Genomic DNA, 72,089 nt, shown 5'->3' on the forward strand with positions numbered 1-72,089 from the left:
TTCCCAGCAAAGGGGATGGCAAGAGCAAAGGCCCTGGGGTAGGAATGAGTGATGGAAGCAGAAAGAAAGCCAGAATGTCAGGAAAGCCACCTCTTTCTCCATCTCCACACTGGTCTCCTGGCCACCACTCAGGCTGTGAGGCTAAGAGTGTGTGTGTGTGTGTGTGTGTGTGTGTGTGTGTGTGTGTGTGTGTGTATGTGTGTATACACATACATACTTGTCCAGATTGGCACCAACTTGTTAGACTTATTCCTGATATGGTATGTCCTTTGAAAATGAGAGTTTAGTCCCCAAAGTTAGCAGAAGGAAAGAAATCATAAAGATCAGATCAGAAATAAATGAAAAAGAAATGAAGGAAACGATAGCAAAGATCAATAAAACTAAAAGCTGGTTCTTTGAGAAGATAAACAAAATTGATAAACCATTAGCCAGACTCATCAAGAAAAAAAGGGAGAAGACTCAAATCAATAGATTAGAAATGAAAATGGAGAAGTAACAACTGACACTGCAGAAAAACAAAGGATCGTGAGAGACTACTACAAGCAACTCTATGCCAATAAAATGGACAACCTGGAAGAAATGGACAAATTCTTAGAAATGCACAACCTTCTGAGACTGAACCAGGAAGAAATAGAAAATATGAACAGACCAATCACAAGCACTGAAATCTTCCAGCAAACAAAAGCCCAAGACCAGATGGCTTCACAGGCGAATTCTATCAAACATTTAGAGAAGAACTAACACCTATCCTGCTCAAACTCTTCTAAAATATAGCAGAGGGAGGAACACTCCCAAACTCATTCTACGAGGCCACCATACCCTGATACCAACCCTGATACCAAAACCAGACAAAGATGTCACAAGAAAGGAAAACTACAGGCCAATATCACTGATGAACATAGATGCAAAAATCCTAAACAAACTACTAGCAAACAGATCCAACAGCACATTAAAAGGATCATACACCATGATCAAGTGGGGTTTATCCCAGGAATGCAAGGATTCTTCAATATACGCAAATCAATCAATGTGATACACTATATTAACAAATTGAAGGAGAAAAAACATATGATCATCTCCATAGATGCAGAGAAAGCTTTCGACAAAATTCAACACCCATTTATGATAAAAACCCTCCAGAAAGTAGGCATAGAGGGAACTTTCCTCAACATAATAAAGGCCATATATGACAAACCCACAGCCAACATCATTCTCAATGGTGAAAAAATGAAACCATTTCCACTAAGGTCAGGAACAAGACAAAGTTACCCACTCTCACCACTATTATTCAACATAGTTTTGGAAGTTTTAGCCACAGCAATCAGAGATGAAAAAGGAATCCAAATTGGAAAAGAAGAAGTAAAACTGTCACTGTTTGCAGATGACATGATACTATACATAGAGAATCCTAAAGATGCTACTAGACAACTACTAGAGCTAATCAATGAATTTGGTAAAGTAGCAGGTTACAAAATTAATGCACAGAAATCTTGCATTCCTATACACTAATGATGAAAAATCTGAAAGAGAAATTAAGGAAACACTCCCATTTTACCATTGCAAGAAAAGAATAAAATACCTAGGAATAAACCTACCTAAGGAGACAAAAGACCTGTATGCAGAAAATTATAAGACACTGATGAAAGAAATTAAAGATGATACAAATAGATGGAGAGATATACCATGTTCTTGGATTGGAAGAATCAACATTGTGAAAATGACTGTAGTACCCAAAGCAATCTACAGATTCAATGCAATCCCTATCAAACTACCACTGGCACTTTTCGCAGAACTAGAACAAAATATTTCACAATTTGTATGGAAACACAAAAGACCCCGAATAGCCAAAGCAATCTTGAGAAAGAAAAATGGAGCTGGAGGAATCAGGCTCCCTGACTTCATACTATACTACAAAGCTACAGTAATCAAGACAGTATGGTACTGGCACAAAAACAGAAATATAGATCAATGGAACAGGATAGAAAGCCCAGAGATAAACCCACACACATATGGTCACCTTATCTTTGATGAAGAAGGCAAGAATATACAGTGGAGAAAAGACAGCCTCTTCAATAAGTGGTGTTGGGAATACTGGACAGCTACATGTGAAAGAATGAAATTAGAACACTCCCTAACACCATACACAAAAATAAACTCAAAATGGATTAAAGACCTAAATGTAAGGCCAGACACTATAAAACTCTTAGAGGATAACATAGGCAGAACACTCTATGACATAAATCACAGCAAGATGCTTTTGATCCACCTCCTACAGAAATGGAAATAAAAACAAAAATAAACAAATGGGACCTAATGAAACTTCAAAGCTTCTGCACAGCAAAGGAAACCATAAACAAGACGAAAAGACAACCCTCAGAACAGGATAAAATACTTGCAAATGAAGCAACTGACAAAGGATTAATCTCCAAAATTTATACGGGGCTCATGCAGCTGAATATCAAAAATCAAACAACCCAATCCAAAAATGGGCAGAAGACCTAAATAGACATTTATCCAAAGAAGATATACAGATTGCCAACAAACACATGAAAGAATGCTCAACATCATTAATCATTAGAGAAATGCAAATCAAAACTACAATGAGGTATCACCTCACATCAGTCAGAATGGCCATCATCAAAAAATCTACAAACAAGAAATGTTGGAGAGGGTGTGGAGAAAAGGGAACCCTCTTGCACTGTTGGTGGGAATGTAACTTGATACAGCCACTATGGAGAACAGTATGGAGGTTCCTTAAAAAACTAAAAATAGAACTACCATATGACCCAGCAATCCCACTACTGGGCATACACCCTGAGAAAACCATAATTAAGAAAGAGTCATATACGACAATATTCATTGCAGCTCTATTTACAATAGCCAGGACATGGAAGCAACCTAAGTGTCCATCGACAGATGAATGCATAAAGAAGATGTGGCACATATATACAATGGAATATTACTCAGCCATAAAAAGGAACAAAACTGAGTTATTTGTAATGAGGTGGATGGACCTAGAGTCTGTCATACAGAGTGAAGTAAGTCAGAAAGAGAAAAACAAATACCGTATGCTAACACATATATATGGAATCTAAAAAAAAAAAAAAAAAATGGTCACGAAGAACCTAGGGGCAAGACAGGAATAAAGACGCAGACCTACTAGAGAATGGCCTTGAGGACACGGGGAGGGGGAAGGGTAAATTGGGACAAAGTGAGAGAGTGGCATGGACATATATACAGTACCAAATGTAAAATAGATAGCTAGTGGGAAGCAGCCGCATAGCACAGGGAGATCAGCTTGGTGCTTTGTGACCACCTTGATGGGTGGGATAAGGAGGGTGGGAGGGAGGGAGACGCAAGAGGGAAGAGATATGGGGATATATGTATATGTATAACTGATTCACTTTGTTATAAAGCAGTAACTAACACACCATTGTAAAGCAATTACATTCTAATAAAGATGTTAAAAAAGAAATAAAATAAAATAAAATGGGAGTTTAGTGCCAACGGCCTCAACTATTTATTTATTTTTTTGGCCTCTACTATTTAGAACCCAGCCCAGTAAGTATCAATATGTAAGGGAAAGTTTTCTGATTATCCTAAGTAAATGTTGTTAAGTCTAGGTAGCAAAAGATGAATGTGAATAGAACTTTCAGGCTTACTCACTCTTGCTTGACACACGGTTTCATTGACTGTTAGTGGAACAGATAAATAGATGCGGTGACCTATTTTCTTATTCCACAACAGGTTAGAAATAGCAATGTAATAATGTTGGATGATGATGATGATAAAGTAGCGAGGTTACTGCTACATGTAGTTATACTGATAACTCAGAAAGTGCCTGTGAATGGCCTAATTGCCAACACCATGCTGCAAAGGAAGAAGCAGAAAAATTACCAAAAAAGTATATATAGGGACTTCCCTGGTGGCAGGCACAGTATTTACGAATCCACCTGCCAATGCAGGGGACATGGGTTCAAGCCCTGGTTCGGGAAGATCCCACATGCCGTGGAGCAACTAAGCCCGTGCGCCACATCTACTCAGCCTATGCTCTAGAGCCTGCAAGCCACAACTACTGAGCCCATGTGCCACAACTAAGGAAGCCCACGTGCCTAGAGCCTGTGCTCCTCAACAAGAGAAGCTGTCGCAACTAGAGAAAGCCCATGCACAGCAAGGAAGACCCAACGCAGCCAACAATAAAAAGATAAGTAAATAAATTTATTTAAAAATTTTTAAAAAGTATATATATGTGTGCGTATATATATATATATACACATACATACAGATATATACACACAGATACACGTATGCACACAGGAAAAATTTTAAAGCGCAGTAGCAGTCTGGACCTATTTAGGATATAAAAACAGCTCTGAAGTGCTTAAGGAGTTATGGAATTGTCATTGGATTTCGTAAAATGATCATAAGTCAATAAGCCATGAGGAGGTTGTTATATTCAGTTTGCTCCCGGCAGGAAAGTCTGTGTGTTCTGTTTTAAAAGTTTATCACATAATTGGTGTTAGAGGAGGTAATAGAGAGGACGTGACCGCCATTTGACCCACGAGCTGGACCCAGGCAATTGGAGGCTCCTCACCCCCTCCCCTGTCCTTGGAATGTACATTCTGCCAACTGTTCCCACGGTGGGAACTGTTCCAAGGACACAGCCTTGGGAGAGTAAAGTGTTGTTGAGACCATCTGGGTGGTATATGGGACTGAGCCCATTCAAGGCTTCCATATAAACTTTTAAGATTCTGGAGGGTGGCTGCAGAAATCTACTTGTCCTGCAGCTGCCCAAGACAAGCCTCATATGTGAGTTCCCTAGCTTATTAAACCTGCCACCTATCAATTTGAAGTGGCTGCCTCTTTGGTCTTTCCCTGCCCTCTGTGTATGGGGCCAACTGACGAACCGACAATTGGTTAAGCATCCTGGACAGAGCAAGCCACATAAAAGTACTAGCTCTGCTGATGACTAAACATTTATGTGACATAGCCAGTAAGGGGCTCAAACTTACTGGTTTTAAAAGGATTGGGCTTCTCTGGTGGCGCAGTGGTTGGGAGTCCGCCTGCCGATGCAGGGGACGCAGGTTCGTGCCCCGGTCCGGGAGGATCCCACATGCCGCGGAGCGGCTGGGCCCATGAGCCATGGCCGCTGCGCCTGCGCGTCCGGAGCCTGTGCTCCGCGGGAGAGGGAGAGGCCACAGCGGTGAGAGGCCCGCGTACCGCAAAAAAAAAAAAAAAAGGATTCAACTCAGTGACATAACTCAGAATGTACCCTCTTCCCTGCTTTCCTCCCTAACACCAATGAAATTTTTAATTGTGACATATTCATAGAAAAAGATACACAGGATTAGTATAACTCAAGAATTTAATCACAAAACAAACAGCTACAACCAAGAAGATTGTCAACACCTCAGAAATCCCCTAATGTTCCTTCCCTCTTACTCCCTCCTTCCCACCAAAGTGACCTTTACCTGACCTTTTTTGGCAGTGCTGCGCAGCTTGTGGGATCTTAGTTCCCTGACCAGGGATTAAACCCATGCCCCCTGCAGTGGAAGGACCAAGTCCTAACCACTGGACGGCCAGGGAATTCCCAGTCTTTTCTTCTTTTCTTCAGAGTTTTACCACTTAACGCGTGCATTATTGAACACTAAGATTTAGTATTGGCTGGTTTGGGACTTTTCTATAAGTAGAATCAAACAGTATGAACCTTTAGTTCTTTTTTTTTTTTTTAAATAAATAAATTTATTTATTTATTTATGGCTGCGTTGGGTGTTCGTTGCTGCGCACGTGCTTTCTCTAGTTGCGGTGAGCGGGGGCTACTCTTCGTTGTGGTGCGCGGGCTTCTCATTGCAGTGGCTTCTCTTGTTGTGGGGCACGGGCTCTAGGCATGTGAGCTTCAGTAGTTGTGGCACGTGGGCTCAGTAGTTGTGGATCGTGGGCTCTAGAGCGCAGGCTCAGTAGTTGTGGCGCACGAGCTTAGTTGCTCCGCAGCATGTGGGATCTTCCCGGACCAGGGCTCAAACCCGTGTCCCCTGCATTGGCAGGCGGATTCTTAACCACTGCGCCACCAGGGAAGTCCCGAACCTTTAGTTCTTTAACTTAACATTATGTTTGTGAGATGAGACTTATCCATTTAGTTCCATGGAACAATAAATAAATTGTTCATTTTCATTGAGGCATATTATTTGACAACTTTTGACTACAAAAAATGTCGATTTCCTAATAGTATTTCATTGTAGGAGTGTTTCACAGTTACTATTCCATTCTATGAATGGAAATGGACATCCAAACCATTTTGTGGGCTATTTTATGTACGCATTTTGGTGAACATAGGTGCACCTTTCTCTTGGGCAGAGGCCTGGGAGTAGACATATATACACTGGGTTTAAATCTCACTGTGGTTCAATTTGCATTCCCCTCAATTGTGATAAATAAACCTTTAATGTGTTTATTAGCTATCTTTATCTGTGAAGTCCCTGTTGTAGTCTTGACCATTTTTCTTTTTTTTTTTTGGCTGTGCCACGCGGCTTGCAGGATCTTAGTTCCCTGACCAGGGATCGAACCTGCGCCCCCTGCAGTGGACGCATGGAGTCCTAACCACTGGACTGCCAGGGAATTCCTGATCATTTTTCAATTGGATTCTTTTTTCTTGATATACAGGCATTCTTTACATATTTTGGAATAAGCTTTTGGTCAGTTATATGTGTTCCAAATCTTTCCCTTGGCTCTGGTTGGCCTTTTCACTCTCTCAAAATATCTTTTTCTTTATGGTTAATGCATCCTGTATTCTACTGAAGAAGTCTTTTCCTACCTTGAGGTCATGACTAATTGCCTATTTTGTCTTCTAGAAGTCCTATTGTTTTGCCTTTTACCTCTAGATAAATTCTTGTGTGGCGGAGGCAGGGTGTGGGTGTATAGGTGGAGAGTATTTCATTTGTTCCCATTTGGATATCCATTTATTGCAGATTTCCTTTACCCTACTGCTCTGCAGTGATATTGTTGTAAGGCAAGTATCCATGTGTGTTTCTGGGTTCTCTGTCTTATTTCATCCCTTTCATCACACAAGTCCTCTGGGCAACCAAATATCCGTATAGTATAAGGAAAATGAGGTAAGAAAGTAGCAAAAAACTTTGCTGATTCTGTGATTGAAATTGGTTAACTGGGTTAAGATCTTAATTCTGCCACCTACTAGTCCTATAACATTAGGGTAAGTTGTTTGACTTCTCTGGGGCCCCGTTTCCCAGCCTTTATATCTAGCTCATAATATTATAAGGATTAATGACTTTGTATATGTAAAATGTTTACAACAGTAATTGCACACAGCAAGCACTCAGTAAAGGACCTTAAAAGTCCTCATCATAAGAAAAAAATCTTGTAACTATGTATGGGGATGGATGTTAGCCAGACTCATTGTAGTGATCATTTCACTTTTTATGCAAATAGTGAATCATTGTGTTGTACACCTGAAACTAATATAATGTCATATGTCAATTATACCTCAATTTAAAAAGTAAAAAAGCTACTAATACACACCACATTAGGCTGAATGAGTCAAGTCTTTCACAAGAGAGCACATATTCTACAACTCCCTTTTTTTGGAGTTTGAGAACAGGAAAAACTAATCTCTGGTGGAAAACAGTTGTAAGTGTCATGTGTTTTGGGGAGGGAGAGCTTAGATTTATTGATTGGGAAGAGGTATGAGGGGATTTCCTAGGATGGGAGAAATACTCTATATCTTGATAGGAGTTTGAGTTTCACAAGCATACGTATTTGTCAAAATGTACAATTCACATTCATTTACGTAAATTTTACCTAGAAAATAAACCAGAAAGAAATACTGAACTCTGGTTAATAATATGCATGCTGAAGAATTTATAGCTGAAGTAAACTGATGAAAAATTAAGCCAAAATAGTGGACTAATAGAAGAATTGATAGATGGACAGATATGTAGTGAAAGCAAGTAGTACAGTAAAATATTTATTACTAAATCTAGGTAGTATGTATATAGGTGTTCAGTGTAAAAATATTTCCACTTTTCTGCAGTTTAAAAACGCTTATGGGGAATTCCCTCTTGGTCCAGTAGTTAGGACTCTATGTTTCCCCTGCAGGGGGCATGGGTTTGATCGCTGGTCGGGGAACTGAGATCCTACAAACTGTGCGGTGCAACAAAAAAAATAAAAAATTAAAAAAAAATTAAAATGTTTATAATAAAAGCATAGATAAATGGAACACATGTATAGGTAATGTAAATTACCCTACATATGTAAAATATTATAAATAAATGTAAAATACTTGGCTGTGGCCAAAAAAAAAAAAACAAAACAGTCATGATCTCTAATCTGCAGTTTCAAAACCCATTTAATGCCCTAGCCTGATGTATAAAATCAAATTTATTCCACTTACTACCAATATTTATACATTTTTACAGTAAAAATATCAACAAGTTTGATTACAGGATGCTGCCCAGGTCCCATTAGAGTATCTGCATCTTTCTAAAAATGTAAATTCCTAAATTCTGAAATACATCTGGCCCCAGAGACTCAGTAAGGGATGTGGACACATATTAGCTCAGAGTGTTGTAGCTTTGGGCAAGACGCTATGTGATCTCTAGGTGGGCCTCAGATCCACCTTTGCCGAGGACCAGCCCCAGCTGAACAGGATTCACCTAAAGGAGAAGACGGAGTCGGCGTGGACAGAACTCAAGACACCTCAAAGGATGCAAGGATCTGACAAATTTATTTTTAAGATTCCAAAAGCTTTTATACTATAAAGTGATCTCATTTTCAAATTTAACATTTTCATTTCCACGCCAAAAACTCCCCCACATAGGCCACAAAACAAAGGTAATTTACATCAGCAGATTGATTAAAACAGGTTAGGTAATTTTCCCATCGCCCAGAGTCTCTTTCTTCTCCTGTGGTTAGTCACATGTTGGTCACATCTACGTCAGGAACACAGTCTGCGGTTTCATCATCTTCCTTAGAAAATTAAATATTCTTGTACCTATATATTTTTGTTCAATCAGCCAACTATTTAAAGCACAAACTCAAGCACATTATTCTTTTAACAATTGTAAATATTTATAAACTATTTTCTTCTACCTTTATAATCAAAACAATACACATTATTTTTTATACTTCTAAAAAACCATGGGAGCGGACATTGTACCGTAAACTCATTGATTAAACCCACTGTTGCATAAAACCTTGCCACCATACCCAGGTATTTCCCAGCATGTTTATAACTCCACTGGGAGGCCATAACTCTTGCAATTTTTCTTTTAAAGTACAAGGCTGCTGCAGAAATGTTCCCACCATTATATTTCCCCAACAAATATAATCATTAAAGGAGCCAAAGTAGCTATAATCCTTCTCTTGATTTTTACCCTAAATTGGGGTCTTTCCTAAACCCCTGCATTAAAACTATACATTTTTCCCAACACCAAAAGCAATCCTATAAAAATCACCTTAGGCAAAGGCAGGGGAAAACAAGGGGAGCCACACAGAGGAAAGCTTTGCTTCCACACAGAGAAAAGCTGTGGTTCACGGAGGAAATGGGAAACAGAGCCCTGCTGCGGTGGAAGAGCAGTTGCCATTGGCCAGGTCTCTGGTCTGCTACCTGGGTTCTCATCTGAGCTGGGCGTGGGAAGCGAAGCAGCCATGGGGACAAGAGACCTCTCTCAAAAGGGGTGAGGGTTCAGGCTCCTGCAAAGTTGGGGGGGTGAGGGTCTATGCCCCACCTCTGTTGGCCCCCAAGTTCTCTCCTGATGGCCCCTCTGCGACTGTGCCTGTCTTAGGTTGTTCCTTCCCTGAGGAATCTTACCCGTCTCTGGCTAACCAGCCATCCTCCGGGGCCAAACAGGGAGATGTGAGGTGTGCGAGTGAGCGAGGTGCAGCGCCCCCAGAGAAGGTCAGTTCTCTGTCACCTTGGTAGCCTATGCCCCCGTGGCCTCCACGCCCAGCACCTGCCCTGGGATTCCCTCGCCAACTGGCGGGGCCCCGGCTCTGATCACATGTCTTCGGGAACCCAGGTTTCTCCTCCAGAGAGGGCCCAGCTTACAGCACTGGGCAAGAGAGGCCAATTGCACGGCACCAGCCACCAGGAGGCCTTAACCTCAGTGTGGGCAGAAAAGCCCAGGCATCAGCCCTGGGCTAGGAGATTGTGAGAAGAGAGCGCCTCTTGGCAAAAGGGCAAGAGGGGCCGTTGCAGGACAGAGAAAGGAAGAACTTTCATCAGCAGGAAGTCCCAGGGAGGAAGGGCTTTCTCTGCCCAGGGATACCAGGCTCTTGGCTCAAAGCAACTCCATGTGTGGGGCATGATTTGGAAAAAAGCTTTGTTTTTCCATATTTATGTCTGACAGCACCAGCTTTGCAGAGGAAAGCTTTGCTTCTCCATATTTATACCCGATAGCATCAACTTTGCTTGATACTATGGGTCTCGTCTGTGCTGTGACTCAAAGGCACTTCCTATATGGCTCCCGACACACCTTCATAATATCGTGGCATTCAGTCAATTCTCCTTTATAGGACAACAGCAGGCAAACAAGGTTATGCTGAAGGAAAGTAGTTTATAAGTTTACGGGTAAACATGGGCTGTACTTTAAAATGCTAAATGGTGATAGTATCAGATTTGGAATGCAGATAGGAAAATATGTTCCGCTAAAGGGACAGATTCTAGAGTTATATGCACATACGCCACCCACCCTTTCTCTTCACTGTACAAAGTAATACAAAACCCGACAATCCCAAACTAGAATCAAACAGATATCATCCCTGATCTATAAATGAAATCCCTTCCCATTAAAAAAAAAAAAAGCCTCCTGATTGAAACAGCATTTTGCCTTTTCAACTGGAACATAAAAGGGAGACCTGAGACCTTCTCCAAGTTTTTGAAATTCCCGTCTGTCAGCTCCTTTTTGGGAGTGATATGAAGGCAATGTGAACACAGATCCATACCCCATATAAAGCCCACAGTTACTGGGGGAGGCTCAGCGGGATGAATGTCCAATTAAGGCCTGCCCTAATTGGGAAGGGAATTAAGGGACACCCCCCCCGCCCCCCACAGCCCCAGATGAATCTGCAGCCTGCCTAGGGCTGGAGGCGGAGCTGAGCCCAGTGAGCACCTGCCAGCGCCTATCACTGGTGGACTCTGCTTTAGAACTCACTGCCTGGTAAGGTGCTGCTCGCTCACTGTCTCCAAGGGCCGGCTTTTAAGACCAGCGCCCACTGGCAAAATCATTATCCCTCTAATAAGAACAGGCTGACCTGATTTGATTTCTAGTGCCCACTCTCCAAGCAATATGTCTCAGCCCTTGGACTGATGTGACCAGTATTTGAGTCTGTGGAGAATGACCTCAGAGTCCCAAGGTTCTAGATGAGTCTAATCAAAGCTTCCCGCTCATCTCCCAACACGAGAGGTTCCCAGTGAAACTTTTAACAGTTAACGTGTACTGAGGACTCTTCCTGTGCCAAGTACTGTTCTATGTGCTATAAATATTTTAGCTCATTTTCACAGAGGGGGTTCATTATGTCCATTTTATAGACAAGCAAATGAAGGCAGGGAAAAAGCAAGGGGCAGAACAGGAAACTGGTCTCAGGCAGTTTGACCCCAGAGTTAGTGTGTGTAACCACTGACTTCTCAGCCTCAGGGAGAGCCTTGCTCTGTGGATTCCTGGAAGCAGCACTCCTGACTTTTTTCCCCTTATGGTGGGGAGAACTCTTGGTTTTGCAATGAAACCAACCTAGTTCCAATGGGGCACTTCCACTATTTGTTGTGGGCTACTGGGCAACTCATAAACGTGCTAAGCCTCCCTTTCCTCGGATGTAAAATCAAGACCAGTTGGCAGCGGGAGAGTGCCTGGGTATTGGAATAAAACCCAAGTTTGATCCCGGCTCAGCAAATCCTGAGTAATCCTATGTCATGCTCACTACCCACTCTAACCTCAGCTGGAAAGGGAACCACTCTTACCCCAAGGAAGGCATTGTGTGGGCCCTGGAGGAAGTGTTTGCTCCGCACATAAATGAGCTGCTGCTTTGATAAGTGTCATGATGGGCTCTCCCTGGGACAGGTCTTCTCAAAGCCAGTATGGAGAAATATGTGTGGTCACACAGGGAATACAGGGCACCGCGGAAGGTGAAATAAGGGCCATGGTTTGCCAAAGCCGGGACAGGCAGGCAGGACGTTCTGGCGGTGAGATCAGCCCTCCTCGCCTTTCTCAGCCTGGTTAAGCCAGCACCGACCTGTCACAGACCCAGGGCTCCAGCTGGCCAAGTGTCTGACTACTGACTCCAAGCTACTAGGGCAGAAAGCATCCCGGAGCCTGATAAGGTGAACAATCCTGGCTTTGTTTGGAAAGATTTGTCCCTGAGTTTCCAGTTGGCTTCTATCTATGTCTCAACGTCTCTGACCTCTTCAGCCTTAGAGGAGCTAAACTAGAAGGTTCAGGTTCTTGGGGAGGAGGAAGCCAGGGACAGGGAGACCCCCTAAACCGCCTTGGCTGGGATCTCGGGCGGCCTGCGACGGGGCGGGGTGGGCGTGCAGCAGCCGGGGGCTCTGGGCGCGGGGACATTGGCCGCCTTTCGGGAGCGGGGGGCCGTCTGAGCTTTCACCCTGCAGCCCGGCCGCCTCTTTCCTCGTTGCAGCGGGCGAGGTCACGATGGGCTCATTAAGCCGGCGGGTAAGATGTGCCCCGGCGGCGGCCGCAGGCGGTCCTGGAATGTGCGAGGGGCGTGATGACTGCAGCTGCCGCCGGCCTTTTTGCGCAACACCTTCCTGATATATATCAGCGCGCCGCGCTCCACCTGGGTGCCTGCTCGGGTCCATTACCTGCGCAGAGTGCTGGTGAGTACCGCCGCTGGGGTCAGGGCGCTTCCTCCTCCCTTCTGGCTCTTGAAAGAACCTTAATTCACTTTTAATTTACTTAATTCTTTTAGATCTCCCTCTATCCTGACCTCAAGGAACTTCTCTGGCTTTGCGCTTGGAAGAGAAAAACATAACCTCCCCCAAATTTTCAGATTTTTCTTTTTCTTCTTACTGTTTCTACTTACTGTTGCCGCTGTTGTTATTATTTCAGCTCCTATGACTACACTCTTAGTAGTGGCATACTTGGGGATTCCTACCCCGTAGAATCAGGACTAGTGGACTCTCTTTTTGGTCATTAACTAGCTGTGTGATCTGAGGGAGGTCCCTGTGTGCCCCTGGACCTCAGTTTCTCCCTCTTTACAAGAAGAGGAACAGAATGGTCTGTCTTTTCTTCTGTCTTTCCTTCGCTGAAAATTCCAGGTTTGGGTGGCTGTCCAGTGATGCCATGCCTCCCCCAGTGTGACTTCCACGTGCTACTGTTCTAGTTTGCAGGGTTATTTATCTAAAGTGACTTGCAAGATACAGTCCTGGTTTGCTGGTCCCATCGGGGCAGGCAGCATCAGACAACCTTCCGCTTGTCTGGAAAACAGAGCCCACAGTTTTTCAGTGTTTTCGGAGTCAAGGTACCAGGCTGGTGGGCTGGGGAGCTGTGTGTAAGGTGTGGTTGTGTGGGGGAGCTCAAGCATCTCCAGGTCAGAAAGGGAGGCATGTGGAGTGGAGTTAGTTCAGTCTTCAGATGCCCTGGGTAGCTGGTACTGAGGTGAAGAGAGTCTCTCCTTTTCCCTTAATGAGAAGCAACTTTCTCAAACTTGCTGGTTTCACGGAGGTGGCTTGTGGGATTTGTGTTAGCTCTGCTTGCTCCAGCCCTGTTTGACTTTTTCCCTTCCTGGCTCCTGTGCTGGAATTCTTTAACCTGTTGTCAGTTGAGTGTTCTTGAAAAAGTTGTGCCTCATGGCAGTAACCATTGTTTCATATTGTTAAGTGTCTTTGAATCTCTCGCCCCTGCCAGGCCAACTAGCTGATAATGATCTCTTTCTCTATTTTTGTAACTTTGGGAACTGCATGCTTTGTAAAGGTTTGGGTGTTAAACTGCCCCCTCCAAAATCCACCCTAAGTCACTCAACTGTTTCACTGAAACAAGTCCCCAGTGGTGGGAGGATGGATGTCTGGGTTATTGCTGTTAGACGTGAGTCAGACATAAATGTGGCCTGAATTCACTTTAATGAAGAAAACATCTCAGGATCAGTGATTTAGAATAAAATTTTAATTTTTAGCTACCTTCCACACCGCCTTCCTCCCGCCTTCCCCCCAACTCCACCCTGGGGACAGAAAGGCAGTATCAGCTGGGAGTAGTCGGGGCATCCCAGAGAATTAATTCAACCCAGTGAATTTAAAAATGCAAAACAGTACAGAAAGAAGGCTGCGAAAAGATTGCAAGATGTTTATAGATGCTTATCTTTTATAAATTAGCCCTTTGAAACCCCTGCCCCCCCCAAATTACAAAATAATTGATATGGTTATAAGTTAATTGCAGGATTTATTTTAAAATATCATAAATACAGATTGGAAGCACACTATGAAGGAGGGTGTGGTTTGGTAAGAGGGCCTTAGTTTAAAGCAGTAGCGTAAACATCTTTTTAAAATCCTATTAGTGCATATCTTCAAAAGTCTAAAGCCTTTCATCAAGGTAAAACTGAGCCAATTGATTCTCTGTCTCACATGCCTCCCTGCTCCACCACCGTGTTCTCTGGGGATTATTTTGCTTTGTGATGGCTAGAGGAAGCTGAAGGAAAGTAACCACTGCCCTCTTGGGAATTTTTGAAGTCTTGGTCATTCTTTCAAAGTAAAAGATAATATTTCTTGAGAACATTGGAGTCAGAATACCCAAGCTTGAGTTGTCTCTGAAGGCTTAGTGCGATTTGAAGGAATTCATTTCTTTGTGCCTTGGTTTCCTTTTCTGTAGAATGGGGATAACATTGGTACTAAGGTATAACTACTTCAAGCAAATTGACAGGAATACATCAAGTGCTTGTGAGATTCAACAGGTTAATTTGTGAACAGGGCTTACTGCAGTGCCTGACACAAATCACTCAGTAAGTATTTGGCTGGCAGACACTGTCTGCACTGCCCTGCGTGCTGGGAGCTCAAGGTCATTCTCCCTGTGCTTGTGGAGGCCACAGCCCGGTGGGAAAATGCCTGCGTATTGAGGTCTCTCAGCAGGAGGATGCCCCACGCCTCCTTCCTCCTCTCCCCACTTCTTCAGATGGCCTTGAGCTGCTGCTGTTCTGATCACAGCTGGCCCCAGAACAGGTCCTGGTTGGAGAGGCTCAAACAATGCAGAGCATAGGGGTTGGGTGACTTCCAGGTGCCCTACATTTCCCTGCTGCCCAGGTCTGAGAAGGCTGAGCAGTTTATTTTCCTTGGCCTACAAGAGTCCCTCTTGGCATTGGGTACACAAGTGGATGCAGGAAATTGAGCCCAAAGAGTTATCGGTACAGCCAGCTCAATTATAGGGAGGAGCTTGGGGCGGGGGCAAGGGAGCAGATGTGCAGTCATAGTCACTAATCTTGTGCCTGGGCAATAGAAAACACTCTTCTGGGTATTAGTACCAAACTGCCAAAAGGGATGACTTTACCCTTCTCTCCTTTTGGCAGGTAGCAGGAGAGTGCTAGAGTACAACCTTGGGGGAAGGCGGGGAGAGGGAACAGCTGAATCGGAGGAATAGGGATGGGAGAAAACCTTTGGAGGGGAACACAGGCTCCAAGGACCCCTCGGGCCCCCAAACCCCTTCCCAAGGGAATCGGGTTCCAGACAGGCTAGTGTCTGCCACACCCCTGGGAGCAGTGGCCTCAGATTCAGGCTACATCTTCTGTCTGGCCAGTGCCTACTAAAAGTCTTGGCATATGCCGAATCCACGCCTCTGGCATGCCTGAGCCTTTGTAGGGAATCAGCAGCCTGCCGTTAGAGCATCTTAGCTGGCATTTCCAGCTGTCTGAATGACTAGGCAAGAGTGACCCCTGCAGAGGTGTGAGCCCAGCCAGCTATCTCAGACACCTTCAGAGCCCCCATTGAGCCTGGACCTGCGGCGCCTTGCTGCTTTGATGCGGCCCAGAGCATAACTGCTCCTTCCTGTCTTGGCACCTGGCTGAGAGTTCTATCGAAAGCCTCTCCGGCTTTGGAACCAGCAGTCCTGGGTTGAAATCCTGACTAACCCTAGGTAACTGTGAACTTTTTTTTTTTTTTTCGGCCGCACCGTGGGGCATGTGAGTCCTTAGTTCCCTCAGCAGGGATCGAACCTGCACCCTCTTCATTGGGAGCACGGAGACTTAACCACTGGACCACCAGGGAAGTCTCACTGTGGGACTTTTAAAATTTTTCTGTGCCTCGGTTTCTTTGTAAACTGGAAAGAAGACTTCCTTATTATAAGATTTAATGAGGTCACAGATCACATAGGACACTCCCCATGGCAAAACAAACGTTAGATCCTTTCTTCTTAGGTGTTTTGGATTCATTTGTCAGCACAAATATTTACCGAGGTCCACTCAGCTGTGCACTGAGATGAAGAGCTTATGCTCTGGGGCAAAGTGGAGTTGAGGCTGTTCATTGTTTGTGATGCAATTCATTTCACAAAGTTCTGAGTGTTCACTCTGCCTGGCACTCTGCTCGGGACCTCACCCACACTCATTAATCAGTTAGCCTCACAACATCTCAGTGAGTATTCTCCGCATTTTTGAGATGATGAAACCGAGGCTCAGGGTCACACACAGTGAGTGGCAGGGCTCTGCAAGGCCCTCACCTACTGCCTGGTTCTCTCTCTGCCGGTGCTATGTGACAAGCGCTAGGGTATCAGCGAACTGAACAGCCGCCTGGTCTCGGGACTAATCATGGGCCGTTTGCTCCAAGCCCTCCTTTCCTCCAAATCTGCGGGGTGAGCCTACTTGGAGCGCTGGGGCTTTGCTGGCTGGGGAGTCCGGAGGAATGGGGCTCCACAGCCATGCTGCCTAATGCAATGGTTGGGTGCCAGGTGGCCTGCATTTCCCCACTTTCCAGGTCCTGAGAAGAGCAACTTGAGCCGGGGCGTGGGGGGGGGGGGGGGCGTGGTGGTGCGGAGGTGCGGGGTGGGGGAGGGCTGGGAGCCGGCGAGCGGGGGGCAGCTGCCTCAGAATGTCCTGGGCTGGGTTAGATGACTCCTGATTGCCTGCCCCTCTGGGGGACAGTGCTTCGGTGTGTGGACCTGCACCTCCTCTCCTTACCTGCAGGCGACTAGCACGGTGAATGCCCAGTGAGTGATGGTGGAGTAGATGAATGTACCAGGAAATGAAGAACAGTGGTTCCTCGGTGCCTGTGGGAATTGATTCCAGGACTTTCCCAGAGTCCCGTGTATAAAATGGTATAATATTCGCACATAACCAATGCGATCCTCCCATATACTTTAACTCATCTCTAGACAGATTATTTATAATACCTAATACAGTGTAAATGCTATGTAAATAGTTGTAAATAAAACGTAAACACTATGGAAATAGTTGCCTGTGTGCTGGAAATTCAGCTCTTGCTTTTTGGAACTTTCTGGAATATGTTTTTTCCCCTGAATGTTTTCCATCTGTGGCTGGTTGAATCCGTAGATGCAGAAGCCAAGGATAAGGAGGGCCTTCTGAACTGGATGAGGAGAAATGATTGCTTCCTCAGGGAAAATTTGTAAAGGGGATTTGGGCTTCTGACAAATGGCTGACCTTGGAGTAGGGGAAGCAAGATTTCCAGGAAGGAAGAGTAGAGAATTTCATTAGAAAGTTGCCTTTGCTTCTTGGTGACGCTGATTAATAGTAAATGAGGACCCAGGACCTGGAAGGGAAGGAAGCCAGCACAGGCCTTGCACAGAGGAAGCATTCAAGGTACCCTAGCTTGTGGGATCCCTTACAGCCATATTCTACTCCTTTCTGTCCAGTTCAGTGGAAATGGGTGTCTGCCCATTCTGTTGCTTGTATTATTGTGAATTACTTGGATGTCAGACCATAGACGTGTCTGTTTCTGAGTTCGCTAGACGCTTTGTTCACTTCTTGAAAGAAAATGATTCTGATCGGTCAGAAATCCAGTCACCGGAAACAGTTTAAATAATAGCACCTTACTGCTGATGAGAATTTCCCAGGTGGCACTGCTGTGACATCCTGGTTGCAGCTTCTTGATACAGTTGCTCCATCCAGCAGATCTTGGCCAAGCCAACTTGCATATGGTAATGAGGAACAGCGCTCATCAGTAAGATTCAGGCTTGATTTGTTTCCTGGTCATGATCAATGTGGGTCTAGGACACAGCAGACCTTCTAGGGTTTCCCTCAGCAAACCCTAAATGTTGACTCCTCCATTCACAAATGTACAGTACCTACTATGTGTAGTCTGCTGAATGCTGGGAGGAAAATCCTAACAGGGTTTCTGCCCTCTAAAACTTCAATTCTAGTTGAGAAGGCAGTATAAGTGTGCATAAATGATAGGAGAACAACTCTAGGGTGAATTAAGATTATAAGAGAGAGAAAGATGGTAGAAGGTCGCAATTTCCAAATTTTTCCTTCAGAATGCCCCCAAGAGCAGCGAGGCAGATATTTAAATCCTTGGGGGTCTGTGAGTAAGCCCAGAACAGCCAGTTGCAAGCTCAAAGCAGTTTTTTGTGTTCTGTTTTCTTTCCTTTAATTTTTAATGATACATCTTGCATTTTGTACTATAATATGTCCATGCTCATTTTAGCATGATCCTTGATAATCACACAAGGTTTACAGTATGTCAGTCACTGTTCTGAGAGCTTTTAAAACATGACACACTTGATCATCACAATAACCCTTCATGGGATTCGTCAAATGTAAATCATCCAGTGGTCACATTATTTAACATTCCCTTTGCCCCAATTGTGTGGGTTAAAGCAGTGCTCCAGGAAGATATGTCTGTCACAGCCAAAGATATTGGGGATGTGGCCCATAGCCTCACTGACAGGTGGAGTTGTGTTTAAAAACTGGCTCTGTCACTCACCTACTGGGTGACTTTGAACAAGTTGCTTAAACGTCTTGGAGCTCCAGTTTTTTCCCATTTGTGAATGGCGATGCTCACGACCCCTTTCTTGCCTGAAGACTAAATGACATAATATACGTCAAGCACCAGCACAGCCCCTGGCACCTCTTTGGTACTCATTAAAGTGATAGTTGTTGTTCTCAGAAATCAATTGAAAGGTATTGCAGTAATGTGTGATGGAGTGCCAGGTGAGTCACACCAGTAGGACACATGCTTGAGTGGCTGCAGGAGACTCTGGATTCAAACTGACCTGTGTCCAAGGCGCTACCATGTGGGACCTTGGGCAAGTTATAAGTCTCCTTGTGCTTGAGTTTCTTCATCTGTATAATGGGAGAATAAAAACACCTCCCCGCACGGGTGGCAGGGAGGTGGGGCACAGCCTGGCTCAATAAGTATTGGCTTTTGCTGGCGAGGCAGGTCCCAGCATACTGCTCAGAAAGTGCACGAGGCCTGTTGTGTGTCAGGCCCTGTGCTGGGTGCTTCTTAAGCTGAAAGGAAAGACCTGGCCTGTGCCTTCCTGGAAGCCAATGACTGCGGGATGTTCCCTGTGATCGCAGAAGTGCGTGCCACGCGCTGCAGCTGCATGGGGGAAGTCGAAAATTTCCCTGGGCCAAACAAATTCACGAAATCCTCTCATGTTGGGGACTCACAGAATCAGCTTCTTTTAACTTCTAGCTTTGTCAGTATGAGTGACAGTCACAGTACAGGTGTCCTGAACCATTTTACCTTTGTGGGTTTGGGGGTTGGGCTGCATCTCTTAAAAGAATATGGAAAGTTCAGATAGAAGAAAATAATCACAGATAATCCTATCACCCACTCTGAACCCCATGGAACATTGCTGGTTCCTTACTGAGATCATACTGTGAATGGGACATAAATGTGCCTTTTATTCACCATTCATCTAAAACATTTTCCTGGGTTTTTTTGGTTTATTTTGCTGGTTCTTTATAACATTTTTAATGGCATGCTATTATGCTGTATGGATGTACCATAGTTAATCCAATAGTTTCCTGTTTTTATTTTTCACTCTGTAAGTTATAGTGCATTTTGGCCTGCATCACATTCATTCATCAACCAATATTTATTGGGCACTGTCAATGTCCCAGGCAGAGCTGTAGACGCTGAGGATGCAGTTATGAGTAAGACAAAGCCCCCTCTCTTGGAAGGGCTTACATTCTGGTAGGCAGGAAATAGATCTATTGAAGAAAAATAGGAAAGGAAACGAATAGACAAAGGTTCTGGGAAACCCTCTCCCAAGAGGTGATCAGAGCAAAGCGGGTCGTTTTGATTTTCTGAGGAAAAAAAAATGTTCCTAGAATCTTTTTTTTTTAATTTTATTTTTTTATACAGCAGGTTCTTATTAGTTATCCATTTTTCCTAGATTCTTAATTCCTAGAAGTGAAATTATCGAGTCAGAGATGTTTGAAAAATGTAGGGCATTTGAGGCATTTCGCCAGCTGCTTTCCAGAGCTTCAGCTGTGCTTAATTCACTGCATCTTCTCCAGAGTGACATATTATACTTGAATTTTTATTTATTTTTTGCTAATCTGATAGTTGAAAGTTATCTCACTGTTTTGGTTTGCATATCTCGGGTCGCTGATGAGGCTGAACGCCTATTCTGTAATAAGTATTTTAGCCACTTGTACTTCCTTTCCTGTGAATTGTTCGTTCCAGTCCTTTGGGCCGCATTGTCTGGTGTGTCAGGACAAGGACTGTGAGTAGTGGACGTCCCGGCTTGTCGGGGGCCAGGCTTCCTCTCCATGGAACTGAGAAAGGCTTTGTTGAGAAAATGGGTTATGAGGAAGTCTCTATCAAAGGCTGGGAAGAATGTAGTTCTGACAAAGGGTCGTTAATCCAGGCAGCATGGCATAGTAATCATTGCTACTATTTACCGGGCACTTACTAGGCATCACTATTAATCTCATAACCCTGCAAAGCATGAAGAATTGTCCCCATTTTATAGATGGCTCAGAGGCATAAAGGGACTTGCCTAAACACACACCCACTGAGAAGTGGCTCCTGTGGGATTTGAACCAGATGTAATGTGTCATGCTTCTCATAGAAGACCCAGTAGCAGGTAAAGCAGGTAGAATGTGTATCAGTGTATACATAGACATTAAGTCCACTGGATGAGGTTTGGCGCAGATCTGCAGTTGAACTTGTCCCTTAATGAGCAGCAGGTGGGGAGCCCATAGGAGTGTTGTGAGGACTTGGTGGTACCACAAGTTGATGAAGATGAATGGGTTCGTGTTCCCTTTCAGACTAAGGGAGAGAGTCAAGACAGAGGCCAAGACAGACGTTAGAGCAATCACAGGAAGATCAACTGATGTATATAGATTTGTGGCTTTGGAAAACTTGGAAACAGCGGTTTGACTTAGTGACAGCCTGGGTGAGCGATTGAGGGAGGCCTGCAGAGGTGTGAAATATGGTGCTTAAGGGTCCATACTTAGAAGATATAAGGACGAAATCCCTTAACTCCCCGAAATCGTTGCAACCACTGGCCCTTCTTGTCACAGAAACTGAGTGTGCCTCCTTTCAGTGGCTACTTCTGTAAGCTGTTTTCCCATCCACAGACCATGGCTCCTTGGCCTGAGTTGGAAAATGCCCAGCCTAACTCGGATAAGTACATCGAAGGGGTCGCCGGTCAGCAGTCCACCACACCCGCAAAAGGCAAGGAGACCGGCAAAAGTACGTGCCATCCCTCCAGCCCTGGGCTGGCCCCCTGGGAGGACACCAGGAGACCCAGGCTTGGTGTCTCATTCCTCATCGTCTTCCCTGCTTGTTTGGGCAGATGACACCGACACCCCTGTCACCAAGATTGAACTTCTGCCCTCTTATTCTACCATGGCACTGATAGAGGAGCCCACAGTGGTGGAAGACCCCTGGAACCTGCCCGAGCTTCAGGACACGGGGATCAAGTGGTCAGGTAAACGAGGCCAGCCGGGGCAGGCGGGAGGGGACTGCCCGTCGGCAAGGGATTGAGGTTACCAGCTTCACAGCGTCCCCTCCTTCGTGTCGGCCTCTCCCTTCCATTGTTTGAGCAAAAGTCCTGGCTAGGGGATGCCACCCAGCTTAAGAGTCAAGCATCCTGTGATGACCGGGGGATGTTTTTGTTCTTTCATTCGTTCATTCAACAAATGTGGGCCGGCACCAGGGTTATAACCAGGCCAGACCCTGCGCTGATCTTTATAATCTATTTTGTGCTGAACCAGGTCCCAGGTACTGTTCAGTGCTGCAGATGCAGCAGTAAATAGATGAGGCCCTGCCTCTGAGAGCCCCGGGGGTTGGGGGAGAGGAGTCCCCTCACCTAAATGTGGGCATCAGGGAAGGCTTGCAGAAGACAGACTCTACAGACAGAACAGCTGGGGTGCAGGCAAATGCTGTACTTCTTTTCCAGGCAGGGTGTGAGGTCTGTGCGGATCAGACAGCTGGGAGGGTAAAGGAGCTGGGAGGAAGTGAGAACCACTTGAACAGTGAGCGTCGAAAACAGCCACCAAGGAGGTAGCCTCCCGGGATGTATGAGAGCCCAAGCCGTCCCAGATGGAGTCTGCAATGGCTGCCTTGCGGCCACTTTGTAGAAAGTATTCTGTGCAGTTCTGAAGGTGCTTAGGACAGCCATCATCTCTGACCCCACGCTTAGCAAGGGGCAAGTGCTCTTAACGGCTCAGCAGTGACCCGGGTTCAGCCCAGCACAAGCCTTGCCCGGCTTGGCCTGTGTGTGCCCCAGGGCCCACGGGCCCCTCCTCCCAGAGCCAAATGCTTTAGAGACATTTCACCACAGGTTTCAATTAAATGGAGTACAGTGGTAATTGCTTTGAAAACTGCAGCCGTGGACACGTCCCATCTCTAGGTCTTGTGATCCATAGGATGACAGCTGCCTGGCTGGGAGGGAAGGTGGGGGAGTTCCGAGCTCATTGTCAAACTTCTCAGTGTTTCGGACACTAAACGCCTCCATGCCTTTTCCCCTCCCCCAGAGAGAGACACCAAAGGGAAGATTCTCTGTGTCTTCCAAGGGATTGGGAAATTTATTTTACTTCTGGCATTTCTCTACTTCTTCGTGTGCTCCTTGGATGTCCTCAGCAGTGCCTTCCAGCTGGTTGGAGGTATGGATGGAAGAGGTCAAAGGTCTGGGTTGGGGGTGGTGTTCTCATTGAATTTGGTTTGGAAAGTCACAGCTCAGCAGGCCCCCTCCAGCTGCAGCCTCCTGGATATTTTAGGACTGGAAGCCACCTCAGATCATCTTGTGAAGTCATGCCCCCATTTTACAGAAAGGAAAACTGAGGCCCACGAAAGAGCTATGACTGGCTGGCTGAAGTGGCTTAGGCCAGAGCCAGGGCTAGAGCCAAGGCCAAGCGATCAGCTCCATGTGTTTGTCTAGGAACACTGGACAGGAAGCTGTTTGGCCTAAAGGTTTATCTGAGGGATCCCTGCTGTCTTTGGGCTTCCCCACCTGAGGGGATTATTGAATAAGAGTGTTCTTAGGCTAAAGCCACTGCTAAAAGTCAAAGCTGGCCCTTTGCTGGAGAAGGATAGGGGTCCTGTGCTAGGGGATCTGCATTCAGAGCAGTTGCCTAAACACCTCCCACCACTGAGTGTGGCTGTGGAGGGTGAGGGGACCTGGAAGTGCAATCACCATACGCTTGGTCACCTGTGCATCCCTGATGGGTGACAACAGTAAGAGCCAACACTTTGAATGCCTACTGAAGTAGGCACTTCCAGGGGCATCGTCTTAACCATTCCATCCCAAAAGTCCTTCCCACTTACAGAGGAATAGGCCAAGGCTCAAGAAGGTCACCGCCCTGCACTGAGTTTCACAGCCATAATTGGCATAGTGGGATTTAAACTCAGATCTGGTGACATGGAAGACCATAGGTTTCTGCACCCCTTGGTGCCTTTCTTGAGAACTCATCTTTGTGACCTGGGAGAACTGGGAAAGTGTGAGGAGCAGACCGACTTGCTGGATGCCACTCTGGTCCCCCTGGTCCAAGGCAGCATCAGTAAGGGGCCTTGCACTCTATCTCAGACAAGTCATTCCACTCTCCATTCTCTGGGCCTCAGTCTTTTTTAACCAATGTATTGGAGGGTGGATTGATGGTCTCAGAGGCACATTCTCAAAAATGACACTCCCAGAATTCAATTATGGGCTAGGGCTAGGGGCTGGGGTCTAAGGGGGTAGATAGAAAAGAATGAGAAGATCCACTTGGGTAAATCTTCTGAATTGGGAATATATCCCAGAGACAAGAATGAGGGCATCAGGAGATGCACTGGCACTCATCGGGCCAAGTACAGAGTTGAGGCCATGTTCATGAAAAGAGAAGACTAGAAGGGGAGACTTGCTGATGAAAGTGGTTGAAGGATGGGAGGGTGTAGGGTGAAGGAACAAGAGGAACAGGGGTGGATGGGGAACTAGGTCACAGAGGCAGAGTCAGGGCAGCAGAGAAGCCCAAGGAAGCAAGATGCCCAAGATAAAAGTCTGGAGGCTGGTACCTATGGCCAGCTGGTCTTGACTGGAGACGTCTGTTACTCAGCACCCACCTAACCCCCATCACGTGGCCATGGGTTTGTTTTTCAGGGAAGGTGGCCGGGCAGTTCTTCAGCAACAACTCCATCATGTCCAACCCTGTGGCGGGGCTGGTGATCGGGGTGCTAGTGACTGTCCTGGTGCAGAGTTCCAGTACCTCCTCGTCCATTGTCGTCAGCATGGTGGCCTCCTCATGTGAGTCCAAGAACCCATGAGCCCAGATAACATTTCAGGCATTTCCCTGTTCAGCTGGGGAGGCTGGGATTTACTCTGAATGTATCCGGGCTTATCACCATTACCTTCTTATCTTGTCTAACTATGATGTGTTCGGCTTAGATCATAGGCAGTCTCCTGTTTCCCTTCCCATGGCTGAGTCTGAAAATTGGCCCCAAAGCTTGAAGACTCAATTCTGAATTCTCTAGAACTGTGTTATCCTGTCCAGCAGCCACTAGCTACATGTGGCTATATCATTTCATTTATTTATTTATTTTTTGCGGTACGTGGGCCTCTCACTGTTGTGGCCTCTCCCGTTGCGGAGCACAGGCTCCAGACACGCAGGCTCAGCGGCCATGGCTCACGGGCCTAGCCGCTCTGCGGCATGTGGGATCCTCCCGGACCGGGGCACGAACCCACGTCCCCTGCATCAGCAGGCAGACTCTCAACCACTGCGCCACCAGGGAAGCCCCCTATTTAATTTTATTTAACCTTAAATTCAGCTGCTCAGCTGCAAGAGCTATATTTGAAGGGATCGGTAGTCATATGTGGCTAGCGGCTGCCATATTGGACCACATAGATTTAGAACATTTCCATCACCGCTGTCAGGGCTAAGAATAAAACCATGTAATCACATCACACACTGGCTTTGGGGCAACTGAGCTTGGGGAGCTGACGTTCCAAACTTGATCCTGTTCAACGTTTGCCCTCGCTAAGTTGAGACAGACCCTCTGGGGTGGACAGTTTGAACTGGTTAATTTTCAGCCCAAACCAGCATTTTAGCTAAAATTAACTAGAACTTTTGGTGGCCAAATTAGAAAAAGTTATTCATTACTTCTTCAAAATTCTTTCATATGTTAGAACATGTGGCAATATATTAATTTTGTTAGAAAAAGAAATTATTCTGCCATAAATTTGCCATAATAAATACACAAGTCCTTACACATTGTTTGTTGGTCTCTTTTAAGCTACCCTTGCATCTGTAATAGGGAGGACAGGAATTTAGAAAGAAACTTTTAAACTGGGGTCCACAAAAGGGCTTTATGGAGACTGTGAATTCCCTGTAATTAAGTGCTGAAATTTTTTTTATTTCACACTGTTTGATTTTATTTTTAATCCATAGGAATTAGAAATTGAAACTGAACAATATTTTACAGAAAGTAAAATTTTTTACTAATTTTTTTATTTTTTGGTACATGTGCATTTTTCTATAGTGAGCTGTCCAAGCTTTTGTCAGATTCACAGCGAGGTACAGACCCTAAAGAGGTTAAGAACTGATTTTTTAGGGGATTGCCAGCCTGAATGTGATCCGGCTTGCCTGGGGCCACACCAGGAACATGGCCAAGCTGCCTTCCTCAACTTACTAACTTGATAACTTACTCTTTTCCACCCTCCAGTGCTGAACGTGCAGGCTGCCATCCCCATTATCATGGGGGCCAACATTGGGACCTCCATCACCAACACCATTGTGGCGCTCATGCAGGCAGGAGACCGGAGTGAGTTCAGAAGGTAGGAGGCTCAGCATCAGCCTTTGCCACCGCCCGTTGGGGTTGACCAGGTTGTCCTAACTACCGTTAACATTAGAGCATGTTTCTTATCCCTAGACCTCTTTAGAAATGGACACAGTGGAGTATGGCTGGGGTTGGGATCACATACTTATCAGTTGATTAAACTCAGCTCCCTGATATGCAGGGCTGGGATAGTAGTATCTATCACTGCCATGTTGTCTAAAGGAGTTAACACAGTCATACAGATAAATGCTTATCAAGGTGCCTGGCACACAGTCAGGGCTGCCTGAATACAAGTCCTCCTAGAAGCTTGACCTGTGGTGTAAAACAAGGCCAGTTAGAATAGGATTTACTATCTCACTTAGAAATAATTATTACCTCCTAAAGCTTCCATTTTTGGCCAGCTCAACCCATGCCACTTTTTCTTCTTCACTCACATGCCAATAAAAGGCAACATAGAGCCTTTGTGAATGTGTAAGATCTAAAAATGGGGTAGGATAAATACAGGCAAAGGAAACCCTTTTCTTCCAAAAGTTTCATGTGAAAATTAAGCACATTTCCCAGCCTCTCTTCTAACTGGTGATGGGCTTTTTCCACAGCTTGTTAAAATAGAGAAGCAATCCCCATCCAAAAAAACCAGACACTCTAAATTGAAAAAAATATGTGCCCCAAATGGTCATATCATCATTATTTACCAAGATATGGAAGCAACCTAAGTGTCCATCAAGACATGAGTGGAAGAGTGATGTGCACACACACACTCACACACACACACACACACAATGGAATACTACTCAGCCACAAGAAAAGAAAGAGATTTTGTCATTTGCAGCAACATGGATGGACTTGGAGGGCATTTTGCTAAGTGAAATAAGTCAGACAAAGAAAGACAAATACTATATGATATCACTTATATGTGAAATCTAAAAAATACAACAAACCAGTGAATATAACAAAAAAGAAGCAGATTCACAGATATGAGAACAAACTAGTGGTTACCAGTGGGGAAAGGGAAGGGGGAGGGGCAAGATAGAAGTAGGGGAGTAAGAGGTACAAACTATTAGATATAAAAGAACCTGCAAGGACGTATTGTGGGGAATATAGCCAATATTTTATAAGAGCTATAAATGGAGTATAACCTTTAAATATTGTGAATCACTGTATTGAACACCTGTAGCTAATATAATATTGTACACCAACTATACTTCAACTGTGGCATCAGACATCTGTGGCATCAGACAAATGACTGGTTGGCTGGGGGTCAGCTAACACCATCCCTCATCCATGGGTGGCAGTGGATGTCCTCAAAGACATTCATTTTCCCTCAACCATGGCTAAAGTCTGGACCCTGAAGAAATGTTCTGAGGTCTAAATAATAATACACATTACCCAGGGTGTTTGCTAATTTGATCTTCTCAAGGAGCTAAGCAGACTTTTCTCTGCCCCATTTTATTAATATAGGAACACAAAGAGGTTAAGTAACTTCACTGAGGGGCATAGCTGGGACTCGATCCAGGTTTTCTTATTGGAAATTTTGGGTTCTTTTCACTGTTACGCTAATTTTTACCTCTGGATGTATAAATATACGATCTATGGAAGTGCCTGCACATAGGAATATAATTGGCTTAGCTCACCCCCTGTTTGGGATATTTAAATAGATTGCTTTCAGTAACATCTTTGGAAATGTGTATTATTCTTTTCTGGTAATTTCTTCCTGGATAGATTACTGTATCAAACACACCTATAAGGCTCTTTAAACATTTTGCCAAACTACAAAGAAATATTTGTATCACTTTGCATCAGCAGTGTATGAAAATGTCTTAAATCACCCTCTCCAGGAAGAATAAGTTAACTTTGTAAAATATTGTAAAATATTAGTTAAAATGGTATGTGAAAATTTGTACGTGCAAATAAATAAATTGCAAATTTCTTTTATTACTGGTGAGGTTAAGCATTTCCCCCTACATGTTTAATAGCTTCTGTCCCTTCATGTCCCATCTTCTATTTGTTTTGGGTATTTCTTGACATGCAGAGTTTTTTAAAAGGAACATTTTTTCATTGAGGGGAAAAAAAACTATAGAGTTTTTTTTTAATCTGGAGATAGGTAAGATGGAATTCAGAGGGAATCAGTGAACCTTCTCCGGTAGATGCAAATTGTAGTATATATTAGCTTTGTTTTCTGTAGAGACTGTTCAAATATTTGATCAAAGTCTCAAGATCTTACAGTTAAGAATTCAGTTGTGTAGAAGGCTCTGATAACCTTCATACTGGCCCCCGCCTTTCCAAAATGAAGGTCGTCTTCCATATGCATGATTTGAAACTGGTCTTGATGAAGTTTTCTCAAACAGTGCTCCATGAACTAATAATTGCAGCCAAAACACATCTAGTTCCCTTTTCCCCAAGCAGAGCAAACTGTGTACTGTCTGATCTGGTGGGAAAGGTTCTGCCGGACAGTGGGAGACAAGGGTCCTGGACCCAGTGCTTCTGCAGTGGTCTTCAATTCCTGCGTGCTCGCTGGCCTTCAGTTTCCTCATCTGTTGAATGGGGATCTTCATACCACTCACTTTGGGGATTGCTGTGAGAACAAAAGTGAGACTGTACACCTCTATGCACTCAGATAGGTGGCACCTGGCCAGTGATACAAGTGATGACCTGCCTAGATGGTGCCCAGTCGCTTGTTGACTAATCTGGCTCGGGATGGGGTTCGCCTCCTGCAGGGCCTTTGCAGGGGCCACCGTCCATGACTTCTTCAACTGGCTCTCTGTGTTGGTGCTTCTGCCTCTGGAGGCTGCCACCCATTACCTGGAGCGCCTGACCAACCTGGTAGTGGAATCCTTCAACTTCAAGAATGGAGAGGATGCCCCGGAGCTTCTGAAAGTTATCACAGATCCCTTCACGAAGCTCATTATCCAGGTAACTCACCTTCCTGCAGAGAGGGAAAGGCCCCAACACCCTCCTCTGCTCCCCCCTCACCGGGCTGGGGTGGAAGAGATGGATGAGGGTCTGTAAAAACTGCCCTTTGGCTGCCTCTGAAAAAAGCCAAGAGAGGCAGAACTTCAGGGACACCCAATGAGATGGAGTCATTGGCCTTTATTATCGCCTTGATTTCAACAAGTGTATCATCTTTATTAGGATGGGGGCAGGTGGCGGGGGTGAGCGCTTCTCTAGACTCAAGGACTCTCTACTGGACACCTGGGTGCTTTGTTCCCACTACTGGCCTCAGCACCCGTGGGCTCACTGATTCAAGTAGCACCCTGCTCCCAGCCAAAGAGGAAGAGTTTACTGCCTTTCCTTCCATCTCACCCCTCTGCTCACTAGGGTCTGTCCATATTATTGAAATAAATGAAAGGAGGCTTTGTGGATGTTGCCTTGGGGAGAAGGAGCCAGTTTGGACCTTGCCCTCTCACTCTTACCTTCTGTTTTTCTTCTGTCATTCAGTCATCTGATGAATATCTACTGCATGCTTCTTAGATACGGGTTCATTGTTCATACAATCATTCATTTATTGAACACCCACTGACATCTGGGTGCTGTGCTCTGCCCTGAGAGTGCAGATAGAGTGAGTCCCAGCTCACGCCTTCAGTGCAGTTCACACCCTCACAGTCCGGTTCACATCCTCAGCTCCTTTTAACAGCTTAACATCTGTCCCACATCAGTTCTGAGAACGTGCTGACTCTCTTCTGTCCATTGCTTTCCTCAGCTGGATAAAAAAGTTATCAACCAAATTGCAATGAATGATGAAACAGCCAAAAACAAGAGTATGATCAAGATTTGGTGTAAAACTTTTACCAGCATGGTAAGTTTCTGAGAATATTGCTGGGTGGGTGAACGCTTGCATCTGTACTTGATAAAGCAAGATCTTGCATTTAGATTGGGCATATAAAAGGTAAGGGGAAAGAAAAATCAGGGATTCCTGAAAAATCAAAACTAGCCAGTGAGAATCCTTAAGTCCTTGAATGCTAGATGGGATGGACAGCATTATACAGTAGGACAGACAGAACCAGCCCACATCATGGACCCATTATTCCTGGCTTGTTATTCTCATGTCTCCTGGCTTACCTCTGGCTGCCTCCTTGCTTGCATTTATGGAGGGACCCATGGAAGCAATTCATCATACTTACGGTGCACGAATTGTTATGGGTCTCCCCTGACGCCTCGCATTTCCTGCCATTCCCCACCAGAAATGAGTGTTATGGACTATACATAGCATTTCTCATGTTTGCCACCCAGACTGAGAGGAATGTCACCGTCCCCTCGCCTGACAACTGCACCTCTCCTTCCCTCTGTTGGACGGATGGCTTGCACACCTGGACCATCAAGAACGTGACCCACCAGGAGAACATTGCCAAGTGTGAGTGAAACTCACAGAGCGTCAGCTGCCAGGACAGGCTGTCTGGGGTGATGATAGGTGTTGCCTCTCTGTGCGGAGCCCCAGTAAGTGAAGGAAAGAAGGGCAGTGAGATTCATTGAACACCAGTCCTACACTGGCCAATAAGCTGTGAGCTTTCACAGCAGAGGAAACTAAGGCTTAGGGACAGGGGACAGGCCCAAGGTCCCCCCGTAAGGGGCAGAACTAGGACTTGGTATTCAGTTCCTCTGGCAGTTCCAGACGGATTCAGAACTCCTCAACAGATACCAGAGTGGTCCTTCTATGTGCTTCAGTATCCCTTTGGCAGTACCTCTAGGGAGATGACAGCCTGATTTGAAGGAGATGTGGGGCACACACAGAACACATTCACCCTCAAGTCATGAGTCCCTACGGTACAGCAGGCCCCATATAGCAGGGCTATAGCACTGAACAAAGCAGTGTGCTTGCATGATGCTCCAGTTCTTTAAGAAGCTATACTGTTGCCTCTGGACTCTTTTACGGCCCTGACATTAGTTCTTCTAATTATTTATTCCTTATATACCCATTTGCGTATCTCTGCTTCTCCTCCTCTCCGTGCACCCCACATTAATTCTGAGCCATATACCTTAATACTCCAGGTGTGCTTTACCTCACAGAATCAAGTGAACGTATCACCTCCCATGTTCTAGGTTCTATAGATCCATTGATATAAGCATGTTTTTCTGGAATCATCATGGGGACACACAGGGATTTTTAAAAAACACACAGAGTTTGATAATTAACAATAGCTCCCACTCTGACTTGCCCATCCTACCCCACCTTGCTCCTCAAATACTTTGTGGTAGGCATCCTCATTATCATGAGTAAAACACAACATGGGATTTAGAGGCAGAAGAATGGGGCTGGAAACCTGGGTCTGCCCCTGGATTTCACTACATCTTCACCCTCATGAGATCCCATCGGCCAGAACATAGCCTCAGGGCTACACTTAGCTGCAAGGGAGGCTGGAAAGTGTGGTCTTTATTCTGGGCTGCCTTGCTGTGTGTCAAGCTGACAACCAGGATTCTGTTACTCTGAGACGGAAGGATGCTGGGGAATAAGTAGCAATCTGTGGCTGTCAAGGGTTCCATGCCCTCCTAACGAGGGCATTCTGTGGTCTCTCCAGGCCAGCACATCTTTGTGAATTTCAACCTCCCGGATGTTGTCGTGGGCACCATTCTGCTGGTAGTCTCCCTGCTGGTCCTCTGTAGCTGCCTGGTCCTAATTGTCAAGCTCTTGGGCTCTGTGCTCAGGGGGCAGGTAGCTGTTGTCATCAAGAAGACCATCAACACTGGTAAGCACACTGCCCCCCATTCTGGACCTTCTAGGGGATAGTGAGTCACTGTGGTCCCTCCAGGGGCGCTCCTTTTGATTCTCCTCTAGCAGTGGCCTCTGCATGGAGTTTCTCTCTGGGCTTTGGTAAGTTGCGGAAGTTAAGATGCCACTCACCCTTGAATCTTCCTTAGTGTCTTGGGTGGAGCCTGGGAAGAAGGCACAAGCTTCCATCAGATGTTTGCAAGGTCCTGAGAGAGAGCCAGTTCATATCCAGAGAGCTGTGAGCTGGGCCTTCCTTCCTGGCAGTTTCCCTGTTTGCCCAGGACTTTACTGGGTCTGTCAGGATACCTTAGGAAAAGGTTAACAGAAGTCCACTATGGTCCCTACTTCCCTTCGACTCTTGGGAAGAAAATGTGGTTCTGGATAAATACGTCAGCATTTTGAGGCAGGCAGTCAGACTCCATTGCTGAGAATGGCATCCTGGCCAATGAAAATATACCCTGTAAACTCTCCCTGTGAAATGGGGCCGAGGATATCTACTTCTCAGGGTTGTCATGAGGGTAAGCTGAGTACCCGTGCCCTGGATGCTTGCCAGCCGTGCGGGGCCTGATCCTGTGCTGGTGGTGCTGAGGGTGGGGTCTATAGGGCTTCCAAGCTGCTTCATATCCTCACTGCTCTTTTAGGTGGAAACAAAGGTGGAGGGTATGCAGCTTTGGGAGACCAGGACAGGAGGAAAGATAGAGGTCTGAATGCTCCAAGTGCTTTGTCGTTATTCAGCTGCTGTAGCAAATTCTTGTAGGCTGGGTGGCTTAAACAACAGAAATTTAGTTTCTCACAGTCCTGGAGACTGGGAGGTCCATGGTCAGGGTGCCAACACAGTTGGGTTCTGGTGAGGACCCACTTCCTGGTTTACAGATGGCCGCCTCCTCAGTGTGTCCTCACATGGAAGAGAGAGTGGAGAGGAAGCAAGCTCAGCCTTCTATAAGGGTACTAATCCACTCATGAGGACTCCAACCTCATGACCTAATCACCTTCCAAAGACCTCACTTCCTAATACAATCACATTAGGGGGTCAGGGTTTCAACATATGAATTGCGGGAGGGGGGAACGACACAAACATTCTGTCCATAACAGATGGGTTCAGCATTTAGAACTCCAGTGAAATGTATTTTTGTCTTCATAACATGTACCCACATCCTTGGTTCTACCATCTGAATATGCAAGGTGAAAGGATGCTGAAAATCCAATCTGCAATTTCAGACTTGGTATGGGGTGGGGAGGATTTTACACAACTTGGTATGGGGTGGGGAGGATTTTACACAACCTCAACCTCTGGCCAAGCCGTGCCCCCTGGGTCCTGTGGAGATGCCAGCTGGGCCTCCAACCCATGCCTTCCCCAGAAGGATTGTGACGCATCTCTTATCCTCTGCATTCCAGATTTCCCTTTCCCCTTTGCCTGGGTGACTGGCTACCTGGCCATCCTTGTGGGGGCGGGAATGACCTTCATCGTTCAGAGCAGCTCTGTGTTCACGTCTGCTATGACCCCTCTGATCGGTGAGTTTCTCCCTGGGTCTCCATCTGGCCAACATTACCATCTTCTGTCATCCTCTGGGACTAATGCTGTGGGCTTTGTATTTTCACCCCCCCCCCGCCAGGTATCGGTGTGATATCCATTGAGAGGGCGTATCCACTCACGCTGGGCGCCAACATCGGTACCACCACCACCGCCATTTTGGCCGCCTTAGCTAGCCCAGGCAGTACTTTGAAGAGCTCGCTCCAGGTCAGGAAATGCTGCATGGGGCAGGGGCTCTGTGGGTGGGATCCAACCCTATCCATGGTCTTGTAAGCAGATGGTGTTTAACCAAGAAACCAAGCCAGGCTTTTCTCTGTTATGTCCAAAACTCTGATGTGGAGAAGCCGCGGAGAGACAGATTTGAGAACAAAGCCATCTACTCTTTAGAGTGGTAGTCAGACTCCCATCACCAGTGGTTGTTTAGACAAAGGTGGGGTGGCCATTTTACTAGAGGTGGAATGGGTATTCAGGAAGCATAGATACCACTTCCCGTCTCCTTGCCCTCCTCTTGGTGGACTCTGACTGGGCGCTGGGAGGTCACCTGTGTCTTGAGCCTGGCATTGAGAAGAATCAGGGGGACCTGCCTTGCCTGGATCAACTAGATGCCCTTGGGCAAGATGACCTTTGGTGTTTGAATCACTGTGCCACCATTTACACATGAAGTGCCCTTAGGTGACCTAACGTTTGAGCATCAATTCCCTCGTCTGAAAAACGGGAACCATAATCCCTAGCTCATTAGGATTATTATAAGGATCTGATGAGGCACTGTCTAAAGCCATGCTGTTGATAGAAATATAGAGTGAGTATAGAATATGTGAACCACCCACGGAATCTGAAATTTTTTAGTAGCCACAGTTTCGAAAGGTAAAAAAGGAACAGGGAGATTAATTTTAATAATGTGTTTGATTGAACCCATTATCATTTCAACATGTAATTGATCTAAAAATATGGTGATATTTTACATTCCTTTTTGGACGAAGTCTTTGAAATCCAGTGTGTATTTTATGCTTATGCCACATCTCAATGGATCGTGGCTAATGTATCCTACAGGGCTGGTCCGAAGCTCTTAGCATCATGCTTGGTACCTGGTGGGCACACCTAGCAAAGTGCAAAGTGCATGGCCTCTGGAGACAGGCTACCTGGGTTTGAATCTCATCTCCCACCTGTGTGACTCTAGGAAAATAGCTTGACCTCTTGGTGCCTCAGTTTCCTCCTACATGAAATGGAGATAATGTTGCCAACTCAGGGTATTTTTTGTGGATTGAAGTAATCCATAAAAGTGCTTGGAATTGTCACCTCCCCCATAGTAAGCGCTCTATAAACATCAGCTGCTGCTGCTATTATCTTTATTAACTGTAGCCATCTTTCCTTGTCTCTCCCCTCCCTGAAATAGGGCCACTGAGCCAAGAAAGCCAGCTATCTTGCACACCTTTCCTTCTGCCCCACCAGCTCTTAACTGCTCAGCTGGAAGCAGCAGTGTCAAGGCACTGGGTGGCAGCGGGCACATTCATGAAGTTCATTGTTAGATTTGGCCTAAAGGACTTCAGGCCCTGAAAACTGAACTGTGATTCAGCCTGTCACCTCCCTTGCCCTCCCTCGCCCTCCCTCCCTTACGCCCCCACCAGACACATAGTAGGACCTCAGGTAATATGGGTCCCACTCTGGGCTGAGCTATGAAGACGAGGAAGACTCAGGCCTCCGCTGCTAGATGACGCCCTCTTCTCCCCGACCCCACTGTGCAGCAGACCCGTTCACCTGTCCAACCTCTTGCGTTTCAGATTGCCCTGTGCCACTTTTTCTTCAACATCTCAGGCATCTTGCTGTGGTACCCAATCCCGTTCACCCGCCTGCCCATCCGCCTGGCCAAGTGGCTGGGCAGCATCTCAGCTAAGTACCGCTGGTTTGCCGTCTTCTACCTGGTCACCTTCTTCTTCCTTATCCCTCTGGCAGTGTTTGGCCTCTCGCTGGTGGGCTGGCCAGTGCTGGTGGGTGTGGGAGCGCCCATCATCTTTGTGGTCTTTCTGGTGGTGGCGGTCAGGCTCCTGCAGTCCCGCTGCCCGCGCGTCCTGCCCCACAAGCTCCATAACTGGAACTTCCTGCCGCTGTGGATGCACTCGCTGAAGCCCTGGGACAAGCTCATCACCATGTTCACCAGCTCCTGCCAGAGCCTCTGCTGCCGTGTCTGCTGTATGCTGTGTGGCTGCCCCAACTGCTGCCGCTGCAGCAAGTGCTGCCGCGACAGCACGTACTGCCGCGGCAGCAAGTACTGCTGCTGCAGGAAGTGCTGCCGCTGCAGCAAGTGCTGTGAAGACCTGCAGGAGGTGCAGGACGTCCCCATTAAGTCTCCCGAGGCTTTTGCTAACATGGCCATGGACAAAGAGGCCCAGGACAGGGTCCCCAAGTCCGAGGTGGATGCCTCGGGCACCAAAACCATTTCCAGCATCACAGCCTTGTAGGTAGGAGCTGCCTGGAGGCCGGAGGAGGACCCCACCTCCACCTCGGGAGGATTTGTTCCCCGTTGAGAAATGACATCCGTCCCGACTCTCATTCCCTGGCCCAGCGTATCAGCCCGCACAGTAGTTTCATCTCAGCCCCATGCTCCCTGGGTCTTCCAGGCCTGGAAAGGCGCAGAACAACACTGAAAGAGAATTAGATAGTGAAACCTGGCCAGAGAGGTGGTCACACCCGCTGCCACACACAGCTGGGTTGGTCAGTAGGACTTTTTTTCAGACCATCCCCTTGCAAAGGAAAAGCCCCAAGGGAGGAATTGATGGCAGCTTCTTTGTCAAAGGCGCATATACACGTACACTTTTCTTTGTTACGATCCAGCTCAGACTTCTCTGTTTTACCAAAGACCAGCTTCAACCAAGAGCAGTAGCCCCATGTGTCCCAGAGCAGCCCGATTCAGGGGAAATGGTGTAATTGTCGGGGACTTGGGTGAAGACCATAGATGTGGATCTTTCCCCCTTCTCAGTGCTCCCCACGTCCCCTGTCAGGGTTTTCTCACCCGGGCAGGGAGGGTTAGTCCCAGTAGTTTACCTGCTGTGCCCTCAAGTTTCCAGGATGGGAGCCACATCTGAACTACAGAGAGGGTCTCAGAGAGCTTTGGCTCACCCGGCGCTCCAGTCTTAAGAAGAGAGTGGTCCTATCCCTGAGCTGGCAGATGGAGGATGAGAGCTGGGAAATGGGGAACGTTTGGGGGAGATGTTTCTTCTGCCACAAAGGCCTCGGGTGCTTCTGAACCTGGCTAATTTAGAAACCAAATTGGCAGACTTTCTGGCTAAAGCTTAGTGCTGATAAAAATCATCCCTGCTGAGTCTTTCGGAATAAGATATGCAGGTTCTGAGTCCCCTCCACTGTGCCCCCTTGAATCATAGGAAGCACCTGAGCATGGAACAGCTCTGTGCCTCTCTCTGTCCTGTGCAAGATGACTGCCTGGGTCAGCTTTCGGTGGTCAACTTCTGTCCATACATCCACCCACCTGTCCACCCATCTAAGCCAGGACCTCTTTCCCAGCATTCTCCCATACTCCCATAGATAGAAGAACTTTAATTTTCTGCCCTCTCTCCATGCCTGCAAAGCTCAAAACTGAGGGCAGAAACCAGGGCACGTCATCAAGTGGCAGTGGGGTCCTTGTGTGTCTGTGGGACCAAGAAGTGTGCTCCTTCTGGTCCCAGATGCCCTCTCTGTGCCTTCAAGAAGCCCCTGTGGTATGTACACCTCCTCTTTCCCTTGCTTCTCATCCTCAACAACCCCAGGTCTCCCCAGAGACTGAGTGAGCTTCAACCAAGTCTGGGAAAAGGGGTCAGTGCAGACGTGCTCCCAGATCCTAGCTTCTCCATCACTCTCATAGGTTGTAGTACCAAACTGAGCCTTCCCCTGACCTTCCCTGTGTAGATACGGATTCCCAAACAGAGCCATTGATACTCTATATTTATACTCATGCAATGTATAGCATTTTTCATAAGTTATATAGTAAATAGTTCTGTGATTTGTGTCCTGAAGTGCTCTCATTTGGAAACAAGGCTGGCTTCTACTAAGAAAGACCAACTTTGTACATTTCCTAATCCTGGCTTTTAAACTGCTTCTGCAGCCACACCCGTGTCACACAACCTGTAAATATGTAAGTTAAACCTGGGCAGGGCTGTGGCCTTCTTTGTACTCTGATGATTTTTAAAAATTGGATCCTTTTACCTGCGTTGATTTTTTTTTTTTTTTTTTTTTTTTACTGGTTGTGGGAAATGAAAAATAAAAAATGATAATCAAACCCAAAAGGAGCAGGTTGCTTTCAATTACAGGGAAATGAGAGCCTCCTGGATCTATTTCCTAAAAATTTGAGGTCTTTCGCATTTAATATCACTACTGACCAACAGCAGCAGCTATATAATTTGTGGAGCCCCTCGTTCAAAAAGTGGGAAAAGTGTCGTCATAAGTACTAAAAATATCAAGCTTTCCTTTCTTCCACGGTTTCTCTCTTGATTTGTCTTTTTAAAAAATTGCTATTTGATGCTATACTAAGTTGAAATTTAGAAATTATTAGCATGAATTTTTTTTCTTTAAGATCTTTATTGGAGTATAATTGCTTTACAATGTTGTGTTGGTTTCTGCTGTATAACAAAGTGAATCAGCTATACGTATACATATATCCCCATATCCCCTCCCTCTTGCATCTCCCTCCCTCCCTCCCTACTCCACCCCTCTAGGTGGTCACAAAGCACCCAGCTGTCCTCCCTGTGCTATGCGGCTGCTTCCCACTAGCTATTTTATATTTGGTAGTGTAGATATGTCCATGCTCTCACGTCGTCCCAGCTTTCCCTTCCCCCTCCCTGTGTCCTCAAGTCCATTCTCTACATCTGCGTCTAGGTTGATCAGAACCATTTTTTCTTTTTTTTTAGATTCCACATATATGTATTAGCATACGGTATTTGTTTTTCTCTTTCTGACTTATTTCACTCTGTATGACAGACTCTAAGTCCATACGCCTCACTACAAATAACTCAATTTTGTTCCTTTTCATAGCTGAGTAATATTCCATTGTATATATATGCCACATCTTCTTTATGCATTCATCTGTCGATGGACACTTAGGTTGCTTCCATGTCCTGGCTATGGTAAATAGAGCTGCAATGAACATTGTGGTACATGACTCTTTCTGAATTATGGTTTTCTCAGGGTATATGCCCAGTAGTGGTATTGCTGGGTCTTATGGTAGTTCTATTTTTAGTTTTTTAAGGAACCTCCATACTGTTCTCCAGAGTGGCTGTATCAATTTACATTCCCACCAACAGCGCAAGAGGGTTCCCTTTTCTCCACACCCCCTCCAACATTTATTGTTTGTAGATTTTTTGATGATGGCCATTCTGACTGGTGTGAAGTGATACCTCATTGTAGTTTTGTTTGTTCGTTTGTTTTGTTTTTGTTTTTTGCGGTACGTGGGCCTCTCACTGTTGTGGCCTCTCCCGTTGCGGAGCACAGGCTCAGCGGCCATGGCTCACGGGCCCAGCCGCTCCGCGGCATGTGGGATATTCCCGGACCGGGGCACAAGCTCGTGTCCCCTGCATTGGCAGGCGGAGTCTCAATCACTGCGCCACCAGAGAAGCCCCTCATTGTAGTTTTGATTTGCATTTCTCTAATGATTAATGATGTTGAGCATTCTTTCATGTGTTTGTTGGCAATCTGTATATCTTCTTTGGAGAAATGTCTATTTAGATCGTCCACCCATTTTTGGATTGGGTTGTTTGTTTTTTTGGTATTGAGCCGCATGAGCTGCTTTTATATTTTGGAGATTAATCCTTTCAGTTGCTTCATACAAATATTTTCTTCCATTCTGAAGGTTGTGTTTTCATCATGTTTATGGTTTCCTTTGCTGTGCAAAAGCTTTAAGTTTCGTTAGGTCCCATTTGTTTATATTTATTTCCATTTCTCTAGGCGGTGGGTCAAAAAGGGTCTTACTGTGATTTATGTCATAGAGTGTTCTGCCTATGTTATCCTCTAAGAGTTTTATAGTGTCTGGCCTTACATTTAGGTCTTTAATCTGAGTTTATTTTTGTGTATGGTGTTAGGAAGTGTTCTAATTTCATTCTTTTACATGTAGCTGTCCAGTTTTCCCAGCACCACTTATTGAAGAGGCTGTCTTTTCTCCACTGTACATTCTTGCCTCCCTTATCAAAGATAAGGTGACCATATGTACATGGGTTTATTGCTGGGCTTTCTATCCTGTTCCATTTATCTATATTTCTATTTCTGTTTTTGTGCCAGTATCATACTGTCTTGATTACTGTAGCTTTGTAGTATGGTATGAAGTCAGGGAACCTGATTCCTCCAGCTCTGTTTTTCTTTCTCAAGATTGCTTTGGCTATTTGGGGTCTTTTGTGTTTCCATACAAATTGTGAAATTTTTTGTTCTAGTTCTGTGAAAAATGCCATTGGTAGTTTGATAAGGATTGCGTTGAATCTGTAGATTGCTTTGGGTACTACAGTCATTTTCACAATGTTGATTCTTCCAATCCGAGAACATGGTATATCTCTCCATCTGTTTGTATCATCTTTCATTTCTTTCATCAGTGTGTTATAGTGTTCTGCATACAGGTCTTTTGTCTCCTTAGGTAGTTTATTCCTAGGTATTTTATTCTTTTTGTTGCAGTGGTAAATGGGAGTGTTTCCTTAATTTCTCTTTCAGATTTTTCATCATTAGTGTTTAGGAATGCAAGAGATTTCTGTGCATTAATTTTGTATCCTGCTACTTTACCAGATTCATTGATTAGCTCTAGTAGTTTTCTGGTAGCATCTTTAGGATTCTCTTTATATAGTATCATGTCATTTGCAAACAGTGACAGCTTTACTTCTTCTTTTCCAATTTGGATTCCTCTTATTTCTTTTTCTTCTCTGATTGCTGTGGCTAAAACTTCTGAAACTATGTTGAATAATAGTGGTGAGAGTGGGGATCCTTGTCTTGTTCCTGATTTTAGAGGAAATGATTTCAGTTTTTCACCCTTGAGAATGATGTTGGCTGTGGGTTTGTCATATATGGCCTTTATTATGTTGAGGAAAGTTCCCTCTATGCCTACTTTCTGGAGAGTTATTTTAATAAATGAGTGTTGAATTTTGTAGAAAGCTTTTTCTGCATCTATGGAGATTATCATATGGTTTTTATCCTGCATTTGTTAATATGGTGTATCACATTGATTGAATTGCGTATATTGAAGAATCCTTGCATTCCTTGGGTAAACCCCACTTGATCATGGTGTATGATCTTTCTAATGTGCTATTGGATTCTGTTTGCTAGTATTTTGATGAGGATTTTTGCATCTATGTTCATCAGTGATATTGGTCTGTACTTTTCTTTTTTTGTGACATCTTTGTCTGGTTTTGGTATCAGGGTGAATGTGGCCTCATAGAATGAATTTGGGAGTGTTCCTCCCTCTGCTATATTTTGGAAGAGTTTGTGAAGTATAGGTGTTAGCTCTTCTCTAAATGTTTGATAGAATTTGCCTGTGAAGCCATCTGGTCCTGGGCTCTTGTTTGTTGGAAGATTTTTAATCACAGTTTCAATTTCAGTGCTTGTGATTGGTCTGTTTATATTTTCTGTTTCTTCCTGGTTCCGTCTCGGAAGGTTGTGCTTTTCTAAGAATTTGTCCATTTCTTCCAGATTGTCCATTTTATTGGCATATAGTTGCTTGTAGTAATCCCTCATGATTCTTTGTACTTCTGTAGTGTCAGTTGTTACTTCTCCTTTTTCATTTCTAATTCTGTTGATTTGAGTCTTCTCCCTTTTTTTCTTGATGAGTCTGGCTAATGGTTTATCAATTTTGTTTATCTTCTCAAAGAACCAGCTTTTAGTTTTATTGATCTCTGCTATTGTTTCCTTCATTTCTTTTTCATTTATTTCTGATCGTAGCATGAATTTTTCTGGTTCCTCTTTATATTGTGTGGTGCCAGATTTAAATACAAGCAAGAACTTTTTTTTTTGCGGTACGTGGGCCTCTCACTGTTGTGGCCTCTCCCGTTGCGGAGCACAGGCTCCAGATGCGCAGGCTCAGTGGCCATGGCTCACGGGCCCAACCGCTCCGTGGCATGTGGGATCTTCCCGGACCGGGGCACGAACCCGTGTCCCCTGCATCGGCAGGCGGACTCTCAACCACTCCGCCACCAGGGAAGCCCCAAGCAAGAACTTTTTAATTCAAATGCAGTATTGCTGGAAGTACACAACTCATATGTTGTGACTCATTCACATATTTTGCTTCCACCAGCAGGGACACTGCACAAAACTCACTCAATTTTTAAAATTTCTTTTCTTGTTTGTGCATATTCTACTGACATTCCTTACCTTACTGATGAGTAAGGAAGCAATGGAAGGGAGAAGAACTCCTGGATGTCCTTTCCTTCTGCATCAACATTTTCAGCCTTGAGTGGATTGCTAATGCAGGAAAGTAACATGAGTGAGGAAGGATGTGATAGGGCTTGTCAGTTATTTCTTTTGTTGTATTTGGACAAAATTCTGGTTTGAATGGAAAGCATGATCTCTTGGGGGCCCCTGCTTGATCAGTTGTAGATGTAACACACCTGTAGTTTGAGACTTGCTGTACTCCCACTTGTTGTGGGTCCACTGGAGTTCTGTACTCATGAGGCATTGCAAATGCTCTATGCAAATGAGTGGGGTGGCAAAGAACTGTGGGCACACACCATGCCCGTTTGCCTCTGCTCACACGCATGTTCCATTGCCCTATTGGACTTAACTTGCAAAACTAACTTAAAAGATAAAATTGTCAAGAATTTCAGGACCCCAACAACAGAGCATTTCAGCCAGGAATGAGGCCCTGCTGTGTGACTGCATGCTCAAGAAGCTGGCCCTGCCCACCACCCCATGCCAATCAAAGTGTTAAGGAAAAGTTGACTTAAATTAAGGAATGTGAGCAAGAAGACTATAAATTGGTAGGAACTCTCTAGGGCAGCTGAAGCATGTGCAGAGGGCTGGGTCAGCACCACAGAGTGATGCTGAATTGGAGGTTGGGATCATTTGAAGAGTTGTGTTCCATCTCTGGTTGTGTCATTTACTAGTAAACCTGCTAGACTTTCTCAATGTCAGTTTCTTCTTCTGGAATATGGGACAGAAACCCTTGGCTTCCTATGGTTATTAAAATGAGGCAATGTATATAAACTTTTAGCCCTGGGGTTGGTTTACTCCAAGTGCTTGGCATATAGTTATGCCTCAAAAGTGTACTGGACTAACACACATGGCAGTTGTACAAGACACACTTCCCACGCTTGTTTGCATTTTTCTTGAGTATTTCCAAAGTGTCATACCAAGTTAAGAAAGTTACTATCAAACCCAAGCCACAGAGGCCAGAACTGGCCTTGGATTCATTATTAGGATGAGCTAGACTAGTGTCATGTGATGAGTCTCCAAATGGACCTGGGGCAGTTGAGGGACAGGGCTATAAGCAGGTGGGGGAGGGGGGAGACAGGATGCAAAGAACACTTAGCCTTTAGGAAACTGTTGTATTGTCCTCTGACTGACTCACTTTCTAATCCCAATCAAGGACATGGTAGTGGGCATTGTTTTACAAGGATTTTTACATTATTTTTGTTAAAAATCCAATAGTTGGAGAGAATTTATAACTGTCGACATTGTCATTTGCCCCATCCCTCCACATATTCCTGTTTGGTTCCCCAGAGGCTACCCTTTCCAATTCTTATAGTGCTTTCTTCTGGAATATTGCTCCATAACCATCATATGATTATAATGGCTTTTTCTTAGTGCATCTATTCCTGTTTTTTGGTATATGAGATTTAGCTTTCACACCATCCCTTCACTGCTGCTCATTTTCCAAACCAATAATCAATATTTATAGTATTGTGATTATATGATTATGATAAATTATAGAACTAAATAGTGAACTAACATTATTTTCTTTCTTGAATTGAAAATAATTCAATAACACATCAGTGCTGTCTTATCTGTAAATATTTTTTCTTTATTGTTCCAAAGTTTCTGATTACATTTTGGTTTCTTTTCTTTTCTTTTTTAAAAACTCTTATCCTCTTGACTCAGTCTGGAATAGTGATTGTGTCTGCCTTTCAAACAGCTGTCACCTTGGGCTTTGCCACTCTCCTAGGATGGCTACCCTGTTTTCTCGAGTTCATATTTGATTTTTTTACCCTCTAGTTTGCTTGGATTACCCAAGACAGCATACAAAAGAAAGAAAAAGTTTGAGTCCGTACTTACATGAGAATTTATTTTGTCTTCGCAGCCCAAAAAGCCCATCCCAAATTGCTGACCTATAATGTGGGCAAATAAAATCATGATTTTTTTTACTTTTTTAAGATTTCCTTCATTTTTTTAAAAAAACTATTTATTTTATTATTTATTTAGGCTGCAACGGGCCTTAGTTGCGGCATGCAGACTTCCTAGATGCAGCATGTGGGATCTAGTTCCCCAACCAGGGATCGAACCTGGGCCCCCTGCACTGGGACCATGGAGTCTTACCCACTGGAGCACAAGGGAAGTCCCATGATTGTTTTTAAGGCACTAAGTTTCGGAGTTGTTTGTTACACAGCATTAGATAACTGATACAGAACCCAACTGTCCAAAGCGGAGACTTTTCCTTAAGTCCAGTGCTTTTCCTGAACTTCATTTTCAAGCACCCCTTCTTACTATGTCTGTTTTGGTTTAATCCCTTCAGAGAATGTCTCCTATGTCCGGCCTGGAGTGGTAGGGCAGACCTACAGTTCCACCAATGGTGCATTATTTAATCATTCGCTTCAGCTCAGTGTTATTGGTGTGTCATATTAGAATAAATCATCCTCCTCAGGTACAGGCTAACTTATTGGCTCTGAATAGAGGATAAATTATGCTGCCATGACATAAAATTATGCTTCCCCAGGAAACTCCCTGGTGGTGCAGTGGTTAGGACTCAGTGCTGGGGCCCAGGTTCGATCCCTGGTCAGGGAGCTAAGATCCTGCAAGCCACTTGGCACAGCCAAAAAAATAAATAAAATAAAATTATGCTTCCTTATTTGGTCCAAGTTCATTACATAGGATCCAAAGGGGTTCTGAGATCTGCCTGTTAGTGCTGAGGTTTTAGTTTTACATTCTTCACTGGAGTCTTAGGAGTCAGTAAATAATGTCCCTTTTGTCCCTTACAGAATTTGAAATCAATTGAAAAATAAGACAGAAGATAGAATTATGGAGATGAAAATATCCATTTTATTACTAAGGAAGCTGATTGTAAGGCGTGACTTTTAGCTCTGCAAAGGGGGAAAAATCTTGCTAACATTCCACTCTGGAATTAAACCAATTTATTAACCCAGCTACAGGCAGATATAAATGCCACAGGTGTCCCCCATGGGGCGTTATCAAACCCCCAAGGCCAGCTCCCTAGTCCTCACAGGTGCCCTGGTCCTCAAGTGAAGTATCTGTGGGACACATCATGAGTCAAGGCAGCAAGTCGCTCCCCAAACACCCAGGGCTGAGGTGAAAAGGAAAGCGTGTTTCTTCCCCCTGGAGTTTTAGTCCCAATTAACCAAGAGGGAAGCTTTGCTCAGGGAATGTGTACATTCCTTGCCTTGATCCTACCCCTGGCTCTCCTCATTCTGTCTGAAAACAGTAAAGGAATCTTATTCCTTCTTTGTTCTTATGACTCTCATTTTTGCTCCTCCAGATAACTTCCTTGAGGAAGGAAGGTATTAAGAATCTAGGTGTGGTAGAGGGAAAATATTATCAGGGGACTTTTTTTAGATAGAGCAGGAAGTTAGAGTAGAAGCAGGTCTAGTAGTTGGTGGCCCAGGTGGAAGCTGAGGAGTGTTGGCTGTGACCATTAACTCCTGCTCTCCACACCCCTCACATGCTTCTGTCTGAACGCTGGTCCAGACTGGCTTGCTTCCTCTCTCACTCAGGTCTGGTGAGGTGGCTTTGATGGAACCCTCAGAGAGTGAGCGAGGAGTGTCCCGCAGTTGGGGACGCGTCTTATGTCAGAAAAAGTAGCTGGTGGCAGCAGAGAAAAAGGCTGCGTCTGAGAAATAACTGCAGTCCCCTCTGACAGACAGTTGAATGATGTCCAAGATGGCTCACTCACATAGCTGCTGGCTGCCAGTCTAGCTGGGACTGTCAACGAGTGCCATAGTTCTCTTTCATGTGACCTCTCCATGTGGCTTGGGCTTCGCAAAACATGATGACTGGTTCAAAAGGGGAATGTGCCAAGACTGGGGAAGAAGCAGCTCTGGATCTCTTACATAGGGCCTTGCTTCAGAAGTTATATAGCATCACTTCTGCCACATTCTATTGCTCAAAGCAATGCCAGTCCCAATTCAAGGGGAGAGGAATAGACTCCACCATTCCATAGGAAGAATTGCAAAGAATTTGCAGCCATCTTTAATCCACCATGTTAGTTTTGTGACTTAAGTGGTCCTAAGACTTTTTTATTTGTTTATTTATTCTAATTTTATTTTGTATTTTATTTCTAGTTATGCAAACATTTTCATTGTAGCATTTATCCAAATCTGGCAACCTTTATTCATTTGTTCATTCTTTGAATGTCTACAGCACTGAAAGTGGGCACTGCGCAGAAAGATTATTTTTTGTCTCATTGCATTCTCTAGTTTTTTACGCGTATTTAGACTTTTCATCTCCATGATAAACCCCTAGAGACCAAGGACAATATTCGAGGCACTGCTTTGAGTTCCTCCTGGGACTGAGAGGAATGCTAACTAGTGGATCGGTTACATGATGAAATTGCACTAATAGGGGATCTTTTGATTGGACGTTTCTAATCTCAATATTCAGAACACTTCAAGCAAATTTTTAGGTATAGTTTAGGCAGCAGTGAAGTTCACCTTTGTTTGAAAGTCCCTCCTTCTTAATACAGGTTAATCATTTCAACAACATCACAGGGAAGAACGTTCAGTACCTGAGGACAAAGCAAGTGAGCTCAAGAACTTCACAAGTTCTCATTTGTTTCACGGTTGACAGGTCACCACGGCTCACTTAAAAGGGGAGGAAATGACCCATAGTTTTTTCTAACAAAAATTTTTGGAACACTTTGAGGCCTTCCTCTTTTGAGTGCTTTTGATAAGAAATATCTTATTGAATTTTCCATTTATCTACAAAAGCAATATAGAGTCAGTGCCCCAAGCAAACAACACAGAGACATTAAAGGAAAAACCGAAGAAAATAACTCATTCCTGCCCCTTCCTAGATAACTGGTGCCAACACTTTGAAGTATACTTTTTTTTTTGATGCTCAAACATATCAAAACATGTTTATTCACATATAGTTTTGCTTTTGTTTCCTTTTTTTATCATTTGATGGTTAATTTATTTTTTTCCTCTTTTTTAATTAATTAATTTTTTATATTACTATATATAATACAGTCCTTGTTGGTTATCTATTTTAAATATAGCAGTGTGTACATATCAATCCCAAACTCCCAATCTATCCTTCCCCCCAGGTAACCATAAGTTCATTCTCTAAGCTAAGACTTTTTTTTAAAAAGTTGAAGTACTGTTGATTTACAATGTTGTGTTAGTGTCTGGTGTACAGCAAAGTGATTTCAGTTATATATATTCTTTTTCATATTCTTTTCCATTATGGTTTATCACAAGATATTGAATATAGTTCCCTGTGCTATACTGTAGGGCCTTGTTGCTTATCCATTCTATATATAATAGTTTGCATCCGCTAGTCCCAAACTCTCAGTCAATCCCTCCGTGGACCTCCCTCCCACTTGGCAAGCATAAGTCTGTACTCTATGTCTGTGAGTCTGTTTCTGTTTCATAGATAAAGTAGATAAGTTCATTTGTGCCATATTTTAGATTCCACATATAAGTGATATCATATGGTATTTGTCTTTCTCTGTCTGACTTACTTCACTTAGTATGGTAATCTCTAGGTCCATCCATGTAGCTGCCAATGGCATTATTTCATTCTTTTATATGGCTGAGTAATATTCCATTGTATATATATACCACATGTTTCTCCATTCATCTCTCAATGGACATTTAGGTTGTTTTCATGTTAAGACTTTTTATTAAGGACTAGAAAAATTGTGGGGTTTTAGGAGGAAGCAAAGAAAGAACTTTCCATTGAACAAGTTTTAAAGATCAGTGGGAGGAAAAAAGTAAAGTTACATTCTGTATATTACTCATTATATTTATTTAATTTCTCAGTTATGATCATAAAATTAAACAGAAAATAATATAGCACTGAAATACATAAAGCAAAATACAGGAAACTTTTGATAGAAAAAATTCATAAAGGGGAAATATTTAATCCAAATTGTTTTTAAAAATTTATTTTATAATGAAAATTTTCAATCACTTAAAAAAGTAAACAGAAGGGGCTTCCCTGGTGGCGCAGTGGTTGAGAGTCCGCTTGCCGATGCAAGGGACACAGGTTTGTGCCCCGGTCCGGGAAGATCCCACATGCCTCGGAGCAGCTGGGCCCGTGAGCCATGGCCACTGAGCCTGCACATCCAGAGCCTGTGCTCCGCAACGGGAGAGGCCACAACAGTGAGAGGCCCGCATATCACACACACAAAAATAAGTAAAGAGAAAATTATAATGAATTCCAACATGCCTTTCACTATGCTTAAACAATTATCAGCTCAGAGCCAGTATTTTTTCACCTATACCCCAACCCACTTCTTCCCTTCCCACATTGTTTCGAAACCAAGCTCGAAGATCATATAATTTCATTCATAAACATTTCAACATGCATTTCTAAAAGATAAGAATGCTTAAAAAATATACACAGTGATGGATGTTAACTAGACATTGTGGTGATCATTTTGTCATATATACATATAATGAATCATTATGTTGTACATGAAACTAATAGAATGTTATATATCAATTGTATCTCAATAAAAAATTTTTAAAAATACATACCATTAGCACATCTAAAAAAATTAACAAAAATTTCTTAAAAGTAGTTGAACATTTTAATACACCTCTGTTTAATAGATCTAGCAGTCAAAAATAAATAAAATAAAGGATATAGTCCTGCACTGGCCAGTACAGCAAGTAGCAGCCACAAGTATTGGGAATTTGTGCTTACAGTAACTGGGAAACTAATTTTTTAAATTTTATTTAATTTTAATTAATTTACATATAATTTTAAAAATGATACTTGATTCAGTATTGCTGATTTTTAAAGAATGTTTAGATCAACTTGAATGTGTGAATCTACTTTTTCAACTGTAAATTTTATGGAATCTAAATACAGAGCAATTACTGATGACAGTTTAGCATCTGAATTGAGACATGCTGTAAATGTAAAACACACCTTGGATTTTAAAGACCTAGTATGAAAAAAAATGTAAAATATCTCAATATATTTTATACTGACTACATGTTAAAATATTTTAGATGTAGTAAGCTAAATAAAATATGCTAATTAATATTAATTTATCCTATTTTTCTTAACTTTTTTATCATAGCTACTAGAAAATTTAAATCACATATGTTGCTCACAGTATATTCCTATTGGACAGTGCTGATATAAAAAGTCTGAATGGTATGATCAATAAGATCAATTTAATAGATAAATATTGGGCTTCCTTTTTCTGCAAACATTAGCTCTTCTATTACTCACAGATTATTTTGAAATTAATCATATATGTTCAACAAAAAAAATTTTAATAAATTCCCCAAAGCACAAATTATTCAGAGCACTCTCTAACCAATATTAGTAGCACAACTAGAATCAACAGAAAAACCCAACCTTACAAAAATATACGAATTCTCTCCTAAGTAATTCTTTTGTCAAATATGAAACCAAAATGCAACTGTAAGATATTTAGAAACCAGCAGGAATGAGCATAGTATGCAGCAACCCTATAGGACCTGACAAAGCTGTAATTAGAAGCAAATTCAAAGTAGCAAATGCTTTCATTATTAAACAGGCAAGAATGACAGTAACAGAATGAAGCAGTAAATTCAAAAAGTTAGAAAGCAAAGTAGCTTGAAGGAAACCCAGAGAAAGGAAATACAAAGGTAAAACAGAAAGAAATTGAATTAGAAAAAAGAAAGGATAAGTAAATAGTCTTAGATTTTAAAAAACAACAATAAAATAGATAACATTCCATATAAGGCTTATTAAAAAGGCCTTATAATAAAAAAGTGAAAACTCAAATACCCAATATTAGATGCATAAAATAGCCCACATTTACCAACTATTTCCCATGTACCAGGCACTAGCTAAGCACTTTACCTTCTCCAGCTCACCTCCCAGCATCCTTATGAAAGACAGAATACTAATAGCTCTATTTTTCATTTTCTACATTTCAAGAGCCAGGATCAGAGAAGTCAAAGTAACTTATCTAACTAAGCTCATCATAGGAATAAGAAATAGAATGGACACTTAAAACCAGGACCTCTAAACCTTAGGTCCTGCCATTTTAAATCTCTACATGGTACTGAGTAGTGGATAAAATTTCAGATACAGACAATTTTATATTCTGGATGCAACTCAGTGTTAATACATTTGAAAATCCTTATGAAGGGTATGATCCTGAGTAAAATGTAAATTACCAAACTTGACTCAAGAAATAGATAACCTAAACAAAGCAATAACCATGAAAGAAAAGTTGATTGCCTCCACAAAAAAATGCTGGGCTAAATAATTATAAAAGAACATTTTTTTAAAAAAGACATTTGAGGAATAAATAATTCCCGTGATAAAGAAATCGTTCTAGGACAAGGAACAGAGGAAACTATGGGTTGTGTCATAATTCAGTTTTAAAGCAATTCAGACAAAAAGTTAAAAAAAATAGATAATGTTTTCTTATATAGAGACAAAAATTTTAAACAAAACTTCAGTAAATAAGCCAAGCAGTATATAAAATGCCAAATGATGTTATGTCAGAAATGTAAGGAAGGTTTAATATAAAACTTCTCATAAAATTCACATCAATATCTGTCCTCTCGACAGACAGTTTTGAAAAAATTTAATAAACTCTAATATCCATTTCTGATTTATTTAAAAATAAAGTTTGATTTAGAAAACATACTTTCTTTTCATGATATAGAACATCTGTCTCAACATCCAACATCTAACAGGTATAAATAAGAATTAATATCATGCTTAAAAGTTAAACACCAAAAGCATTCCCATCAAAATCAGAAACAAGACAAAGATTCAGGTTACCACCGCAATTAGTAACCATGATTCCAAAAGTTTTAGCCATTTCTAAATAAAGTGCAAAGAAATATCATTCACAATAGCAACAATGTCATTAGCTACCCAGAAATAAGCCTAGAAAGATATGTGGAAAAAGGGGGAAATCAAAATTATATGCAATGTAACCTTTATTAAAGAAAAAGTGCATAGATAACAGGCAACTTTTTTATTATACCTTCCTAAACTTTCCATTTAGCATAAACTGTATGGTCATAAAAAGATAAACCGCAGCAAGAAAATTAAAAAATCCCTAGAATTGGAGTTGAAAATATGATGAGTTTGCAATGTCAGGAGAGAGAGGCAAGTTGGGAAAGGGATAGAGTGGGAACCAAGGTGCATACCCTCCTGTCCCCAAGACTCTTTAGGAAATACTACTTCCTGGAATATGTCTCTGTTCATCCAGACCTGAGTGTGACATTCAGAGCTGCACGATTGGGGTTCAAATTCCTGTGAGTCAAGCTGAAACTTGCTGGCAATTAGATGGCTGTAAAAGACACCAGAGGGCAAGCAGGCTGTGTGATAAAATTTTTCCACCTGGTTAAAGTTCTCTAATCCCAGATAGTGTGCAGACTGGGCTTCTGGGGCCCTAGGGCTTCTAATGGCCCAACTATTCTCAATGAGTGCCTGGCCCCAGCCTAGGGCAGGAATGAGTCTTTGCTGGCCAACTTTACTTTTCACCTCCTCTTTCCAAGGGCCCACCTGGAGAGAGGGAGAAGTAAGGTGTATGTGTGTGTGTGTGTGTGTGTGTGTGTGTGTTTTGGGGGTGTGTGTGTTGATACACAGGTGTCACTATATTCTCCAGACATTTCCTTTAAAATTCACCCTCAGTCCAGGATAACAGGAATTCTGGTTCATTCCTGTTAAGTTCTATGGATCGCCAGCAGTGCTTACATCTTTGGTTGTGACTGGTCACCTTTCCTGCCAAATTGCACCTTCTGTCTCCTGCCCATAGCTCCAGGTCATGCTACTACTTCCTTACTTGCTGTCAACTTTACCCTTTCCTTCCCACTCGCAAAGCACCAAGACTGTTAAAGTCACAGGCTTTCCTAAAACCTTGAAAATGTCACAGTGCGCACAACGCAAAAAGGAAAACTTTCATCTCAACTCAGTCTGTGAGCCTCATTTGGTCACCTGTCTGGCTTGTTCCCTGGCCTAGCTCCCTGGTGCTCTTCAAGCTCTTTCCTCTCAGATCGCAGCCTCCTTTCAATGTCCCCTCCTCTGTCCAGGCCCAGGGACCTCCAAACTCCCTGCATCTCGGGTGTCCACAGAGGAAGCCCCAAATCAGTGAGCACCCAGGAAAGCCAAGGCAGGCACAGTGACCCTGGGCTCTGCAGGACGGTGGGGCTCTTCCTTCAAAAATGCAGATGTCCAGGCCAGGCCGTGGTGTGAGCCCTGGAGAGGTTCTCCTCCACCTAAAGCAGCCCCCCCATCGTGCCGTCTCCAGGATGACTTCTGTGGGCCACTTGTTCCTGGAGGGCTTGCAACTTCACAGAACCTGTTAAAATGCAGAACCCCAGGCCCCATCCCAGACACTGCAGCTCAGGAGATGGAGGGCCAGGAGTCTGCATTTCGAGAAAATATCCCAAGTGATTCTGATGCTGGTAATTCTCAAATCATACTTGGAGAGACTCTGCCCTCAGCAAAGGGCAAAAATTAAGATGCTTTTTCCTTTTTGGGTATGTGGCATGAGTGATCTTAGTTCCCAGACCAGGGATCAAACCCATGACCCCTGCAGTGGAAGCATGGATTCTTAACCACTGGGCTGCCAGGGAAGTCCCAAGATGCTTTTTCATACAGTTTGTCAAGCTTTCTCTTTTTCTCTCCCTGTCTCCCTCCCTCCCTTCTTCCTTCCTTCCTTCCTTCCTCCCTCCCTCCCTTCCTTCCTTCTTTTCCTTCCTTCCTTCCTCCCTTCCTTCCTCCCTCCCTCCCTCCCTCCCTTCCTTCCTTCCTTCCTTCCTTCCTTCCTCCCTTCCTCCCTCCCTTCCTTCCTTCTTTTCCTTCCTTCCTTCCTTCCTTCCTTCCTTCCTTCCTTCCTTCCTTCCTTCCTTCCTTCCTTCCTCCTTCTCCTTTTTCCTACACTCACAGAAACGCTAACAGTCATTTCTGGGTTGTAAGAGACGTTTATAAAGAAAATTATATATATTATATATTTATTTATAGTTATATATATTCATTATATATGAATATATAAGAAAACAGAAATGCTTGTATTTATATTTTTTGGCCTTTTCCCAATTTTTTGAACTTATTTGGTCACTAGGAAAAATATATAATAAAGAAAAGAAAAACTTGAATGACTCTTAGGAAGTGTGTCAACTGGGAAACTGGATTTGACCCTGGAGTCTCTCCTTGCTCAAGAACAAGTCTTCATCTCCTAATATCTAAGTAACCAGGGGGTTGTTCCTGGGACTCCAAAGAAACCTCCCAAGTGACTGTGTGTACTGCCAGGGCAGGAAGTTCCTGTGGCTTGGGCCTGCTGACCTCTAAGCCTGGAAAGGAAAAATGTACTGGGGGTTAAATATCACCTGCCTCAGGTCTGCAGGGTACTACCCCTCTCCACCTCCCACCCTCCCGCCTCATGAGACTGTCCCCTGCAGCTCTGAGGCAGCTTGGTGAGTTTGATCCCACTCTGCCCCTCTCTTAGCTTGAAGGCAAGACTCCGATCATCAGTACTCTCTCCTGTGAAGCCAGCAAAGGGAGCAATCACCTTTTCTTTGCGAGAGGGTTGGGAGAATTAAATGCAAATGCTTGTGAAAATGCTTTGCGCATGGTGCCCAGCAGTCACTCCTGCAGCCCTCGGTGCTTTCCACAGAACCTTAGTAACTTCTGCTGTGCATCGGGATGCCCTGGACGTGGGCCTTACACACAGTGAAGGCACATTCCTGCTTTCAAGGCACTTCAGCTGCCCAGGGAGAGAAACTGACACTTAGACAAAGCCAGCATGTGAGTTTTGCTAGGACAGGAGGAATCAAGCCAATCTCAGAGCAAATTCTAACCTTCCTTAAGACCTGTGACCCGAGGCAAGTTATTTGGCCTCTGTGGGCTGCTATCTCAGAAATTTGAAGACATCTGTTTCACAGGGTGGTTCTAAGGATTAAAATGCGATCGATCGCTGCAAGCCTCAGGAATTAGCATCTCTCCTTTAGAACACTTGCTCCATCTCCCTGCAACTTCTACATTGATTTCATTAACGTTGCCACCCACTTTTTCTTCCTAAGCATCAATATTTGTGAAATCATGGTTTTGATGTGTGAGTCCTATTTTTTCTTCTTATGAACATTAAAACAAATGCATAGCTGTAAAAATCCAAGTCCACCTAACAAATTTTCATGTGCCTGCTGGGGCATAAATACCACACTTAGGTAGGGAAATACAGATATTCTTGGATATTCTTAATTATGTTGCTTCTCGAGAGGCTTAAATACACGCAATTTTGTTGATTTGGAGAAGCATAGAGTAGGTGAGAGGACCCGATGCCTTAGGGCTGGGGCAGGGGGAGGCGGAAGGCTCCCCAGAGGGGTGACATCTGAACACTGCAAGGAAGCTGGAGCTACCTGTCATCAGACAGTTGAAAGGACTTGAGGAAGGGAGGAGGAGCTAAAGGAGGTGCTTTCTTAGAAAAGGGAGACAAAGGCTAGGAGCAGAACAGGACATTAGAACATTTTCGAGGAATTGCCTGCAGGGTAGCAGGTTGGGCTATAAGTGGAAGCGTGTGAGAGATGAGCTTGGAAGCGTAGATAAGCTGGCTCAGATAAAGATAAAGAAGGGCATGCGTGCTCTGAGGAATTTGGACTTGATCCTGGTGGATAGGGTGAAACCCTGAGGAGTCACATGTTTCCATTTACAGCCTAAGAAGATCTCAGAATTATTTAGAGTAGCTCAAGATGGAAGGTCCAAGAGGCTGCCTGTTAAATCTGTAGAAACACCTCTCACACCTCCCGTTTCTCATCCCTTCATTCGCTAACTGGGGCTTTCACATAAATCACATGGAACTATTTATTTCAGCAGAAATGAGCACTTTGTTTCTGAGGTCAGCTTCTACTGTCCCCCAAAGCCGTGGCTGTTAGAATTGTCATGCACCCACCTAGTCGTGAAAGCCACAAACCTGGGAGCTGTCTTCAGTTCCCTCCTCTGCTTCGCCTTCCACAGCCAGGCTCAGCAGCCTGACAATTTCCCCTTTGCGATACGGATCAAATCCTGTGCCCCCTCTGCCTTCCACTGCCCCTGAAGTTCATACCTTTTTCATCTCTCACTTCAATGCTTTGTAATGGTCTCCAAACCATCTCACTGCTGGTTACATCTGGATTCCTCCATGTAGGTAGCGACAAGATCCTAAGCAAATTCCTTAATCTTATAGGTCTCTGTTTCTTCGTCTGTCACATGGGGATGATGTATTCATATACCGATCTGTCTCACAGGGTTGCTGTGAGGATTATGTAAGCTACCGAGTGTCAAGCATTTCCTATGCTGCATGGTACCTAGAAGTTCAATAAGGATTTGGCCTTATTCTTATATCCCTCTCCCATTCTGTAATCTATGGCTGCCTTAAAAACCCAAACTCTAGGGCCTCCCTGGTGGCACAGTGGTTGAGAGTCTGCCTGCCGATGCAGGGGACACGGGTTCGTGCCCCGTTCCGGGAAGATCCCACATGCCGCGGAGCGGCTGGGCGCGTGAGCCATGGCCGCTGAGCCTGTGCGTCCGGAGCCTGTGCTCCGCAGCGGGAGAGGCCACAGCAGGGAGAGGCCCGCGTACCGCAAAAAAAAAAAAAAAACCCAAACTCTATACATGAATAAATTGGCCTTCTGGTGTTAGTCACCAGCCTCCTGGACAGGGTTCATGGAGTCCCTGAGACTCATAGCTGCTCTCTGTGTGAGATGACCAAGCCCTGCAGGGATCAACTGGGACGAGGCTGGGGTGAGGCGAGAGAAGCACGTGGGGTGCAAATTGAAGGAGGCGCTAACTCTCAGGGTCGTGCAAGTGCTCCCTTAAATTCTGTGCCCTAGTTCCAAAGGGGGGTTTACAACTTGCTTTGTTTTCCTCTAGTTGAGTGATCCTCTACAGAGAACCACACTCTCCAGCCGTGGGTACTACGCAAGCAAGCTCCAGTGCAGCCTTCCAGGTACTCTGAGACCCGAGGGGGTAGAAGGAAGAGGGAGAGCCCAGGGGAGGCTTAGGGCTACAGTGACATCGGTGAGGGCAGTGCCAGGAGGAGATGAGTGTCTGTGTCCCAGGCACCCGGACTGCCCAGGGATAGGGATTTGCCATCAACCCTGAGCAGCCACAGGCTGCCTAGCAGGCTGGTACGTTTCATTATTAAAGTGTGATCTGTAGTTTCTCCCACCCCCAGCTCAGCGAGGGAGCAATGCCCCTGCCTCCCTCTTGGTTGGTCCTGGTCCTAAGCAACTAAAGCGGGTGCTGATTAGCTGAGGTCAGCTTTATATTGCCGATTATCCAGGCAACTCTGGATCCATTGGGGTGTTGGTGCGGAGGAGGAGGAGGGCGGGGCTGAGGGCAGGAACGAGACATCATCCTATGAAGAGGTGATCCGGGCAGACACATCTGTCTTGACTCCGCACACTCAGCACGAGCAGAAGCCGCCAGGTGTTGCGGTGGGCGTGGGGCAGGGGCGAGGTGGAAGTAGAGGACAGGGAGAGGTCTCAGATTTCCCATGCATCTGTCCTGCCCAATATTTTAGAGCTCCTTTCAAATCAGCAAGTGAACGTAGTGAAGTGAGACAACATCACGCTGGTCCCAGTCTGGTGCTTGCAAATTAATGCATCGTGAAAGGAATCGAGGATGTTGCCAAGGCCAATTAGAAAGTCAGCGGTGCTGGGAATACCAGTCGGCAGGGTGTGCAGCCCACTGCCTCTCCCCCCGCCCCACACCCCAAGAGGGTTTTCCCTTTGCCCCGTGGTTCTTTCTTCCTCTTCCTCCTTCACCCGGGTCCCCCTCCAACCGGCATGGCTCAGAAGGAAGCTTATACATTTGGGTAAATGCCAGACTGGGTTTGAATTCTGGATCTACCACTGACCATCGGTGAGGTATTGGTCAAGTTGTTTAATCTCTTTGAGCCTCAGTTTCCCCAGCTGCTGTATACCCACCCAGAAGATGGAAGGATGAATGTGGTAGTGTCTGCAAAGTACCTGACAGTAGTTTCCACTGATGCTAGTTAACACTCAGGTTAGTTCTCTCCCACCTTTTTTTCAAATGCAGAGTTGTTGATTTTTTATAATCTTAACAGGAAGAAATTTTTGTGTTAGGACTTTTGAGGAAGCTTTCTAGTGGGTTCCTTAAGGAAGAATTATTAATAATGATGATAGAAAACATGTATGGAGTATTTCCCATGCTCACGGCTCTGTCCTCAGTACTTTACAAGGACTAACTCATTTATTCCCCCACCAGCTCTGTGAAGCAGGAACTACTGTCATCCTTATTTTATAGACCAAGAGAAATACCCTCGTCCCCTAGAGAGTGGGCTCACCTATCTACTCCTGCTGGATTGTTTGTTTGTTGAAGAATGGCTTTGGACCTCTCATGATTTTAAAAAATAATAATTTATTGAGGCAAAATTCCTATAACACAAAATTAACCATTTTAAGATGAACTAATCAGTAGCATTTAGTACATTCAGAATGTTGTGCACCCACCACCTCTGTCTAGTTCCAAAGCATTTCCATCACTCCAAAGTAAAACGCCTTATCCCTCCCCCAGTCCCTGGCTACCACCCATCTGTGTTCTGTCTCTGTAGATTTATCTATTCTGGATTATTTCATATCAATGGATCATATAATATGGGACTTCGTTGTTTCTGACTTTTTTTCACAAAGCATAATGCTTTCATAGTTCATCCTCATTGTAGCATGTATCAGTACCTTTTTATGGCTGAATAATTCTCCATTTTATATGCCACATTTTATATACCACAATTTGCTTATCCACTCATTTCTTTTTTTATATATATATAAATTTATTTATTTATTTATTTTTGGCTGTGTTGGGTCTTCGTTTCTGCGCGCGGGCTTTCTCCAGTTGCGGCGAGCGGGGGTCACTCGTCATCGCGGTACGCGGGCCTCTCACTGTCGTGGCCTCTCCCGTAGCAGAGCACAGGCTCCAGACTCGCAGGCTCAGTAGTTGTGGCTCATGGGCCCAGCCGCTCCGCGGCATGTGGGATCCTCCAGGACCGGGGCACGAACCCATGTCCCCTGCATCGTCAGGCAGACTCCCAACCACTGCGCCACCATGGAAGCCCCCTCCACTCATTTCTTGATGTACATTTGGACTGGTTCCACCTATTGATTATTGTAAGTCCTGCTGCTACGAACATGCTTGTACATTTACTCATTTGAGTCCCTGCTTTCAATTTTTCAGGATATATACTAATGGGTGGAATTGTGGGATCATACGTTGATTCTATGTTTAAATTTTGAGGAACTATGAAACTGCTCTCTACAGCAGCTGAACTATTTTACATTCCCACCAACAATGTGTGAGGGTTCCAATTCTTCCCACATCCTCATCTACATGTGTTATTTTCCATTTTTTTAAAATTCTAGTGGGTGTAAAGTGGTAACTCATTGTGGCTTCAGTTTGCATTTCCCTAACGACCAAGAACATCTTTTCATGTGCTTTGTGGGCTCTTTGTATATCTTCTTTGGAAAAATGTCTGTTCAAGTCCTTTGCCCATTTTTTATTTTTTTTTATTTATTTATTTTTCGCCCATTTTAAAAATTGAGCTGTTTGTCTTTTTGTTGAGTTGTAAGGGTTCTTTATATAATCTGGATACAAAATCTTATCAGATGTATGATTTGCAAATATTTTCTCCCATTCATAGCCTGTCTTTTCACTTTCCTGACGATGGCCTCGGATGCACAAAAGTTTTTAATTTTGATAAAATCCAATTTATCTGTTTTCGTTGTTGTTTTTGCTCTTGGCCTGGCATCACATCTAAAAATCTATTGCCAAATCTAAATTTATGAAGATTTACTCCAGTTTTCTACTCAGAGTTTTACAGTTTTAGCTGTTACATTTAGGTCATGTATCCATTTTGAGTTAGATTTTCCATATAATGTGAGGTAGGAGTTGAGCTTAATTCCTTTGCGTGTGGAAATTCAGTTGCTCCAGTACCAACTGTTGAAAAGACTATTCTTTCCCCATCGAATGGTTTTCCCCTTGTGATTTTAATCTCTGTGGAACAGGCATGAAGACAGTTAAAGAAGAGCAGGCATCTCAAGCCCTGGTCTGGGAACAAGGGGAGCTATCGGGACAGGTTGCTTAGCATGTCAAACAAAGGATTGGGAAGAACATTTCTAGAATTATAGCCCTGCGCGTAAGTGGGGGGACTTCTCGCTGTTTATGATTTCATCAAATATGAGTTGACTGACTTTTCAAATTGATTTGATTTATCCAATGCAATGGAAAGAAAAAATGATGCAAACCATTGGGGTTACATCCAAATCCCCAATTCAGAACTCAGTGCAGCTGACATACCAACACGCCAGGCTAACCTTTGTACGGGGAGGCCATGTGATTTCCATCACTTGAGTAATTTACCTCCTCCGCTCGCTTTTCTCATACTCCTGAATGTGAAGAACATTATCCTGGTAATGTTCAGGATAAAAGCTGGTAATTACAGTACAGTATTTTACAGTTTTCAAAATGTATTCATATTCTATTGCAGTGAATTATTAACTGAAATAAGATCTCACTGTAATCTGAGAGAGTCAGTGAACTTGAAATTGTAAATAAAACACTTAGGAAGGACTCCACATTTATAATACAGAAACCACAACAGACTTGCTGTTGAACTAAGAGAACGGAAAAGAGGATTAACGTCTTCTAAGTTTTTACTATATGTTAGATACTCAGACAGATGCACAATCTTTGTTTTCTCATTTAATCCTTGCCACAGCCTGAGAAGCAGATATTCTGATTCTCATTTTACAGATGTAAAAACTGAGACACAAAGAAGTTAATTCTCTTGCCCCAGGCAGATCTCTGAGAAGCGTAAAAGCCAGGATTTTAGCTCAGATCACATGGTCTCAACGTCCACCCACTCTCTTTTAAAGACTGAAAAATCATTGGGAACAAAGTTTAGTTCAATTGTAATAAAAAAATAAAAAGCCAAAAAAGACCCAAGTAATCCAACTGAAGCTTCTCTTGTTCACTTAAGATGATCGAACTGGGATATCATGTTGGCCTCCCATACACTTGACCAGAAGTTTCTAGGAAGCCAGCACCTGTTTGAGAATCATTTGACTCCTTTATTTAAAATTGACAATTTCAAGAGGCAGTTTCATCTTTCTCTTTCCCTCAAACAGTTCCCCAAGAGATCTTCTGAGCTGGTTCTAACCTGGACTTGTCAGTTCTTCCTGAGGGTTCTAGCAATTCCAGATTTTAGTTAGTTCTGGGTTCTGAACCTCTAGAGGTCACAGGGCAAGAGAAACATGGACAGGAGTGTCTGGTTACCTAGAGTTACAGAACCGCAGGCCAGCAGGGCAAGCCAGCTGCTGAGCCCTCAAATGTAGCTTTGCTCCTGGAGGCCACAGTTGCTGAGAACCCTCCTGGAAACCCAAGCACCTTAAGCTAAATGGTCAAGCCAGCCCCAACCTGAGGTGCCGAAAACAGCCAGCCACATACAAGTCTTAAACTGTAATTCTTCTGGATCCAACAACTCCACTTCTGTTGATTTATCCCAAGGGAATTAATATGAAAACTACAGATTTGGCGACAAGGTTTTTTTTTTTCCCCCCTCAGCATTTATTATAATAAGTCAAATATAATATAAATATCTTGCATGTGGGGATTGGATAAACCAAACAAATATATCCATTTAATGCAATACAGTTCAGCTATTTAAAGTCTGGCAAAGAAAAACTGATTTTTTGACATAGAAAGTTGTTAAGTGAAATCAAGAGCTAAGTCAAAAAGATTACAAAGCAGTATTGTCTGTCGATCTATTATCTCTAGCTCCAAAACCTGAAAATGTAAACCCTACTAGCAACAGGAGAACTCAGCTATAGGAATTATGGACATTTTTGTGCTTTTCCATATTCTCCAGATTTTTCTGTAATTTGCTTGTTACTTTTGTAATTGGTAAAAAATATTATTTAGGCAAAAATTAAAACAGAGCCAGAATCTTGTAGCTCTGTTTGGAGAAGAACATAAAATTTCAGCACTTCAATAGAATTTGCTTCCCAGAGGATGAGATTTGCAATTTTAAACACATATTTAGTCCATCTCACTGACCAACCTGGATAACTGAGAGCAGATTATGTCATGGTTGTGATAGTCTGGGGATTCTCTTTCCCTTTTACCTAGGACCACTGACTCCTGTGGGATCAGGCCCCTGTGATTGGCATGTCCCTGAGTAGCTACAGAGCAGGTACTAACCAGCCTAAGAAGTGTGGGAAGGACCTAGTGCCTTGCACACTATTCCTATTCGTTACCTGTTTGTTAGTTGATCGACAGAGCTCCTTGACTCCCTTCAGAGGTCCCTCCAAGAGCCAGGAGGGAGTTCTAACTATAATCTCCACACTCTTTATTAACTTCTTCAAATAATGCATTGCAATAGGTGCAGGAAAAGCATTTGACAAAATTTGACATCCATTTATGATTAAAAAAAAAATCTCAACAAAGTTGGTATGGTGGGAACATACCTCAACATGATAAAGGCAATATATGACGATCCCAGAGCTAGCATTCATACTGAATGGTGAAAAGCTAAAAGCTTTTCCTCTAAGGTCAGAAACAAGACAAAGATGCCCACTCTTGCCATTTTAATTCAACATAGTATTGGAAAGCCTAGCCACAGCAGTCAGACAAGAAAAAAGAAAAAAAGGCATGCAAATTGGAAATGAAGAAGTAAAACTGTCACTATTTGCAAGTGACGTGATATTATATATAGAAAACCCTAATGACTTCATCAAAAAACTCTTAGAACTAATAAACATTCAGTAAAGTTAAAGAATACAAAATCAATATACAAAAATCTGTTTTGTTTCTATACACTAATAATAAACTATTAGAAAGAACAATTAAGAAAATACCATTTACAATTGCATCAAAAAGAATAAAATACCTAGGAGTACATTTAACTGAGGAGGTGAAAGATCTGTACTCTGAAAACTATAAAACATTGGTAAAAGAAATTGAAGACAACACAAATAAGTGGAAAGATATTCCATACTCATGTTAAAATGTTTATACTACCTAAAGCAATCTACAGATTCAGTTCAGTCCCTATCACAATACCCATGCATTTCCACAGAAATAAAGTCTCTTCAATAAATGGTGCTGGAAAAACTGGACAGCCATATGTAAAGGAATGAAACCAGACCACTTTCTTATACCATATACAAAAATAAACTCAAAATAGACTAAAGACTTAAATGTAAGACCTGAAACCAAGAAATGTTTAGTAGGAAACATAGGCAGTAAGCTCTTTGACATTGGTCTCAGCAATATGTTTTTGGATCTGTCTCCTCAGGCAAATACTTTTTCTTGTGAAAACTGTAACACATTGATAAAAGAAATTGAAGACGACACAAAAATAAATGGAAAGATATTCCATGCTCAGCAATTGGAAGAATTAATATTGTTAAAATGTCTATACTACCCAAAGCAATCTACAGAGTCAATGCAATTCCTATCAAAATTCCAATGGCATTTTTCACAGAAATAGAACAGATAGTCCTAAAATGCATATGGAACTGCAGTAGACCCTGAATAGCCAAAGCAATCTTGAGAACAAAGAATAAAGAACAAAGCTGGAGACATCAAACTCCCTGATTTCAATTGATGAAGAGAAGAAATTGTGGTATATATTGATATATACAATGGAATGCTATTCATCCATAAAAAAGAATGAAATCTGGTCACTTACAACAACATGGATCGACCTTGAGGGCATTGTGCTGAAATAAGTGAAATAAGTCAGGCAGAGAAAGACAAATACCACGTGATCTCACTCCTATGTGGGACCTAAGAAACAAACAAAAACCAAGCTCATAGATAAAGAGAACAGATTGATGGTTTCCAGAATCAGGAAATAGGAGTTATGTGAAATGGGTTAAGTAGGTCAAAAAGTACATTACAATTGTAAAATAAATAAGTCAAAGGGATGTAATGTGCAGCGTGGTGACGATAGTAAGATTGTACTGTATTTTTGAAAGTTGCTGAGAGAGCATATCTTAAAAGTTCTTGTCACAAGAAAAAACATTTTGTTTAATTTAGTTTTAATTATGCATGGGGATGATTGTTAATTAGACTCATTACGGTGATCATTTTGCAATATACACCAATATCAAATCATGAAAAAAATTTAGAAGAGAATTAAGTATAACAGCAGTTAAAAAAAATAAAGATGAGGCATTTTCTTTTTGATGCTATTTGTTTTCATACTTGGCGTTCTAGGGCTGGTGGTGTTGGTTTGGGGTTACTAAGCCTCATACTCCTGAAAAGTCATGCAAGAGAGTGAGTCTACTAGCTCTGGAGTATGTGAGAACAGCAACCACACAACGTGGGATTTGGAGGTGGGCAGGCACACACTCACATCACACTCCGCATCCAGCCTGCAAAGTAATCTTGGGCAAATTACTCATCTATCCAAGTCTTGGTTTTATGCATTTTAAAAACAGGAATAATAATCCTCACTTGGCAGAATTGCTGTGAGCCCTAAGTGAGATTGAAAATACGTGACCCAATCTGTGTCACAAATCATCTGTTCTGTAAGTGTCTCTTTCCCTCCTGGCCTTTATTAGAGTTTTCAGCATAAGTAAGTGTGTGGTATTTTAAGATTTTTAAAATTCATTCTCCAAAGCTAGACTGATGGGGTGTGAATCCCAGCTCTGCCGTCTACTAACTGGATGACGTTGGGCAAGTTAATTTCTCAGTGCCTCTGTTTCTTTATCTATAAAATGGGAATAGGGACTTCCCTGGTGGTCCAGTGGTTAAGACTTTGCCTTCCAATGCAGGGACTGCAGGTTTGATCCCCGGTCAGGGAACTAAGATCCCACATGCCTCGCAGCCAAAAAACCAAAATACGAGACAGAAACAATATTGTAACAAATCCAATAAAGACTTTAAAAATAGTCCACATCAAAAAAAAAAATCTTTAGGAAAAAAATGGGAATAAACCAACCTAATAGGGTTTTTCTGACAATCAAATGAGTTAAAATATGTAACATCCTTAGAACAGAGCTTGGCTATATAAGTGGTAACTATAAGGTTGGCCAAAAAGTTCGTTCGGATTTCTCTGTAAGATAGTACAGAAAAACTGGAACGAACTTTTTGGCCAACCCAATATTATTACATTATCATTACTGTTATTATTATTATTATCATTTATGTTCTCACTCTTTATGCAAGAGAAAAAAGGCACAGTTTACACACAATATCCACAAAACAATAATATGTCAAATAACAGATGTAACAAAAGATTTGTTAAACCTTTAGGATAAAAATGATAAAACTTCATTGAGAGCCTTAAAAGAAGATGATGATGAATACCACGTTCATGGATTGGAAGACTCAATATCATAAATACCTCAAGTCTCCAATAATTAATCTGTACGCAAACCTGACTTTAAAATTCTTTTGGAAGAGCAAAGGGACAAAAAGGAGTTAAGGCAATTTTGAAGAAAAACAAAGAGGAGTGACTTGCCTTACCAGTTAAACACCAAGATTTACCACTGAGTATAGCAATAAAGCAGTTTGGTATTAAAGCAAGTAGACGTGACTCTCTTCCATTGTCTTAAAAAACAAAATGCACTGAGATATTTATCCTGTCAGTTCTTGGGGTGGTTAGGTGAGGCCTGGGGCAGCCTTTTCCAAATACTCCAATGTGCTGTATGAAGATGATCATTTTCTTTGTGTTCATAATGTGAAAAGCTTACAAAGCACTGGAATAGACCAGTGGACTAGAAAAGAGAACTCAAAGAGATTCTCATATACATGGAAATTTTATCATGTCCAAAAGTAGTGTCATTACTAATCTCTTAGGACTGAAAGGATTATTCAAGAAATGGTACAGCTAGTTTTATATATATATTTCATATATATGTATATATATGAAAAAATTTTTGTTTTTCTACCTCACACCATAAGCAATAACCAATTTCACATGAATTGAAGATTAAAATATAAAAAAGAAAAATAGTACAAAGTTTTAAAAGAAAATTTAGGAGAATATTTTGATACCATGAGATCAGAGAAGAACTTAGCAAAAGCAGAGAAAGCACAAACTATAAAATAAAGTACTAATAAATTTGACTATAGACATGACCAAAACAACCAGGAGTATAGTCAGATGACCAATGAACCATCTGGAAAAAAATTTACAACTTACATCACAAAGAGCTAACGTCACTAATAAATTAAAAACCCTCTTGCAAATTAATAAATTATAATTTCATATGAACAGACAGATCACAGAAAAGTATATGTAAGTGGTCTTTTAAAAACCTAAAAATATTTTATTTCTGTGCCAGGAGTTCAACTTCACTAATAGTAGCAGAAATGCAAATTAAATCCACATTGAGATACTACTTTTTACCTGTTAGGATGGTAAAAGTCCAGAAGTCTAATTTATGGTAACATCCATGGTGTAGGAAACACACCCTCTTACAACACTGTGGGGTATAAATTTTTACAACCCCTAAGGAGGGAATTTGGCACTATCTATTAATTACAGTCTCATATATCCTTTGATCATGCATTTCCATATCTAGGAATTTGTCCCTTAGACATTTGCACAGATGTGTGTAATGATAAAAGAACAAGGTTACTCAGGGCAACATTGTTTGGAAGAGCAAAAGATGGGAAACAACCCAATATTAATCGGTAAGTGGTTAAATGTAAATTACAGTACATTCATACTACTGAGTATATGGAGCTGTAGAATGAGAAAAATCTTTAGTGTAGTACTGATACGGAATAATCTCCAAGATATACAGTAAAGGAGAAAAACCCCTCAAGATGTGTAATTGTATATACAGTATGTTAATATTTGGGTTGGGGACTTCCCTGGTGGTCCAGTGGTTAAGACTCCAGGCTTCTACTGCAGGGGGCGTGGGTTTGAGCCCTGGTTGGAGAACCAAGATCCCCACTTGCCACATGGTGCAGCCAAAAAAACCCCAGAAGAACAATATTTGGGTTAAAAGGTAAAAGAGACAATTTATCTTTTGCTTTTTTATGTGCATAAAATAATTTTGTAAGGATATTGAAGGAAATTGGGTGACTAAGGAAGGAAGAGCCAGAGAAGAGGGACATCACTATATGTTCTTCTGTACCTCTTGGATTTTGAGCAATGTGCATGAAATGAAAGGTTTATTTACTCATTTGTTTGTTTGTTTATTTATTTACTTACTTATTTAGGCCGTACTGAACGACTTGCAAGATCTTAGTTCCCTGACCAGGGCTTGAACCCAGGCTATCGCAGTGAAAGCACTGAGTCCTAACCACTGGACCGCCAGGGAATTCCCATATTTATATTTAGCAATTAACTATTAATACATTGAAATTTAAAAATTTTATACAATTAAAGACATCATAAATATATGAAAGGATAAATCACATACTAGGAGGCTGTCTTTTCAACAGATGTTACTAACAAAAGATTAGTACCCAGAGTTCCAGTTCAATAAGAAAAAGACAAACAAGTCAATATTAAAATGGACAGAAGATAAGATGAAAACATTCACAGAAAAAGAAACATGACTGGTCAATTAACATCCTTAAAAGACATGTGTTCTAACAATTAGAAAATTGTAAATTCAAATAAATTGCCATTTACTGCCATGAGGTTGGAAAATATTAAAAATTCCAACCACCCCAAATGTTGGTGAGGATACAGGATATGTAGAACTCTCAGGCCTGCTGGTGGGAGTGTAAATGGCTGTTAACACATTAGACGGCTACACAGCTCTAAAGTAGAAAATATGCATACCGTTTGACACAGTAATTGCACTTTTTCGTACGTATCGTAGAAAACTTCTAGCACTTGTTTATGAAGAGACACATGCAGAAAATAGTAATTGACATACTGTTGGTACCAAAAAAAAAACAACAGGACAATGGATAACTAATGGTATAGTTACAAAATGAAATATTACATACCAATATTCCAGTTCTAATATTCCTATATATATGTATATATGTACATATTTAGATATACGTACATATATATCAACATGGATAAATCTCAAACACACGAGGTGGAATGAAAAGCCAATTTTAGAAAGATACTATTTAAATAAAATTTTAAAACATTCCAAATGATTCTATATAATGTTTGTCCTTATTTACATATACAGCAAGTCTTAAAAGTACACTGGAATTAGAAATTCTAAATTCAAATAGTGGTTCCCCCTGGGCATAGGGGGAGGGCATAGGGAGAGGGAGGGGTACCTGTGGGATGGTTTCCATGTCTGCCATATTTTGGTTTTTGTTTAAAGTCTCTCATTGAAAGAAAAAAAAGAAAAAGGTAACATTTTATAAAACTGGTTGGTTGTACCTGACTATTATTTTCTGTACATTTTAATGTCTGAAATAGTTCATTAAAATAAAAAAGAACCCAGAGATTTAGCATAGAGCACTAAAGAGCACAGATTTTTCTGGTTAGGGTTGATGTCCCATCTCTATCATTTGTAAGCACTGTGACCCTGGAAAGTCTCATAATCTCTTTAAATCTCATTTTCTCCAGCTGCAAAATGGGGATAATTATAACAGTTATAAGATGGGGTAAGATAAAGATTGAACAACGTTATGAATGAATAATCCTGGTACACAGTAGGTGCTTAGTAATATTAACCAATATTACCATTGTCTCTATTTGACTAGGGGAAGGGCATTCTTGAGTCACTTTGACTCTTCATTTCTTAACTCTAGAAAGTGAGATTTTGTGCATTAGATCCCAAGAACTTATTCCTCTTCTAACTGCCAGTTTGTACCCTTTGACCCACATCCCCCCAATTCCCATACCTGCAGCCCCTGGTAACCACACCTCTACTCTCTGTTTCTATGAGTTTGGCTTTTTTAGATTCCACATGTGAGATCATACAGTATTTGTTTTTCTCTGTCCGACTTATTTAGCATAATGCCCTCAAGTTTCATCCAATAAAAATGGTCAGGGCTTCCCTGGTGGCGCAGTGGTTGGGAGTCCGCCTGCCGATGCAGGGGACGCAGGTTCGTGCCGCGGTCCGGGAAGATCCCACATGCCGCGGAGCGGCTGGGCCCGTGAGCCATGGCCACTGGGCCTGCGCGTCCGAAGCCTGCGCTCTGCGGCAGAAGAGGCTGCAGCAGTGAGAGGCCCGCATACCGCAAAAAAAAAAAAAAGGTCAGATTTTCTTCTTTCTCATGGCTGAATAATATCCCATGATATATTTATACCATGTCTTCTTTAATTCATCCATTGATGGACACTTAGGTTGCTTCCATATCTTGGCTATTGTAAATAAAGTGACAACAAACATGAGAGTGCAGACATCTTTTCGAGATCTTGCTTTCATTTCCTTCGGATGAATACCCAGAAATGGGATTGCTGGATCACATGGTAGTTCTATTTAAAATTTTTAACAATACTGTATTATACACTTGAAAGTGACTTAAATGTTCGCACACAAAAAAGAAATGATAATTATGTGATGTGATGGAAGTGTTAGCTAACTCTGTGGTAGTAATCATATAGCAACATATAACTATCAAATCAACATGCTGTACACCTTAAACTTCACAATGTTATGTATGTCAATTATAGCTCAACTTAAAAGAAAAAAGGAAGTGAGATTTTGGTCTCCTGTCTCGATGAAACGTAACTGAAAATAAGGAGATAACCTTGGAACAATTTTTTTTTTAAGTCTGCCTTTAACAGAAGCTTAAGTTTTGACAAAAGCTGCTAATTAAGTCTACAAGGAAGATACAGTACTGATTAAATCAGCTGTACCTGCTAGTGGACGATCCTCCGAAATAAATGAAGAGCTATCAAATTCTTCCAGCACTGTGGGGCTGCAGTTAAACGCTCAGCTCTTTTGGGCTCGTTCTCATGTAATCTGCCAGGATACCCATAGTGGCACTTACTGCAGACTTCTTGGTAGGAAAATAGGGAAAAAATACCTGAGCAGTCCTTCTATGATTATTCACTGTGCTCCTTCTGAGTACCATCATTGTACAGGGGCTAGGAGTGACCCTGAAGTGCCCCTGCTTTAATAACTGAATCATCCCACTGGGGAAACAAAGCAAATACCAGAGCACAAATGCCTGAACAATGTGACAAAAGTATGTGATTAATTGCTTCATTGAGTGGTAAACACAACAAGCCTGGGGAATTCACACAAGGGGGCAGTGGATGAAGGCTGCAAGAAACAGCTCCAGCTTTGGTGTCAAGACAAATGGAAGTTGAAAGCAAGCCCCCTCCCACCTCCACAGGAGGCGTGCTCTTCCTTACCTTCATGGTTACCCATATGACTTGCATTAGCTAATGGGATGTTAGCGGAGGTGATGTGAATGAAGGCTTCAAAATGCTTGCCCAGTTGGGTTTTGAGCCTCTTGTCATGAGATTGTTGGGGAGGATAAATGTCTCCTCTACGCTCTTCACTTCAGTGTATGGGGGCCTGCAGATTAAAGCAATAAAAGACAAAAAGAGAAAAGGCACACACTTTTTTATTAATATTTTACACACTTGAGAATTTACAGAAAAAGAGAAACACAAAGAAGTGGTTAGACTCAGAAGCTCATATACCATTTTAACAAAGGAAAAGGGGGTTGAGGTTTGATGTTTTGTGGGAAGTAACTAAGAAATATATGGGGAAACTAACGGAACATAAGGGTTATTTTAGAAAGATTTTTTAATGCAGACTCATCTCAGTGCTGACTCTCCATCTCCAGTGAAAAGAGTTGCTCTCCTCTTCCTGGTATGAGAGAGGAGAGGACACCTTCACAAAGGGAAATTTATGCCCTAATTTTGGGCAGAAAACAGAAGGGCAGAGAACTCTTCCTGCATCTTCTGATTCGCAATAACACTTATGTCAAAGTGGTATATTTGGGAGTTGCATATCCTGATCTCATTCAACATGCCCAGTTACCTGCTTACCCCAGATGAATAAAAGACACACGGAGCATGGTTGGACCCACCCTACAGCCTGGAACCAAGCCCAGACTAGATCAGCTGAACCACAGCCAACCTACAGGTGCCTGAACGAGAAATAAATGCTTGTGGCTATGTGCCACTGAGATTTTACAGTTACTCGTTCCTGAGTATGATTGCAACAGTAGTTTATTCATCTGTAAAATGGGAAAAATGTGTATCTTATTTGCAGTGGTATCATGAGAATTAAGTGAAATACGAACCTAATATCTCACCCTGAGGATACAAATGAGGTCATGTTAATATTGATACCCGACCTGCTCATGAGGACATTCCCTTCCTGGAAGTGGGTCCATAAGTAGACCTTATGTTTCTCAATGTTGGGGTGTGCCCCTTCACTCACCAGCCCCTGGTCCCCACAATTCTACCAGGGTACCACTCTAAGCTCAGGTTCTTCATTATTTATTGGCTCGGGCTGGTCATTTGGTGGAACTGCCGTGGACACTCACCAACAGAGGGTTTGAACTTCATGATGCAGGATGGCTTGGTTCATTTACTTAACAAACGTCTATAGAGTACTGAGCGACATATTTCAGCAGCACACTAAGCCGGATTCATGACTTAGGGTAATGGTGCTGATGAGAAGAATGAGGATAGAAAATACTCTCTCCCTCATACCGGGATTAACATATATACACTATTGATACTATGCATAAAATAGATAACTCGGGCTTCCCTGGTGGCGCAGTTGTTGAGAGTCTGCCTGCCGATGCAGGGGACACGGGTTCGTGCCCTGGTCTGGGAAGATCCCACATGCCGCGGAGCGGCTGGGCCCGTGAGCCGTGGCCGCTGAGCCGACACATCCAGAGCCTGTGCTCCGCAATGGGAGTGGCCACAACAGTGAGAGGCCCGCATACCGCAAAAAAAAAAAAAAAAAAAAGATAACTCATGATAACCTACGGTATAGCTCAGGGAAGTCTACTGAATGCTCTGTGGTGACCTAAATGGGAAGGAAATCCAAAAAAGAGGGGATATATGTATTTGTATAGCTGATTCATCTTGCTGTACAGTAGAAACTAACACAACATTGTAAATCAAGTATATTCCAAAAAAAATTAATTAAAAAAAAAAAGAAAAGAAAATACTCTCTCCCTCACTTAGTATAAGTCCATTATTGACTCCACAGCCTGCTAGGGCCCCAGAGAGTCAGAACTGAAACAGCTCTTTCAAATGGGAAATATTTCCAGAATGGCGGAGTTGAGATTATTTGTAAACCCAATCTAGTTCTCCCCAGTAGCCCTGAGGGCCTGTTGCCCAGTCTGGGTCCCTAGGGTCAATTTCCTCCCTGGCTTCTTTAAGGACTTTCTAAGCCATGGCCCTCAATTCTGTTAGGCATGTCTGAGCCCCAGGCATGAACCGCAAATCAAGACATGTTCCCAGAAGACATTCTAGGCTCCATGCAAATCTGAGTTTGCGAATGGTTTCTTGAGAGAGTGGGTATCCTTTGACTACTCCCAGTGGATAGATGGGATCCTACTTGGACCCCTGCTTATAGAAATAATGTCTGGAAAGTACTAGGTGAATGGTAGCTAGACAAGAAGTGTTGGTTCTCTTCTACTTCCTGGAAGAGAGGAAATGCGAGCTGGATTATGGAGCAGCTGGAATGAAAAAGAGAGGGGCCAGATCTCCAGGCCCACTGTGAGGAAAAAAGCCCAATCATTGTACATCAGACCCCGAAGATAGCTCAGCGATGACAGCTAGACCAGTAAAGTGGGCCCAATGGCCTGCTGTTTGCTCGGGCTACATAGCAAGTAGTTCAGGCCAGGTGTCCCTGCTCTGGGCGATTGCAGACCTGTGGACCCAGAAGACATCCTTTAGGAATGAAACTATTTTAAGGTCTCCCAGAATCCCCAAATTTCCTAAAGTCCTAATGAGTACTATTTTTCTTACATTTGTGACTCTTCTTCAAATGTTAACATTATTCATTTAAAACTATTACTGATCTGTTAGCTTTAAAAAAAAATATTGAGACTATTTTTTTAGATCAGTTTCAGGTTCACAGCAAAATTGTAGGGAAGATACAGAGATTTCCCATAACTCCCAGCACCCCACACATGCACAGCTTTTCCTATCATCAACATCCCGCACCAGAGTGGTACATTTGTTATAATTGACGAACCTACGTTGACACATCATAATCACCCAAAGTCCAGAGGTTACATTACAGTTTAATCCTAGTGTTGTACATTTGACGAGTTTGGGCAAATGTATAATGACATGTGTCCATCATTATGGTATCATACAGAGGATTTTCACTGCCCTAAAAGCCTCTGTGCTCCCCCTAGTCATCCCTCCCCACCCCTCTCTGATCTTTTTTACTGTCTTCACAGTTTTGCCTTCTCCAGAATGCCATATAGTTGGAATCATACAATACGTAGCCTTT

At 43.1% G+C, this 72,089-nt stretch overlaps 1 protein-coding gene across 1 annotated transcript; it reads left to right on the forward strand.

The window, feature by feature from the left end:
- Positions 1 to 16,715: 16,715 nt before the first annotated feature.
- SLC34A2 (solute carrier family 34 member 2) lies at positions 16,716 to 38,045 on the forward strand. The gene is made up of 13 exons (XM_019928046.2): positions 16,716 to 16,790; positions 21,490 to 21,604; positions 21,708 to 21,842; positions 22,891 to 23,019; positions 24,489 to 24,632; positions 26,048 to 26,159; positions 28,876 to 29,071; positions 29,859 to 29,954; positions 30,389 to 30,509; positions 31,672 to 31,839; positions 33,258 to 33,374; positions 33,476 to 33,600; positions 35,172 to 38,045. Exons 2-13 carry the CDS (start codon positions 21,493 to 21,495, stop codon positions 35,847 to 35,849), a joined length of 2,133 nt encoding a protein of 710 aa, XP_019783605.1. The 5' UTR covers positions 16,716 to 16,790; positions 21,490 to 21,492; the 3' UTR covers positions 35,850 to 38,045.
- Positions 38,046 to 72,089: the final 34,044 nt, after the last annotated feature.

The sequence above is a fragment of the Tursiops truncatus genome, chromosome 5, assembly GCF_011762595.2.
Source record: "Tursiops truncatus isolate mTurTru1 chromosome 5, mTurTru1.mat.Y, whole genome shotgun sequence".
NCBI lineage: Eukaryota > Metazoa > Chordata > Mammalia > Artiodactyla > Delphinidae > Tursiops > Tursiops truncatus.

Coding starts and splice junctions, on each gene's coding strand:
- SLC34A2 (XM_019928046.2), top strand. CDS start 21,493: ATGGCTCCTTGGCCTGAGTTGGAAAATGCCCAGCCTAACTCGGATAAG. Junction 29,955..30,388: donor GTAAAACTTTTACCAGCATG/GTAAGTTTCTGA, acceptor TTTGCCACCCAG/ACTGAGAGGAATGTCACCGT. Junction 31,840..33,257: donor CAAGAAGACCATCAACACTG/GTAAGCACACTG, acceptor TCTGCATTCCAG/ATTTCCCTTTCCCCTTTGCC.